Source organism: Triturus cristatus, chromosome 1_1, assembly GCF_964204655.1.
Source record: "Triturus cristatus chromosome 1_1, aTriCri1.1, whole genome shotgun sequence".
Classification (NCBI taxonomy): Eukaryota; Metazoa; Chordata; class Amphibia; order Caudata; family Salamandridae; genus Triturus; species Triturus cristatus.
The window spans coordinates 655,513,816-655,585,904 of NC_140579.1; the positions used below are offsets into that span (position 1 = coordinate 655,513,816).

A 72,089-nucleotide genomic window follows, 5' to 3' on the forward strand; every position below is an offset into this window, starting at 1 on the left:
TTGCAAGCCTCCCACTCTGCTCCTAGTGTGGTCGCTGTGTTTTCATTTTCATTAAAATAATGGAGGATCCCCTGCCGGAGCTCGTCCTTAAACACCGGGTCCTCCAGTATTTCAGGGCTCAGCCGCCATTTCGGAATCAACGCCCGCTCTTTATACCATCCCAAGTGAATCAGCAGGGGATTATGATCTGATACCGTTTTGGCCAAGTATTCACTGTTCCCAACATTGCATCCAGCCTCACATGCAAATCATGCAACCCCGAGGAATACGAGTAATCTCGCTCTTGCTGATGCTGTTCCTGCCATACATCCACTAAGTTCCAATTTGATTGCCATTTTCGCCTCCGATCCGCAAGCCTTGCACTCGCCGACTCCGGTAGCGGCGGATGAGACCTATCTATACTCACATCCAGCACTGAGTTGAAATCACCCCCTACTAGCATCGAGCTCGGCGCGTGCACAGCTATAACCCCGGATAGGCGGTCCAAGAAACTGCCTTGGTCTACATTAGGGGCATATATACTCCCCACCATGACGTCTACTCCGTTCAGACGCCCTACCAGCAAAACGTAGCGCCCCTCAGGATCTATCATCTTGTGTTGCAGTTGGAATGGCACTCCTGCTCTAATCCATACTAGCGTGCCCCTGGCGTATGCAGAATAGGTGGTGTAATAGACTTGGCCCCGCCACCTATGCTGAAGCGCCTTGCCCTCTGCCCCCATGAGGTGCGTCTCTTGTAACAGAGCAACATGTGCGCCCCTGCGCACCAGGTAGGCATGCACCTGGTGGCGCCTGGCCATAGTATGAAGACCCCGTACAATCCAGGTTATGCACTTAAATGCAGGGGTAGAGGCCGTCGTCTTATCTCCCGGTCCCATCAACCTGTCGTGGTCTTTGGAGCACACTGGTTCCCCTCTGAAGCCCGTGAACAAAACTAAACACTCCCCAACACCCCCTCCCCAGGACAGATGCCCCAACTTGAACACCCATCCAAACTAATGACTCAACCAGAGTGTTCAGATCCTCGAAGAATCTCCAACACCCTATAACACTGGAGGTAGGCACAAAGGTCCAAAGAGGCCCTGCTCACCACGCTCCCGCCGAAACCCGGCCTTTAGCAACCTACATGTCCCCCATCCAGAAATATACAGACCAGTGTAGTGGGATTGCACCGCTAGTGTTCAGGATTGACCATTCATGAGTCCACCAGCTCATCAGCCGTTCTTGCCGTCACATGAGGCAGCCGCTCACTATCCGCACCTGAGGTTTCCGAGTCCGATCCATCCGTGTCAGGCTTCGAGACCCCTTGTCGCTCCGCAAGTCCATCTCTGTTCTGGAGAGCGCCACCACTGCCTCTATCGCTGCTGATCGCTCCGTCGCCACTTGACGCAATGTTGGCCGCGGGGATCACGGTCGTTGTTTCCGTGACTTTGAGAGTCGCCCGGGTTTAGGCCGTAGACTCTTAGTACTTTCTAATGCCCACATTTTTTCAAAGTGGAAAACCCCTTTGCTTGAAGGTGGTGAAAAATGGGCAAAAGAATAGTACTTTGATAAGAGATTCAGGGCTCCCTCAGCAATCAGGGCAGAGCTTATCAACAGAGCCATTTTTAGGTCTCGTGCCTAGCGTTGCAGTACGCAGCTCTGCTCGCACAGCAAGAGACCTCTTGTAGGGGGTTTGAAAACAGACCTAAGAATCGCGCTTGTGCGTGTGCTTTTCCTTTTGGCCCACGCTATCGGCCTTTGCGTGCGTCTTTTTATCAAAGACAGCATGCAATTGGCCAAAGGTGGGCGCATTGCTCTGCCCATGGCCTATTGGTGTCTATTACGCACACCACCGCAATGTTGTTTCAATTATCGTGCCCAGACACGGACGCGATAATTGAAACCACATGGCTCGCTGTGACGCGAGCGGGCACACCACTCGCGGGCTTGTAATAGTCAGTTCCTGCTCTCCCGGTAGGATTCAAATCAAGATGCCTGCACGTGTTCGTTTATTCACTAAACTCCGAACTGAAGTCTCAAGGATGCACCGCAGAGTGTGCTGGAGTGACGCTACGTGGTTTTTGGTACTATTGCTAAACAAAATAAATGGCAGGTGTCTTGTTTTTTAAGACCCGATTTGTGTATTTGCACGTGTAAGTGGAATTAAAAAAAGTGTCGCAGAACACAAGGTCGACAACTGGATTGTCACTGGAACGTTGCCCCTGGTGACTCATGCTGGAATGTTCTGCCCCCAGCGCGTGCTGGGCCTGGCTGCAAAGGACCTTTCTGCCAAGGTCACCGAGCACTTACTCACCGACAGCATTAGCGGGCGGCGTCCATTGTAGCAAGATTACTTGTTAAAAGAGAACCACAGAAACATTGAATACTCAGTAGTAAGAGCTAATGTAGTAGAGAAACCAACAGCGAATGCTTTTCACAGTCTAATAACACGCACAGTGTAAACCCAGTCAGCTGTAGATAAACCCCAGGATCTTTCCTTGTGGAAATACGTCACAGGATTGTGATGTCCTTTTTCAGTTTTAACGCGTGCACACATAATTAGCCTTCGTTCTGTGGACGTAAAGTGTAGATTCTAAGCCAGTATTTGGTACCTGTGTGGTATCCGTGCTTAATTTGAGCCGGTGGTTTCCGGTGTTGTCACTGGCACAGAATTGTCAACATCAGCACGTAAGACAAGGTCGCGCTGCTTTATCTAACATGACACGACCCGGCCCACTTAATGCCCTTAGCAGGGGGTAGTATTCAAGGCAGCGTCTAGCCGAGAAAAAACAATCAGATTTGTTTCAGGGGGTGTAGAATGCAGATCTGTAAAATTGGCTACAAGGTGCAGAGGGAGTGATGTAGATAGGGGTCCGAAGGCCTCCATCCCCCTTACCTGCGGCCGTCGCGGGGCGGTAATCGCAGGAACTTTTTGAACCCACTGAGCTGGAAAAAAAAATTGTCGATACTTCCAGTGGCCCTGATTATAGCGTGGTTCAGAGTTGCAGCAATGTTTATTATATAGAAGGGGTGGGGGGCATTATTACAGTGGCTGTAGCAGTGATTGCAGCTGTGTATTGGTGGGTGTAGGATTCGGCATGTGTGTTGTCATATATGTAGCACGACGAATACCATGCAGATACAAGTAGGCAGCGGTGTGTTGTGCAGTGCACAATGACAGAAGTGAATATCAGGGTTCCCGCACCCCTCCGTACTCTGTTGTGCTTATTAAAACACAGACGGCGGTGAGATGAGGAATTAAGTTGACTTCCTGAAACATAGTGGATAATATGCTGAATTCAGATTCAAACCAGCTCTCCTGCAGTTCTTGGCTCTGCTTTATTTCCCCCCTCCCCCGCCCATCTGTGGATTCCAAATGCTTGTTTAAACACCTAGGGACTATTTTTAACTTCGGCGGTAAACTGCTTTGCGCTCCTCCCCCTCCAACGAATCGGAGTTTCACACCCTGGCCTTCATTCCCGGGGTTTTCAGAGGACCCAGGGGCAGGTGAAAGGTTCGGGGTGATGTTTGGTGAATACTGGGACCTGCATCAGTTCAAATAATACTCAATCCAAGGCCCAGGACCGGCCTTTATCATGGCCGAGCTGGGCCCATGTTCAGGGCGCCAACCTTCAGAGGAGAGCACCGAGAAGCCTTATTTAGGGCATGCAGTCAACAGTCTCGATCTGGCTCCAGGGATTCAGCCTATTTTTTTTAATCCGTTTTTTGATGTCCTTTATAGCGCGTGAGTTTAAGCCTCGGCTAACTTCCTTCTTTCTGTCCCAGCTACTGTTGAAGGGAAAAGTTCTCTGTAAGAATAACACAGGAGCAGGTTGACAATACGATATGGTTTAATGCATTAATCAGCTGGGGATATCAGCCAGGTTAAGCTGAGACTGGAATCTGATGTCCAACGAACAGTTCAAAAGCAGTGGCTTATATACTCAAAAACCACAAGAGAAAAAAGTTACAAGCATAGAATTTATGTCACAAATGAGTAGATTAAAATCAGCAGTTACAAGAATTTCCTGAAAACAAAACACATATATATATGGGCCACATGGCCCTCGCATCTCATATTGGCGGAAACCTCCTCGGTGGTTTTCCTGTTCTCATAGTTATTAGCAACATTTTACACACATCTGTTTTCCTGATAAGCAAGTGGTTATATTTTTGCCTAACGCCTTTTGGCCATGCTTATCTGACCTCTGACCTGTGGTTTCATCCATCATGCCTAGCATCGTGTAAGTGTGACATGTGGTTTTCAAGTGAAGCGACTTATGAGCAGGGGCAAAACTTGCACCTGGGCCAGTCCATCCTGTGTGCGTGATTAATCTATGTGTGCATGCATTAGGAACATGGTTGCAAAAGACATGATTGACACCTTCCAGTCTCTCTAGCAGATAGGCTTGTGGTTTTTTTGTAGTTCCAACATGTAGGAGAGTAGGATCTGCACTTACGTTGCCCCCACTTTTTTTCTGATGAATACACTGGTTTCTGGCTATAGTCAGGCTGGGTCCCTGCTAATCAGGGCCCCAGTCTCTCTGTTCTATCCAAACGACTTGGAGTGCATATTAGATGCACTAGTGATTGGTTACTGTGGTGCCTTATGAACCCCCTAGTATATGGTACCTTAGGTACCAAGGGCATAGGTACTTTACAGGCCTACCAGGGGCTGAAGCATTTAATATGCCACCCCTGGGAAGCAGACTAAATCTGACACCTCAGGCCTGCTACTGCAGCCTGGGTGAGGTAGTGTTAGCACTCCTCACAGAGGTATAGGTTCCTATATCTCACCATACACACACATATAAAATCAGCCACCCCTATGGCAGGCCCTATCAATCCTGAGGGCAGGGTGCTTGGTTAACAATGTGAGGGGGTGCCTCTGCCTGAGCAGGGCCCCTATGCAGCTGGCAGGGTCTATTCCCTGTGGCTGTTTGTGGATGCGGTTAAACCATATACTCTTAAGTGCATTATAACCTCCCGGTTAATGCTAACTTTGGAATGACTGCATCAAAGCATGTTGTGTTTGGTGTCAAACATCTTGGAATCCTACCCCCACACCAGTAACTGGTGTGGGAGTATGATCCCACCCTTCTAGAGGGGATGACATGTACCCACTGTGGAAACAAGGTAGAAATCACAAAATGGATGCCACCAGCACAGGCACTGGGCTGCCCTCCTGCTGCTGACCGAAACTCGCAGTGGAGGAGGCCCAACAATAGGCATCCTGTCACAGGGAGGTGTCACCACCTTCCAGACAGGATTTAGTGTATTGGAGCTGGGTGGGTGCACTCTTATAGTGCTTTGAAGTCCTGCACTGGGGGAGCAGTAGGCTCCTCTGTGCATATGCCAGCTCAAACCGGTTCAGGGGCTACCAGCCCCTGCACTGGCGCGAAACTGGACAAAGGGAAGTGGGTGTAACCACCCACTCCCCTGACCCTCTTAGAGGAGTGGTCATAGAGCTAGTCCCTCCCTTTCTTTTACTATAAGATAGGAACACCTTGCCATTGCAAGTTAGATAAACCTGGACGACGCTTTAAAAGAAGAATCCTGGCCCTTCGACGTTGCACTACCTTTGGAAGATGGAAGAATCTCCCTTGGAGTCAAGGAGTGACTCCCCTGCTTGGCAGGCACCTGAAACTTTCCTGCTCCCGTCGGAGTCCGAAGTCCCTGCAGCCCCGGAAGTGGATTTCCTGACTTCTCGACGGCCATTGTGAGTCCCCAGCAGAGCTGAGGCGAGTGGACCCCACGAGTGATGAGGAACCGCAATACCTGGGAACCGTGTACTATTGTCAAGTGCAACCCCTTCACGACGTTCTACGAACTTGTGCTTTAGACAATTTGTGGCCCAAGCCTCCAGCAGGTTTTGCAGCAAAAATCAGCGGCCTACCCTGTCCCGAGTGACCGTGGGCTCCTGTGAAGCATGTCCTCAAGAGGCGTCTTCGCAATCCTTTGCCCGTTGGCTTGTCGGTCCCCCGAAGACTTTCTTATCAACTCAAAGGGCTCCCCTGGTTGCTCCAGGCCTGACCTTGCTGGTCTACACCATCGACTTTCTTCACTCCACACAAGACTTGCTGTTGCCAAGGCTTGTTGGCTCCAATCCGGTTGCCGACACCGCAGTCAGCTGCAGACTTTGTGGGACACTCCGAAACCAGCTGCTGGTCATCGTCGAGCCCTCCTGGACCCCGTGAGCGAAGAGTCAAAACACCCTTGATCACCTGAAATCACCCGACATCCGTGGGCATCCATCTTCCTGGCCCCGGGTCACTGGCAAGTGGCAAGTGAGTGTGGACACTGTCCCTTAAATTTTCAGGTCTTCTACATCTTGAATCCAGCCTTGGGTTCCACCGGACACTTCTTCATTCGCCGCAAGCAGCAAGTCTTCTTTGGTCTCCATAGAAAACAGTGACGCGACCCGACACCAAAAGACACCTATGCATCCCTGGGTGATGTAACTCATGCACTCCGGTGCCCTAGTGTGTGTTGGCCCTCGAATTACTTACCTTGTAAGTGGCTTGCTTGTAGACTTCCTCGAAGTACCCTAAAACTTTGAAAATCAAACCGCGACTTGCTCCATTGTAATCAATAGGGAACCCTATTCTCACACTGCATGTGTCTCCCGTGGGTCTGTTACTTACCTGCTATCACTGCAGTCGTGAAGCCCCAGCGATTCTACAGGCCCTAGGCCTTGTCATTCTGCAAGTCGACTTTCCTAAACCTCTTTTTTAGTATATGGTCTGGTACGCCCCTAGGGCCCCAGCCATATTTGTGCTTAACTTATTGTGAAACTTTGATATTTGAATGTGTTCCTGGCTTCTAATCTCATAAAGAGATTAGTAGAGTGTGTTTAGAAATAAATACATATATATTTGATATATATACCTGTGTGGTGTCTTTTCATTTGGTAAATTAAGAGATGATAAGGTAAAACAAGCTGCTTTACCATCCTCTGAGACTTAGCCTGAAGGCTGCTCTCCACAGCAACCACTAGGATAGCTTTCTTTAAAAGGTTGTCTTAAACCTATCTACCATAAGAGTCGAATTGGACTGGTGCAAGGTGGCCACTATAACTAGTGACCAGCATATGCCAGGCCAACTTCTCACACAATATTTAAAACGCTACTGGTTTCCCGAGTCTGGAAGAAGATATGATCTACGCTTCATGCAGTGGCTTATCTTTGTGACTGCAGGCCATTTCCTGACCTTTCAACAAACTGTTTGACCTAATAGGTTCAGCTACACTCATTGTCCCTGTAACATGCATTTTCTGACCTATTTCTCGTGCAGAGGCCTGGGCCTGTATTTCTACTGAGTCCTAAAGCTGATTTTAACTTGGAACTTCTGCATAGAAGTTGCAGGCCTTAACTCTGTGTGTGTTTGCACAAAATGTATCCTATTTTTCCCTATATCATTCCCCCCTCTAGTTGATTCTTCAACTACTTGTTCTCCTAATCTCCCATCCTCAAAGGAAATCTCCTCATATATAACACTCTGTGGGGCTTTTCCTTACCAAAAATGCTCCTCCCACGCTAGCTGTCATCTTTTTGCCACAAGCTAGTATCACCTGAAATACAAGGCACATCAAAAGCAATACAACAATTAAAGGCAACAAGGCCTTGAACAACCCCGACATCCAGGACGGCACCCAATCGAACCAGCCCTTGAACCACTCATCCGGAGCACCCCCCTCTTCGACCATCTTCTTGTGGAGATCATGCAATGTCCGAATGGCCCCGGTCAATGTCCTGTTGTCTGCATCATTGGCTGGCACATACGTGTAGCAGGCGGAGCCAATCTTCTTGCACACACCCCCCTCCATGGCCATCATTAAATCTAGAATGTATCTATGCTGCATTACCATTAATCTAAGGGCACGTAGTTCTTCCTTTATGGCATTGAAGCCATCTTCCGCTGCATTTATGGCCTTCATTAGCTCCCATCTTGTGATCTGGAGCCAGCGGGCAGTTGCTTTTGCCTGACACAATGGTATAATGCTGCCAAAGAATAGCTGGGCATCATTAAAAAGTCTGTATTCTTGCGGAACTTCTTTCCAGGTTGTGGTGCCAAAGTACTCAGCATTTCGTTTCTTCACGTGGTGATGCAGCAGGGTCGTTGGACGGCTCATGGGATGGTCATGCAATGTCTTAATATCCACTCCTGGTATCACCAGGGAGGTTGGTGTGCAGTGTGTCCAGGGCGCCGAGACCACTCTAGCTCGGGGGTAGCTGTAGGTGGAGTGGAGCCCCACATTGCCAAAAGTGGTCCATCAGGCTGGCGGTGCCCCCCTGCATGTCGGTGTTGTCCATGGTGGTATTGCAGTTGAGGTTTCTTCCCACCTTTACTGTCCCATTTCCTCTAAAACAAAGAAAAAACTGTGTTAATTTTATTGCTACCCTAGGGTGTGTGTTAGTTCCTGTCCAGGTATATCCCTGTATGTTTGCATCCCATATTTGCTGACATTGTCCTACTACCTTATCAAATCTTAAAGGGTTGTTTGTTTTCGTGCCATTCCACGATGATATAGCTCTACATACGAATGTGGCACCTGTGTGCCATTTATCATTGACAAATACTGATCCTGTAACAGTGAGTAATGGCCTAGCTGCGCAGTCAGGGGGCAGAGGTTTGCCTGAATAGTTACTACATTCAGATGATGGATTAGACTTTCCTAAAAAGCCCCGCTGTAATATCCATTTTTCCCAAACTGCATAGTTTCTTTTCTGCCCTGCTTTCTTCATTCTTGATACTTCCTTCACTGTGTCTTTATTTTCTGTCAGAATTTGTAGGATCCCAGGGGTGGTGTCAAATAAGGTTGTATTGACTCGAGACATTGCCGGACCAACATGCATTGGTTGTAGCTGTGCTTTTATTCTACATAAAAAGAGGTGCAAAAGACAGTGCGTAACATTCGGGGGTACCTCCTTGGGGTGATGCAATCTATCTACCTCAGTGGCATGGAGAATAAGGGAGCATACATAACAACTGGTATTAGTTGTAGATTGGCCTATACTATGCATATGCTGGTACCAACTATTTTCAAGCAGAGCATTGTGGAGAGGGTGATGATCAGTATAATTTTCTACACTTCTACGCATGCGTATGATATCTAATGTAGAGAAAAAATCGAAATAGACTACTGATAACATCATCATTATTAACACACCGAGGAGGAAAAATAAAAGAAAAGTACATATCTTAAAATAAGTGTCTGTTGAAGCTGAAGCTTTGGAGGGAGGCTTTACTCCGGTTGCTTCTCCTGTTCTACCCCCTCCTTTTCCTGCTCGGTGTCCGAAAGGATAAATGGCAAGGTCGGCACCAGGTGGATGTCCCAAAGATGGTACCATGGCTTATGTCCTTGAACTTTCACCGTAGTAGCTGTGCTGTGCGTTACTGGGAAGGGTCCGTTGAATTTGCTGTCCTTCCAGGTACGGATAAAGTTCTTTGTGTACACTAAAGTTCCAACTGGCAAAGGTGGTCTTTGGTCATCTGCGGGAAGTGCGTTGGCGCGCTTTTCTGCTGCCTGGGTGACCTGTTTAGAGAAGAAGTTTGCGGCTTTTGTTAGCTGTGCAATATAATCAGTCATTTCAGTTTTGTAGGAAGGTGGATATCTGACTATGGTTACCCCCAACTTTTTGCCTAGTGTCTAGCTGGTTTTTCGACTTAGTTGGCCTGAGATCCTGCCATTCAGGGTCTCAGGCTGTCTGCTCTCTCTTTAAAATGGACTCCATGTACCCTAGGTACATAACCAATTGGTAAGGATCACCTTATTGGCCCCTGTACAGTGTACCCTAGGTACCCAGGGCATAGGTGTACCCTAGGCCTACCAGGGGCTGCAGCATGTATTATGCCACCCCTGGCCTGGCCTTCCATTTTGACACAACTGGCTGATCACTCAGCTGGGGCAAGGTCGTGTAATCACCCCTTGCTTAGGTGTAGTATTCCTATACCTAACTTACATATAGACACATGTGTACCTATCAGTCACTCCTATGGCAGGCCTTGACAATCCTGGAGGCAGAGTGCTTGGTAACATGTGAGATGGTGCTCTAGCATGAGCTGAGCCTGTCTGCAGCTTTCGGAACCTTGTCCTTATAGCTGTTCTATGATATAGCCTACCATATACTCTTAAAGTGCCTTATAATCTTAGACGGTTATGGTAACTATGGTTTGGCTTTATCGAAACATGTCATGTAAGGTGTCTAACACTGTGGAATAATACCCCCATGCCATTTCTGGACATGAGAATATTATTCCCCCCTTCTAGAGGGAAAGACATGTTAAAATCATACTTCAACTGTTAGCCTCTGACCAAAGCCTCAGCATCACAAAATGGATGCTGCTGCCACGACACAAGTCTGACCTCCTGCAGCTGGGAGTGATCCCAGCCAGGGAGGCCTGGACAATAGGTTTCCTGCTTGGGGAGGTGCTAGCACCTCCCCAGACAGCCTTTAGTGTATTGGGGCAGGGTGGGCTGAAAGGAATGAGACATGCCTGGGGCACACAAGGTGTTCCTTGCATAGTCCAGTTCAAACCGGCGCTGGGGCACTCCAGCCCCAGCTCTGGCGCGAAACTGGACAAAGGGAAGTGGGTGTAACCACCCCCTCCCAGGTCCCACCCATAAGGCGTGACCTAGCAGGTATCCCAGCCCCCCAGATTAGTATAAGAGTGGGAGTTGGGCCTCAAGACTTTAGATTATCCTGAACCTGCAAAACTGAACAGAAACTCTGGACCTTCGACATTCGACGAAAGAAGAAGACTGAAGAATCTCCCTTGTAGCCAAGGAGTGGCTACCCTGTGCAAACAGGCACCATCAAGAGACTACCCTTTGCTTTGCCCACGTTCTACGAGGAACCGACTGCAGAGCCTGACCAGAGCCTTGACTTCCAGACTTCTCCGACCCTGATCCACATCTACAGCAGAGCTGAGATCCGTGGAGGTGACGAGCGACGTGGGACCGGCTACCTGGAAAAAGTGGCTAGTAACTTAAAGCGCAGCTTCTGAGGTACCCTCGAAGTTGTGCACCGGGGATTGAGAAGCCCCAACCCCAAGCACCATCTGCACCGAAGATCAGCCCCCCACACTCCACGAGTCCTGCGTGGGGCCCTTCAGCATTTTCCTGCTTGCCGCGTCTGTCCGGTTGCTTGCCCGCTGGCTAGTGGCCTTTGTGACGACGCACCCTGAAATCTTCTGCGCTGGTTTGGCTCCTCCAGACTGGCTCCCGCTTCTCTGCAAAGAAGAAGCACCCCAGACCTTCCTGGTCTGCACCAGAAGCAAGTCCTTCGTTCTTCGTGGGTTCCGCTTGCCAAGGCTTGGTGAGTCCTAGTCCAACTTCGACGCCGCCGACAGCAAGAGCCTTCGTGGGACAGCTCGCCTCCTGGTCCTGGTCGTCCTCGACGTTTCCTGGTCCTCCTGGCTGCAGCGACAAGCTTCACCTTCACCTGCAATCTTCACGACATCGCCTGGTTCCTTCCTGGTTCCACGTGGTCACTGGCTAGTGACCTTGACTCTGTCCCTTCTGCTTGCAGGTTTCTTCTCTTCTTGATCCCAGCCTTGGGATCCACCGGACACTCTTCACTGACTGCCTGTCAGCATCTTTCTTCAGGCATCCATAGGAGTCGACGACGAAAACGACGCATCTTCACCCCTATGCACCCGCAGCCTGTGGGCTAGGTAACTTGGGTACTCCGGTGCTCATCAGGATAGTGACTATCCTAGTGTCTAGTTTTCAAGTCTCAACTTCCTAGCTACTCCGGAAGTGTCCTAAATCTACCGTTTTCTAAACTGTACTATTGCTATTGACTTTTACACATTACGCGTGAGTGTTTCCACTCTGCACACGAATCCCGTGGGCCTCCCACTTCCTAACTAACGCTAGTGTAGTGTAGCCCCAGCGATTCCCTAGGCCTAGGCCTATTCCATTTCCGTGACAGTGGTTCTTATACCACTTATTTAGTATATGGTTTGCGTGGCCCCTAGGGCCTAACTGTATTACTTACCTGTGTGACTTAATGTATGCTTAAATAAGACTGTGTTGTACTTACCTCTAATCTCATAAAGAGTGCTGAGGGTTGCTTAGAATAAATACACTTTATTTTATATATATATCTGTTGTGGTGTCCTTTCATTTGGTATTCAAGGGATTATATATGGTATCACAGCTGGCTTCACATGCCATTCAGAGTTTAGCCTAAGACTGCTCTTGTCCATGCTACCACTAGGATAGCTGGTCTATAAGGTTGACTTTACAACCAATCACCATAAGGGTATTTGGACTGATATAAGGTGTACACTAGAACTAGTGACATCATACATCAGGCCAACTTCTCACAAGTTTGAACAACTTCAGGTGCACTTTCAGTTTGCAACTTGTGTCTAGTTGGGGGCACAAATGTACTCATAAGCCTCCAAGTCACTATTTGGTGTGGGGTCAAATGGTGATCTGACCCTGGGGTATTTCTGAGAGCAAATAATGCTAATGGAAGACAGTACAACCAGTTCTTTTTCAAGGTGACACACAGTTTACTCAATTTGTTTTTGAGGAGGCCATTAAGGCGCTCCAAAATACCATTACTTTGAGGGTGATAAGCTGATGAAAGCCTGTGTGTAATTCCTAGCAAGGTGGTAAGATGGGAAAAGATGTTATTCACAAAGTGTGTGCCATTGTCAGATCTGATCCCTTCAGGAATTACCCACCTCGGAATAACCTCACAGATCCGAAAAGTGGCAGCAGACTTGGCATCACAGTGTACACAAGGGCCTGCATCGATCCACCTTGAAAATGGACAGACTACAACTATGAGATACCGGTAACGGTTGCATCTGTCAATCATATCAACATAATCAATGTGCAACTTCTTTAAGGGTCCTTGTGGTCGGGGTATTGTAGAAGCTGTTACCTTGAGGGTGGGATTTGGGGAATACTGCTGACACACGGTGCATGTGTATAGGTACATTGTGATCATCTCATGTAAGTTGGGAACAAACCAATCCTGGCGTATCTGGAGGGACATGTTATCTCTGGCAGTGTGTGATAGAAAATGTAGCTGGTTCAAGGCTATAAGTAGTAGCGCTTGGGGCATGACAGGCTTCCCTGTGGATATCTGTCTGTATATTAAATTTGTACCTGTCTGTGTGCATCCCCTAGATTCTCACAACTGCTTTTCATGGTCTGGAGCATTTTCCTGTATCTCTCTTAGATGTAGGTGAGCTGTTTCTGTATAATGCCTAGAAGGGTCCAGGGGATCATAAGATGCATCTGTGTCGCTGGATGCTTTTGTCAGTCGTTAATAGAATTATGGCAGGTACATTGTTTAGAGGGAGTTTGGCTGCTTCCTTGGCTGCCCAATCAGCCAAGGCATTTCCACGGGACACAAAGTCTTGAGAATTGGTGTGAGCTGCGCATTTTACTACAGCGACTGCATGTGCTAGAGCTACAATCAGGTCTTTTAAAAGATGGCAATGCATGACAGGACTTCCATCGGATTTAAGGAATCCCCGTCGGCTGAACCGCATAATGCTGGAATGCACTGTTGTAGTGACGTAGGCGGAATCAGAATACACTGTAATTGTTTCGCCTTCACCCTGTTTAAGGGCCGCCACTAGTGCTACTAGCTCAGCAGCTTGAGCAGAATAATGGGATGGCAAAGTTATCTGTTCTGTTATCTGCAAAGTATCTGAAGACTCATTCTGCATGGCTCTGAGCACTGCTGCCCCTGTATGTCGTATTCCTGTGTCCTGATCTATTGTGGAAGATCCATCTACAAAATATACAACGCTCCCTGGAATGGGGTCTTCTCTTGCTTGGCTACACTCATCTGAAGTATATGTTGCACAGTCATGGGGGTCACTATCTGCACCTTCAATTGGGGGTGCAAAGAAAGTAGCAGGACTGTATGACACTTGACTATCTTGAGAGATGGCAGTGATAAAATTATCTCATAGCCTGATACTCTCTGTGTTGTTAGTGTCGTCTTAGCCTTCTGAATTATTGTTCTGCATACAGCGTCAGAGGTGAACCCATTACAATGAGGGCACTTTTCTCAACTGCAAAGGCTGCTGTTGCCAAAGCTTGCTCGCAGGGGTAATGGCCTTTCATAACAGGATCAAGTAGGCCACTAAAGTATGCAATTGGTTTGTGGCCCAAAAGGGTACTTTTGGGCGAGTACAGCCGTCATCACCTGGCCATTGCAGTGGCAAAAAAGGAAAAACTCTTTAGTGTAGTCTGGTGTTTCTAACACTGGTGCATTTGTTATCTCTGTCTTTAGTTTGTGAAATGTTTCTCGTATTTCTGCAGTCCATGTTATTCTGTCTTGCTGTGTCTTTGCCTGTTTGATAGCTCTGAGCAAAGGGGCTATCAGGGTGCTATAGTAAAAAACCCATTGTCTGACATAGTTGCATAGGCCCAATAATTTTTACATTCCCTTCACTGTCTCAGGCTCAGTCATCTGTCTAATTGATGCTGCTCTTTCAGGTGTAACTCGGCGACCTGAGGCTGATAGCAATTGTCCCAAATAATGGACTTCTTCCTGGCAATATTGTAATTTGTCTCCGTCTACTTTGTAGCCTCATTGGGCGAGGGTCAAAAGCAGAGACACAGTGTCTTTTCTGCACTGTTCTTCTGTGGCACTACAAATTAGTAAGTCATCGACATACTGCAGTATTGTACTGTCACTTTTAAAATTAGCGAGGTCATTCTTGACTGCTCTGTTGAAGACACTAGGGGACTCACAGTACCCCTGAGGTAGACGAGAATGGAGGTACTGGGAGCCACAAAATGAGAATGCAGTCAAGTAATGACTATCTGGGTGTAGTGGAATGCTAAAGAATGCATTTTTCAAGTCTATGACTGAGAAGTATTTAGCATCTTTGGGTATGTTAGTCAGGATAACGGAAGAGTCAGGTACTACAGGGAATTCTGGTATCACTATGTCATTAAGGGGGCGCAGGTCTTGAATCATGTGCCATGAATTACCCTTGGCCTTCCTGACAGGGTAAATTGGGGTGTTGCATGGGGATATACCTGGGTATATGACTCCCTGCTCTACCAATGCCTGTATAACTGGGGCGATGCCCTCCTCCGCTTCTTTGGATAGTGGGTATTGCCTTTCCCTTGGTAGTATTGCTCCTTCCTTCAAGGTTATTCTGAATGGGACTGCTGTGCGGACGAGGCCCACATCGTGGGGGCCTTTGGTCCACAAATTAGAGGGTACCTGCTAAAGGTCATTGTCCTTACTAGGACCAGAAACAATCTTTGGTATTGCAGACCTTGTTTCCAGCGTAGTACGCAATGGAATACGGTCTTGAAAAACTAACACTGATCTTGTGGGGTCATCGGCAAACAACTGGTCATCTGATATATCTTTTATTTTTATATTGGGGTCATGAAAGATGACACAGGCCCACACCGTACAGGTGTAATCACTGGCCATCACCATCCCCCAGGTGTTAGATATCTCCACAGCTTCCAGCTCCATTAAGAGATCTTTACCTGACACTTCAGAATTCAGCTTTTCTGACCAGGGGCTCTGGCGGCGGAACAGAAAGTTCCTTGGCAATTCAACTAGCTTTCCTTTTAGTGCTGCTGTTTCTGCTATGATAGTACACACTGCTCTAGTAAAGGCTGGGATGTCTATAGGCCTAGCTCTGGTTCGGTCACCGTCTGGGTGGTGAGTGACCATTGTCATGATACGTTTGCGAGACATTCCTGGCGTTGAGCAAACCATTGTCCCATCCTCCTCGAAGTGGAGGACATGTTTAGTTTTGCCATAAGATCACGTCCTAACAAGTTTTCTGGGGCCGTGGGGGAGGATAAGAGACTGCTGTTAACGTACTTCCCCCCCCCCCCCATCTCCATATCCACAGGTTTGGTGAATGGAACCCTCATCACTTCCCCGGAGAACCCCTGTGTGTCCATTGATGAATTTGACAGCGGGAGTCCTCTCTCACGGATACAGGACCTAGTGGCCCCAGAATCAATGAGAAAGCTGTATTCCCTGTCATTTATGGCTACCGTCACAGTGGGTTCCTCGTCTGGCCTGTGAGTTATCGATAGTACTGGACACATGAGACTACTTCGTGGGCACCTTCATTGAGCATATCCTCCCACATAATTTTTCTGAAAGGGGTTTCCTCCTCTGGCCGTTACCCCACCTTGTAAGGTCTGGTGTTGTACAGTGGGCTGCATTGCCTGTTGCTGCCCATACTGCATTTGGGGCACGTGTTGTTGCACCTGTTGGGGCTGGAACGGTTGTTGAGGCTGCATTTGGGGCTGTGGAAGATATATCACTTGGGGGCTCATGGCAGGCTGTGCCACAGTGCGACCAGGTGGTACCATTTGTTGGCCATATATTACCCCTGCCTGTTCGTTGTTCTTTTTGATCCTACATTCTCTAATGAAATGTCCTGGCATGTTACAGTAGTGGCATGTTTGCCCACCCCTGAATGTGTTTTGCCTATTTGCCCCAAACCTTCCTCGCCCTCCTTGCCCATTCCTGCTCTTAAATCTGAGGGCATATTGTTGGGGTTGTGAAGTGGTGTTTACAGGTGTCACGCCCAAAGATACTGCGGCCATATGGGTAGCCGCAGTGGCAGTTCCTCCCTCTGTCCTCTTTGCTAGTTTCTGTTGCACTAATTTAGCTGCTGCGGTCTCAATTTTATCTTTCTCACTCTTTTCCTTGTCTTGTCTCCTTTTACAATAATGTATTATGTGAGCCTGTATCTCAGTCCATGGTTTAGCTTCTAAGGCTACTATTTTGTCAAGTTTGTCCTGCACTTCAGCCGGTAATCCCTTCTTCACTATGTTATAAAATAGTATTGCATTTTGTCCAGTCACATTCCATCTCTCTCCTACCTCCTGTGTCCCTTTCTCTTTCATTCTGCTTAGGAATTGTGCTGGGTCTTCATCTGGCTGCATTGTCTGTGCCATGAGAGATCCAATGACTGGCCTATCTGGGTACATTCGTCTTAGTTGTGTCCAAACAACACCCCTTACTTTGTTGAAGTGTGCCCCATCACATTTTGAATTAGTCAACGTCACGTCCTTTACTCCTGCTTTTATGAACAGTGTATCTGTTTCATCTCCTATAAGGGAGCTTAATAAACTTTTGATGTCGCCTATTGCAAGGGGTATCCCTGCTGTGTGTTTTTCAAAAGCAGCTATCCACTTCCTGGCCCCTTCAGCAAGCGGTGGCAGCTGTTTTTTTAAAGATTTTCTTTATCTATCTGGGGCCATGGTATGTATTGGGGCGACCCTGAACCTTTAAATATTAAGGGCAGTTGTGACAGGACCGTGTCCCTATGTCCAGTAGGGTGACGTGAGTCATACTGTCTGGCATATCTTTGCCATATTCTCAGGCTGTCCTTCATATAAGGATAATCCCACTCAGGATCCCATATGCCGTGATGGATGCACATCTCCACGTTTACCATGTCTCGTGGCTCAAAAGAACCATTTCGTGGCCATGGTGTCATTTGTGGTGCTAGTCCCTCTGTCCAACCTGCTAGATTGTCAGTAAAAGGGACAACATTGTACCAACTCTGTTCTTGTTGGGCCACTATTTCATTGGGAGTCCGGTCACTGCCTGAGCGCACAGGAAGTAGGCGTGCTGTGTCTTTTCTCAATGTCATTCTTCCCGTCATGTTAAATGTCCCCTGCATCTCATAAGGGCGTGCATGCGTTCCATCAAATCCCAATCTGTTTAACTCTCTCTGTCTCCTCTGTAAGGCCTCAGCACCCCTGTTGGTATCTCCCCCCTCACAGGCAAATTGTGACTGTTCTTTATTATAGTCGTTAATGATGGACATTCTTTTAACATGCTCTGTAACATCATCTAATGCCCCATCTGATCCTACGTAAGATCTGTCTGACCTCATGTCTTCTACACCTAAGTGGTTATGTGCACGGAGGAAGTCCTCCGAGCTTTGGTGTTCCATCATTGTGACCTGTCTAGTGTCCTCCGCTGCCACAAGGGCACCTCCTCTTTTTCCCAGGTTATTCTTGTGTCCATCTGTCCATCTTCCCTTATCTTAACCCACATGTTATCGCCACCTTCCTCTATCTGCCTACAGCGTTCTGCAGGAGGTATTTTTGGTGTAAAGGCTAACTTTCCTGCCCTCTTCTCATTCTGGGGGCTTGAATTCCTTGGACCGTTTTCCTAGTAACACCTCCTCTCTGTGTGTCCTTTGAATCTGATTTTGGGTGCTGACCTTCACTTTTATCTTTCTCGGTAAGTGCAATTTTATCTTCTAACTGAAATGTAAAGGTAGCATCCACTGTTTCTACATATTTATTGTTGTCTCCCCCTGACATCTCCCGAGGTGTGCTAGCCATTCTTGGGCGTGGCGTTAGCCGGACATAATCACTGTGTTTGGAAGATGATTCTGATGGTGGACTACACTCAGGATCTGAATATCCTACAGCAGGCTGATCTGTTGAGGTGGGAGGTGTGTTTGATGTATTAGCCTGTATTGTATTCATGCCCTGAACCTTTGCAATGTTTAAACTTGCTTGTGCCTCCCTGTATGGGGATGGAGGAGCTGAAGGAGAGAACTGGGGCCTTATCTCAGTCTCCTTCTCGTGTGTTTCACAAAATACCTTCCACTGATCTAAGATGGTCTTCCTTTTTTCTAATTTCTTCCCATTATATTTGCTTTGTAAAACGGTGGCTATATGATCTAACGTTATGGTTTCAAATGAGCCCTATTCAGGCCATGCATGTTCAAGTTTTGATGTTGCCTTATGCCACTCCTTACAATATTTCTCTATTTTGTCCTTGTCACCAGGGAACACCTTAACCATGTGTTCTAAAGGGGTCCCCATTATTTATGCGGTGCACCTGACCCCTGTTTAGTCTTATATTTGGGCCTAACTTGTCCCTGTTATAAGTGTTCACTCTTCCTAATGATATTGCTTATTTTCAGTTTCTATTAAACTTTCCACCTGATACCCTTATCTACCTAATGGGGTATTATGGTAGATTTAAATCAGGCTATTCTCCTTGCTACTCATATAGATAATGAGTTAATGTCTTGGGGGACCTTCTGGGGGGTGTCTCACAGTGGGGTGAACCAATGCAATAGGTTTTGTAGAATTCAAAACCAATTCCAATATCTTAAGTGTGGAAAGGTCCTGTTCAGAATCACCTGCAAGAAAATTAAGGACGTTCCTATCAAGTCTATCTGTTATTTCTTCTAAGGTATGTGTACCTTGAAAATAGCTGTTTAGGTCCTCATCTATACTATTTGATAATTCTTCTAGGCTCCAATCTGGAGGCTCTAAGGTTTGACTATAGGGATAATAATTGATAGCATCAGTATTTGTTGTGGAGTTCATGAGGTTACTGTACACTACTCTTAATCACTGTAATGTGGAGGACAATGTCTTTGTGTTTACTTCTTTGGGACTGATCTTTTTAGTTATCTGACAGGCGTTTTACTGTCACATTGATGTATGTTGTTAGGAGACCTAGTGGTGATGTATAATCAATACCTAGGCGCTCACAAACCTCTGACATTAAAGTGTTATCTGACGGTATTGGGATTGCTGGCCAACCAGGTTCAGTACCGTTAGAAAGGGCCACAGGGAGACCGTTCTAAAAATGGATTAATTTGGGAATCGGTTGTGGTTGGGTACCTGTGCGCCCTTGAGACATTTGTCTAGATGAAAAATCCTTTTCCTAAAACTCTAAAGTATTTCACACAGTTTAGAAATCCTAAGTATAAACAGCACAAAACTACAAAATGACATTAATGTATGTCCTTACTTCTATTCACATCTGCATAGGCATATTAATGTACTCTAAAACTTCATACTAGGGCAAAACTACTACTAAACTAGGGCAACAATTACTACTACTACTGCTGCTGCTGCAGCTGGTCGCTTCTAATGAACTCACAAGGAGGATATACTTCACTGCCTATAACTACAAACTGTGACTTTCAGACTTAAAGTCTGAGATGACTTGAATTGTTCTGCTCTTACTCAGAATAAAGTTCCAATGAACACCAGGTTTTCACCTGTTTCTTTGCCACAATGTCAGAACATACGCTGGCTGTCCAGCTTCAAGTCCTACTCTTTCCTGACCACTTCTGGCCCTCTTAGCCAGGTCCCCTAGTACCTTCCGGACTTACCACCGGAGCTCTAGTCCTTGTTATTGTGTCAGTGCACAATCATGCATGCATTTCCCCACATATAAACATTAATAAAAAATAATAATACCATAAGACACATTATACTGTCAACATGCTACCTGTAAGGTATAAGGGACGACATTCGCACTGTTCTCACCTGTGAAGCATGCCAACTCCCAAGCCCCACCTGTCCCAGAGAAATGGGAAGACTTTTCTAACCGGCGTCTTCTTACCTTCTTTTAGTTGCGCAAAACCATTTCCATAAGGACAGGCGGTGCCCAGGGTGTGGCAGGAGGCAAGAAGAAGTGGATGTCCTGGCTCAGCTCGCCACGATGTTGAAGGGAAAAGATCTCTGTAAGAATAACACAGGAGCAGGTTGACAATACAACATGGTTTAATGCATTAATCAGCTGGGGAGATCAGCCAGGCTCAGCTGAGACTGGACTCTGATGTCCAACGAACAGTTCAAAAGCAGTGGCTTATATACTCTAAAACCACAAGAGAAAAAAGTTACAAGCATAGAATTTACGTCACAAATGAGTAGATTAAAATCAGCAGTTACAAGAATTTCCTGAAAACAAAACACATATAGATATGGGCCACATAGCCCTCGCATCTCATATTGGCGGAAACCTCCTCGGTGGTTTTCCTGTTCTCATAGTTATTAGCAACATTTTACACACATCTGTTTTCCTGTGAAGCAAGTGGTTATATTTTTGCCTAATGCTTTTCATCCATCATCTGTGGTTTCATCCATCATGCCTAGCATCGTGTAAGTGTGACATGTGGTTTTCAACTGAAGCGACTTATGAGCAGTGGCAAAACTTGCACCTGGGCCAGTCCATCCTGTGTGCGTGATTAATCTATGTGTGCATGTAATAGGAACATGGTTGCAAAAGACATGATTGACACCTTCCAGCTCGTCCTCTAGCAGATGGGCTTGTGGTTTGTGGTTTTTGTAGTTCCAACATTTAAAACGCTTCTGGTTTCCCGAGTCTGGAAGAAGATATGATCTACGCTTCATGCAGTGGCTTATCTTTGTGACTGTAGGCCATTTCCTGACCTTTCAACAAACTGTGTGACCTAATAAGTTCAGCTACACTCATTGTCCCTGTAACATGCATTTTCTGACCAAATTCTCGTGCAGAGGCCTGGGCCTGTATTTCTACTGAGGCCTAAAGCTGCTTTTAACTTGGAACTTCTGCATAGAAGTTGCAGGCCTTAACTCTGTGTGTGTTTGCACAAAATGTATCCTATTTTTCCCTATATCACTACCTAGAACCCTCTGCCCAGCTACCCCAACCTGCTCCTCACCAACAACTTGGAATTACCCTGAAACAGATGAGCTGTGTGTTATTTAGGGAGTCTGGGGTAGTGGTGGAGATGTAGACAGCAACAAGCATTTGCAATGCAATAGGTCTCGCATGTCCGCGTGTTTGAGCTATTGGCATTGTAAATGGCAATGCCTTTTATTTATGTGTTGGTTTTTAAAACGTAAATAAAAGGCATTGTCATTTACAATGCCAATAGGTTATACTCTCGTTCTTAGTAAGTTCTTGTTACTTGGAACATGTTTATAAGAGTGTCACAGCGCACTGATATGGCGTCGATGACTTCAGCAAAGCATTACTGAAAGTATGAGCTATTGCCGTTCCATTAATATTAGCAACGCCAATAGCTCAAACTTTCACTAATGTGAGACCTATTGCATTGCAAATGCTTGTTATGCCATCTGCTGGTACAGGCCTTGACAGGTAGTGATCCACACCTAGATTGCAGGAATAGTTTCCTTGCCAGTGGGGGACAATTTCATCTATAATATGTTAATACAGCACACAGGGTTTAAATAAAGTGAAGGCTAATGATAGTGATTTCTTGCAGTGCAACACATATTCTACAGAGACACACTCCCAGAATGCCGCTTTTATGCTAGCTCTAGAAGTCATACATCATTTCTCAGGGAAACATCAGTACATATCAAAACCCAGTTTCTGAAGTAGAGCCTTGACTGCGAAGAGCCATGGTATTTTATTAGCACAGTACGGAGTCATGAGGTCTCTAAGGCCCACCCAGTAGGATTCTAAGGCAGTACTGGACCAAAGCCAGTGCCAAAAGGTAAGGAGTCTAGATCCGATCTTATGGGCAATCCTTCGTTGGGCCAGATTTAAATAGAGAGGGGTCAAAGGGCTACTCACTGGAAGATTTAATAGGGATCTCAAGAACCTGTGCTCCAATGAAAAAAGACTTTACGTTTTCGTACAACCCCTTAGATCAACTCCATACATCACTGACCCCAGAACCTTGATATTATAGATCTCAAGGGCTGGGGTCACTTTTCTGGAAATGGTCATCCTATGGATTTTTGTTATACTTGCTGTATGCTGAATCAGGGACAACTGCACCTTTTCCATGTGCGGTGCCCATAACAGGTTAGTTGTGAGTCTTATGCTTAATCAACTTCAGCCGCCACATCTATTGGGGTGTCACCCACCAGCAACTGTCTCTTGCAACATGTCACCTTCTGTTTAAAAAAGACCATACATTTGTTCTCGGAGCTATTTACCTTCAGACCCCGCTCTTCACAAAACAGCTGAAAGGTGTTCAAAAGCTGTCGCAACCCCTAGTATGACTTGGAATCAGCAGGGTATCGTCTACGAAAATTAGGGAAGAGGCTCTACTTCCCCCTATTTTTGCCTGTATCACAGCCATCCCAGTTCACAAACTCAATCACAGCATTGATATATAAGGAGAACAGGCAGGGCAGGACTGGGAATCGAAACCGGCTCTGGCAAACTGCTCGACCAGCCCCCCTGGACGGAGGGTGGGGGTGCGGCTGAGCTGTTTGTCAGGGCTGGTTTCGGACGATTTTGTGATAGGGGCCAGATATTGCCGGCCCCGGTGAAAAAACGGACCTTCAGGGGCCCAAAACTGGTCCCAACCATGGTCCCCACTATGGGGAAATGCCCGGTGCCCGCTACGGCCCGACCCTGGGAACAGGGTAGGAGCAAAAACACACCCCGGTCAATGTGGAGGGGATCTGTTAGTGCCCCATCCTCCCTCAACATGTAACCTCACAAAAAATGTTTAATGGGGTGGGGGGGCATACCCATTTCTTGAAGCACCCTTTACAGCTTGACTCTAGCAACCAGATCAAAGGCATATTGATGATCAACAAATGCAACATAAAGTTTCCCCTTGTTGATTATCACCTCCTTCCAGTCAATGCAGATAATGCGGAATGTTAGAATCCCAGGATCCCTGGTTAGCTGAGGTAAGTACCATAGTCCAAACAGGGACCCATGAGCCCCAACGTTAGGGAAAGACAGGTCGCCTCTAGAGATAGCCCCCGCTCCACCCCCTTGGTAGCTTGACACGAGCAGACGGGCTTATCTTCAAGGCCAATGTTTAAAGTATTTGCAATTACGCTCACAGCAATCCAACGATGACACCACAAATAAACTCCACACGAGTTTCATAGAAAAACGAGTTTATGTTTATAAAAAGATATACGATGCAACCACACAATATTAAACCAACATATGCATCGGGTGTAGGAGAGTAGGATCTGCCTCTTATGGTTACCCCCACTTTTTGCTGGTGTTTCACTGTTTTTGACTTTAGTCTGGCTGGGGCTCTGCTATTCAAGACCCCAGCCTAGCTGCTTCCTCTCTAAATTGATTCCATGCACTTTAGGTACACTCCAGATTGGATTCTGGGGTACCCTTGTGAGTCCCTAGTATATGGTATACTATGTACCCAGGGCATAGGTACCCCAGAAGCCTACCAGGGGCTGAAGCATTTATTGTGCCACCCCTGGAAATCCCTACAAAATGACATCACAGGTCTGCTACTGCAGCCTGGGTAAGGTGGTGCATGCACCCCTTACTGAGGTATAGGTTCACTATACCTCACCTATCACTGCACATAGAAAACTATTAGTCACCCCTATTGCAGGCCTTATCAATCCTGAAGGCAGGTTGCTTGGTTATATGTGAGAGGGTGCCCAGGCATGAGCTGAGCCCCTCTGCAGCCCTCGTAATCTCCTCTCCGGGGTTGTCAGTAGTGCAGCCTGACCATATACTCTTAAGTGCATTATAACTAAAACGGTTAATGCTAACTTTGGAATGGCTGTGCGGAAACATGTTGTGTTTGGTGTCAAACACCTTTGAATCATACCCCCACACCAATTCCTGATGTGGGAATATGATCCCACCCTTCTAGAGGGAGAGACATGACAGCACCGAAATACCCGGTACCAACTTAACTGAGCCCTAGCATCACAAAATGGATGCTGCAGCCACAGACACGGGTCTGGCCTCCTGCTGCTGACCGAAACTCCATCAGGAGAGGCCTGGACAATAGGTTTCCTGTCACAGGGAGGTATAACCACCTTCCAGACAGGCTGTGTTTTGGGGCAGGGTGGGAGCACTCTCAGAGTGCTTTGAAGTCCTGCACTGGGGGCACATTTGGTGTCCCTGTGCATAGTCCAGCTCAAACCGGTTCAGGGGCTTCCAGCCCATGCTCTGGCACGAAACTGGACAGAGGAAATTGGTGTAGCCACCCCTCTTTCCAAACCCTCCCATAGGTGGGTCCCTAGGGTTAGTCCAACCCCTTTCTTAGGTATAAGTAAGGAACCCCTGGCAACAGGAATTTAGATATCCCTGGATGAAACTCTGTAGCTGAATCCTGGAACTTTGACGCTCTACTCAAGACTAGAGGATTGAAGAAATCTCCCTTGGCAGGCACCAGCGAAGCATTTTGCCGGTCTGCATCTCTGAAGCTCCCGCCGGACTCCGAAGTATTTGCAGCCCACGAAGAGGATTTCCAGACTTCTCAGAGGCCGACCCGAGTCCCCAGGAAAGCGGAGACCCGCAGCCCTCGTGAGTAACGTGGAACCGGATCTCCTGGTCACTGTGCACATTTACAAGTGCATTGACTTCCCGATGTCTCTCGAAGTCGTGCTTTGGGATACTTGTAGCCCACGCCCCGAGCACCATCTGCACTGAAGATTGTGGGCCTACACTCCATGAGTGTTCCGTGAGCCCGCTTCTTGCATTTCAGCTTGAGGCTCCTTTGCGATCCCTGGTCCGTCGACTGGTGGGTAACTGTGAAGGCAACTTTGATTTTCCTTGGGCTTCCCTGGTTGCTCCAGACTTGCCCTGACTCTCTACTATGTGGTGAGTCCCTCAGACCTTGCTGGTCTGCATCAAAGCATCTTTCTTCTTTCTGCGTGGGTTGCTGTTGCCAAGGCTTGTTGTGTCCAATCCGGCCACCGATGCTGCAGCACTCGACATCCTTTGTGGGACGGCTCGAATCCAGCTCCTGGTTGTCCTCAACACCTCCTGGTGCTCGTGGCTGAAGAGTCAAGCTTCACCTTCTTCACCTGAAATCACCCGACTTCGGTGGGCATTCGCCTATCGTGCCCCTGGTCACTGGCCAGTGACCCAGACTCTGTTCCCTCTGCGTTCAGGTTCTTCTCGACTTTGATCCAGGCTTGGATCTCTTCGGACACTTCGCATCTTCCCAGCAGCAGCACTTCTTCGCTGGCTCCCATTGAAAACGACGACACGACCTGACACCATTTGACACCTATGCACCCGGCTTCCCTGGGTGAGGTAACACGAGTAACTCCGGTGCTCCCATGGGTGTTGACCCTAGAACTTCCTAAGTCCAAAACGGTTTGGTCCTAGCTCATCTCTAAGTGTCCCTAATCTTTAAAAATCTAACCGCGACTTTCCCCAAAGAAGCTAACGGGAGCTCGCGGCTGTGTTCTCACACTGCACACGACCCCCACGGGTCCCCTGTGTCTCTACCTTGGGTGGTTCCTTGGGGTCCCAGCGATTCTACAGGATCTAGGCCTTGTGTTTAGTTAAGTCGTGGTTCTTATACCACTATTTTAGTAAATGGTTTGGCTCGCCCCCAAGGCCTAATGTGTATTTGTGCTATTTTACTGTAATATTTGAAGTGTAACTTATGTGTTTGGACCTCTAGCCTCATAAAGAGACTAGTAGGGTGTGTTTAGAAATAAATACATATATTTTATATATATATACCTGGTGTGGTTGCCTTTCATTTAGCCATTCAAGAGATTATAGACTGGTAAAACAAGCTGCTTTACATTCCTTCAAGATTTAGCCTGAAGGCTGCTCTCCATAGCTACCACTAGGATAGCTTTCAATAAAGGTTGTCTTTAACCCATCATCAACAAGGGGTTGTTTGGACTGGTGCAAGGTGCCCACTATAACTAGTGGACAGCATATACCAGGCCAACTTCTCACATCGGGGTAATGCTCCCCCTGGCTTATTATTATTGAGCTACACTAAACAATCCTATGTAATCCTAATGTCGTATTATGTAGTTCGTTATGCAACAATCAGGTACTTCACAACATAAGAATAATGCAGATCGTAAAATGGCTATCTGGCGATTTGTACTGTCACTGTAATGCAGTGCGTAATGCAACAACGTTGTAAACTGTTATACCCCCGTAATGCAATGCGTATGGTCCACTTCAGATACTCTGTTAGGAAAAAGTAATGCAACGTGTAATATAGTTATCAGGCAGTTTGTTATGCGAAACTAATGCAATGCGGAACACATATATCAGGCAGTTCGGTATGCAACACTAATGCAATGTGTAATACGACTATCCTGCAGTTTGTGATGCAGGACTAAGACAAGACGTAACACACCTATCAGGCAGTTCGTTATGCAAACCTAGTGCAATGCGTAACACATCTATCAGGCAGTTCGTTATGCAAAACTAATGCAATGGGCAATATGACAAACAGGCAGTCCGCTGTGCAGAAATAAGGCAATGCGTCATACAATCAACAAATACACCGTTATGCAGAAATAACGAAATACGTAATTTACTCCAGCACCGTTCACGGTGCCTCCGGCGGTCTCTCCGCCACTCGTGCTGGTTTGCGGTTAGTCTACGGCCACAGTTGCCCCCCCACACAGGTAAGATAGAACACAGTAAATGCAGCTTCGCACTCTGGCACCGGTGCTGCCACTCCCTTGGCACACGGGCCGCAATCCGAGCCGAAGCAGAGTCTCGCGCTGCAGGACGGAGAAAGAGGCAGAGAGCGTCTCCCTCCAAGCCCGTGCCCCGCCCAAGGAGCTGACACAGGTTACCTGGGGTGCGCAAACCCACTTTCCTCTCTTCATCCAGCGACTTGGGCCTCCGATGCAATCTTTCAGAATTTTCGAGCAATGGGAAGATCCCAGGCTACACACTCCACCCGCACTCAGAGTCAATGAGACTCACGGAAACTCCGGGTACACAATAACCAGACAACTCCTCACAAGGGTCTCAGGCTGCACACGACCCACGCACGCAGCGTCGCTGAGACAAACTTGATCTTCTGGTGCCCACGATCACAGGGCACAACTTACGCAGGTCTCAGGCAGTAGAAAGCACACGCACACAGCATCACTGAGACACACTTGCTCTTCTGGTGTGCACAATCACGGGCCAATCCACGCAAAAGTCTCAGGCTGCACCAAACACACGCACACCGCGTCGCTAAGTCTCGGTTGGAACTCCAGGTGCCCAAGATCACAGGGCACAACTTCCGAAGGTCTCAGGCTAGACAGAGCACACACACACAGCGTCTCAGAGAGTCTTCTCCGGAAACGTTTGTGTTCCTGTGTTTCCAAAGAGGGAGCCAGCTCACCTCTGGCCCTTGGGAGATAGTTTCTTCAGAACATAGCATACAGCAAAATCCTTCAAGCAGAGGGACACAGCACACCGCAAATTCCCTTTAGCCTTTCCTTGGTTGAAACAGCAAACTGCAGGCCAGCCCCCGATCACACAGCAAGAGCAGTCCTATCCATCAGTCTCATCAGTTGTTTCTTCCTTGGCAAAGGTCCTCTTGACCACGAAGTAGCTCCAGTCTTGTTCACACTTGATCAAGCCATTCTCCAAGGTTCTTGGGCTTCAGCTCACATAGTTATACCCCTCAATGGCTTTGAAGTCTTTGTGTTACAGGGGGCATTGACCCCTGTTCAAACCAGTTCTGGGTGCCTCCCTACCAGTGACACCTTCTTCCTTTGGTTAGTGGAGGTCTGAATTCTCAATCACTCAGCAGGAGATGGGACAATTGTTTTATAGCACCAGCCCAGGCCTCTTCACCTCTAGGGCTACTCCTCCCCCTACACTCCAGATGCAGGTCAGCCTGTGCTGTCTCACCTCCTCCCCTGGGAAAAGACATTCCCCAGATCCCATAGCTTTCAAATCCAGCCAGTCAATTCACAACCATGCAGAGACAATCAGAAATGTTTAAGGCACAAAAACCCAGCCACTTCTGAAAGAGTGGCTTAGAAACACATAATGCAAAAACCATCTTCATAAAAAGATGTGATATTGCAGGGTGAGTTCAGGCATACTAAACTTCACCTTTCCATCTTAAGCCTTTGGGAAGATAGGTTGGGAAACATATTACACAGCCTTCCCATTCTATTCTAATGGGCAGGATGGCCTTTCAGCAGTGAAAACGAAATGGAGATTATTTCACTGCCAGGACATGGTACACACCATGGTATATGTCCCACCTTTCACATGCACTGCACCCTGTCCTGGGGGTACCCTAGACCTACCATAGGGGTGCCTGATGTGTATGGAGAGGGAAGGGCAGGGTCTGGTAAGTGCGTAGACTTAGCAGAACAACATGGCAGTTTAAACTGCGAGCAGGCCCTGCAATGGTAGGCCTGAGTTCCCTTTTCAAGCCTCCTTGCGTGGGTGGCACAATAAGTGCTGCAGGCCCACCAGTAGCATTTGCATTACTAGCCCTGGCACACATAGTGCACTTTACTTGGGACTTCACTAGTAATACAACCTAGCAATAATGGATAACCAATTACCATTACATTGTACACAGGGAGCACTTGCACTTTGATACTGTTTTAGCAGTGCCAAAGTGTCCAAAGCATCTAAGTTGGCCATATATGTCAGAAAAAATGTCTAGAGGAAACGCAAAATGTTTAGGGTATTTTAGCCAAAAAGGGCCAAGTCCCACCCAACCCCCTCCCAGCCAAAAGCTAGGGTAGACCAATCAACTGCCTTGATGCACTGTTAGGGCGATAGAACACGGACGCAGGCCCACTACCACAGGGACAGCCTACGGTTCTATGCCTTTCTAAACCCAGGGGATTCTCTTGGTCACTACTCCCTGGGACAACTATGCCTCTCCATGGGTGCCTCCAATCAGTTGGGGCCTCTCTAGGGGTGCTGATACCTTGCCAACCCCCTCCTAGGGCGGTATCCATGGAAGACCCATCAGCCAGGACACTGTTCCCAGTTATCCTGTCCTCCAGGTTAAATGTGGCTGTACCCTGGTCACTCCTAGGGGGCCCAGCTCTACCGGCTGGACACAGTCCCACAGGTTTTTCCACTGAGGGACACCTCCCTCCCTTAACCTTTCATTTAGATTTCTGTGCCTGCCATTAAGGAATGGCACCCACAAACAGGATGGGGGAGCTCTTGTGACAGACGCTCCACGCCCTCCTGACTCTAGGTGTTCATCCTCGCACAGCTGGCAAGTAGGCCCTAGCCACCCACCGGAGGCTCCTGTAAGGGAGCCTCCAGTCTCTGGGTTGGGGTGGTAAACCCCTGGGGACGCAGCTCACACTCCCTCCCTCTCCTTTGAGACAGGGCGCTAGCCTGCATGCCCCTCCCACTACTCTGGGATCTACCGGTTCTACTTTGCCTCTCTTCCCTCTCTAGGGCCTTTTCAGGCCCTTGAACCCAGGACCAGGGGTCCGGCTCTTGTGCCAGCTCCTGGGAATCAAAGAACTCGCACCCTAACACGGGTTGGTGCAATCCTGAAAAATGATTACTGAGCCTAGGCTCCCTAGGGGTAAGGTTGAGCATCCCCATCAAATCATTTGCCATGCTCACCAACACCCAATCATCAAGTGCACGCTTGTACTCATCCACACTTGGCACTGGCTGTACATCTGCCACCATGTGAACTGGACTCGGCCTGTTTAACGTTAACATCCAGTTCCCTCATGCTTGACTCATGAGCCAAGAGAATCTTTTTCTCTTCCAAGGCGGGAGCATTGCTGCTCTCCTCTGCTCGCCTTTCACTTCCAGTGAGCAGCTTCTTCTCCTCTGCTTGAGTTTTAAGTTTTAACACCTCCAACTCATGCTCTTTGACCCTTTGGTTTTCCTCCAACTCCTCTTTTGAAACACTCCTCCCAGAATAGCTACTACCAGCCCCTGAAGCTGGTCCCTCCACTGGCAAATCCTGTGGACCAAATCCATTCACTGGGTCATCCTCCTCCACCTCAACATCACCCGCCTCCTGAGTCCATTTGGCTTCCCACCAGGCCCTCAAGGCCACTTGCAGTTCCTCCTTCTTGGCGCTACTTTTCATGGGACATCCCAAAGCCTTGCAGAATTGCCTCAATTGATCAACCTTGTAGGTAAGCAATGCCTCAATGTTGAACTCTAATTCTGCAGCCTCGCTAGCTCCTTGACTCGTCTGAACCATGATGTGTGGCTTAAAGGTTTGCTCAAAAATAAAACCAACAAATCAAAAACACAATACGTGGTTGCGCAGTGGTCTACTAAATTTGTCAGGCATTTGCATAGTCGAGGCGGGAAAGAATAAGGGCACGAACAACAGTTTCCTTAGCTGACTGTGGCAGCAGCGGTAGGAACCTTCTCAGGGACTTGAGAATGCCGAAGCACATTCCATCCAGTTTCTTAATCTGGTGGGTAAACCGTAAATCCTCTTCAAACCAAACCCCCAAATTTTTGGCTGGAACACCCTCAAAATTCGGACGAGGAAAGTCAGGAGGCCACAGAGATTCTCTGAAGGTAGATGGAAATTGACCATACAAGAGGACCTCGGACTTGTCCTCGTTACATTTCAATTGGGCGGAGGCCAACCACCGAAAGACCGCGGATAAGCAGTTTTGAGCAGTCTCAGTTGCCAAATCAGAGTCCTTCCATGTGAAAAGAAGTTGAGTTTCATCCGCATATGCAATTATTTTTGCACCAACTCCTCTGCCAAAATGATCAGGGGAGTTAGGTAGATATTAAAATGCAGAGGACTCAAAGTAGAGCCCTGCGGGACACCAGTAGACATCTTCTTGGCAGTGGAGGAGAAAGGAGGCAACCATACCTGCTGGGGCCGATCATAGAGGAAAGATTTCATCCAATCCCAAGCAGTACCAACAATACTGATATTAGATAGGCGGATAAGATGCAGTTGGTGGGGAACCGTATCGAAGGCGGCAGAGAGATCAAGTAGAACCAAGGCTGCTCTGCCGCCCGCGTCGAGGAACTCCCGAATTGCTTCGGCCATTTCCACCAAAGCGGTCTCGGTACTGTAGGATGCCCTAAACCCAGACTGCGCTGGGTGAAGAAGACCAGATGTTTCCACATAAGCCTCCAGCTGCCGAAAAACCACCTTCTCACAAACTTTTGCCATAGCTGGGAGAAGAGAAATGGGACCGTAGCTAGCTAGCTTAGTCGGGTCTAGTGAGGGTTTTTTCAGAAGTGGTAGGAGTTGGGCCTGTTTCCAGCTCCTCGGAACAACAGTTGTCTGGAGAGATAAGTTTATAATTCTATTGGCCTCAAGAGAGACCACCTCAGCAACACCGGCTAACACCCTGGCAGGAACGGGGTCGGATGGAGACCCCGATTTAAGAGATTTTAGGATGGCCAAGGTGTCTGACTCAGCTACGGGTGTGAACTTAGTGAAAAGAAGGGAGGGAGCTATGGGAGCTGAGAATAACGAGTAAGAAGGGTCAGTCAATGGAGGAGGGTCCGATCCAAGACTGTCTTGGATCGTCTGAAATTTTTTCAATAAAAAAAGAGGACAGTTCATCACACCATTCAGATGTGGCTGGGAGAGTAGTTTGTTCAGAGACGGGAGATAAAAAACTTCTAACAATAGAAAAGATATCTTTGCTATTGTTACTGGCTTTAGCAATTCGCGCGGCATAAAAGCTGCTTTTGGCTGCTCCAGTGGCTGCATAATAGTTCCTCTGGGCTTTACGCAGGGTGGTTTTTGCCAAAGGGCAATAGTCCCGATGCCAGTGCCACTCCAATGCCTTGCATGCCAGTTTAAGATCTCTAAGAGAGGCTGAATACCATGGTTTAGATGGAATTATCCTCGGCTGACTAGCAGAGGGGGCTTTCGACACAGCCCTGACGCCAAGGCTAATCCATGAAGAAAAACCGGCAACTGCATCTTCTAGATCATTGTTGGCCGGCAGCCCGGTCAACGAGAGGGTCTCCGAAAGGGCAAGAATATCAATCCTGTGAGTCTGTAAATTGTAAGCAGGAATAGAACTGGGTGAAAATTTCCCTATAGACCAGGAGAAATGCATTAAATAATGGTCGAACCAGGTGACCGGCAAAGGGTCCAATGCTAATAAATCAAAATTGGAACAGACCAAATCGATTAGGTGGCCCCCTTGATGCGTGGGGGGTTTAATCCACTGAGTTAAGTGAGCCAGATCAAACAGATCATTAAGTTCCCTGACACCGGGAGCATCAATACAGTCAAGATGAATATCAAAATCACCGAGAAGGAGGAAATTGGGAAAACGCAAAGCGCGGGGAATGATCACATCATCTAGGGCCTTAAGCAAAGCACCCGGGGTCCAGGCAGGCCATATGCCAGCGTGCCACCTAGAGTGAAATGGGAGGACATTATGATAGAAAAATCGAATGCCTCCCCTTCTACTAGCTCCAACGAGGCTTCCCCAGAAAAGGTCCAAGTGTCTGAATACTACAGCAGTTCCACCCCCTCTCCCTCTTTTCTAATCCAATCTTGCAATTTTAAAACCCAGTGGAATAGACTGTTCAATCGAGGGGGCACAGGATTCGTTAAGCCATGTTTCAGTGATAAATAGCAGGTCTAAAGATTCGTCTGACAAAAGTTTGTGGATGTCAAGAGCGTGTTTCACCAAGGAACGTGAATTAATAAGCCAGAATAGTAGTTGATCGCTCAGGACATAAGGCGGAAATACCCTCCTTCATGCCAAAGCAGAACTTACAAGCAGGGCAGCTCCTAGAGAGATTCTCGGTTAGGAAAAAGTATTGTAACGTGTAATACAGTTATCAGGCAGTTCATTATGCGAAACTAATGCAATGCGGAACACATATATCAGGCAGTTCGGTATGCAACACTAATGCAATGTGTGTAATACGACTATCCGGCAGTTCGTGATGCAGGACTAAGACAAGGCGTAACACACCTTTCAGGCAGTTCGTTATGCAAACCTAGTGCAATGCGTAACACACCTACCAGACAGTTTGTTATGCTAAACTAATGCAATGGGCAATACCACAAACAGGCAGTCCATTTTGCAGAAATAAGGCAATGCATCATACAATCATCAGATACTCCGTTATGCAGAAATAATGCAATACGTAATCTACTCAAGCACCGTTCACGGGGCCTCCGGCGGTCTCTTCGCCACTCGTGCTGGTTTGCGGTTAATCTCCACCACAGTTGCCCCCCCCACACGGGTAAGATAGAACACAGTAAATGCAGCTTCGCACTCCGGCCCCTGTGCTGCCACTCCCTTGGCACACGGGCTGCAATCCGAGCCGAAGCAGAGATTTGCGCTGCAGGGCGGGGAAAGAGGCCCAGAGCGTCTCCCTCCGAGCCCCTGCCCCGCCCCAGGAGCTGAGACACGTTACCTGGGTGGCGCGAACCCTCTCTCCTCTCCCAGCGACTCGGGCCTCCGATGCAATCTCTTTGAATTTCCGGGCAATGGGAAGATCCCAGGCTGCACACTACACCCGCACTCAGAGTCAATGAGACTCATGGGAACCCCGGGTGCACGATAACCAGACAACTCCTCACGAGAGTCTCAGGCTGCACACGACCCACGCACGTAGCGTCGCTGAGACACATTTGATCTTCTGGTGCCCACGATAACAGGGCACAACTTGCGCAGGTCTCAGGTGGTAGAAAGCACACGCACAATGCGTCGCTGAGACACACTTTATCTTCTGGTGCCCACGATCACAGGGCACAACTTGCGCAGGTCTCAGGCGGTAGAAAGCGCACACACACACAACATCGCTGAGACACACTTTATCTTCGGGTGCCCCCGGTCACAGGGCACTTCTGGCGAGGGTCTCAGGCTGCAAACAGCACACACACACAGCATCGCTGAGATACACTTGCTCTTCTGGTGTGCACGATCGCGGGCCAATCCATGCGAACGTCTCAGGCTGCACCAAGCACACGCACACTGCGTCGCTGAGACTTACTTGGCTTCCAGGTGCACATGTTCCCAGGACGATTCTCTCGAAGGACTCAGCCTGCACCAAACACACGCACAGCGTGTCGCTGAGTCTCGGTTGGAACTCCAGGTGCCCAAGATCACAGGGCACAACTTACGAAGGTCTTAGGCTAGACAGAGCACACGCACACAGCGTCTCAGAGACTCTTCTCTGGAAACTTTTGTGTTCCTGTGTTTCTGAACAGGGAGCCAGCTCACCTCGGGCCCTTGGGGATAGTTACTTCAGGACAAAGCACACAGCAAAGTCCTTCAAGCAGGGGGACACAGCACACCACAAAATCCCTTTAGCCTTTCCTTGGTTGAAACAGCAAACTGCAGGCCAGCCCCAGAACACACAGCAAGAGCAGTCCTATCCATCAGTCTCTTCAGTTGTTTCTTCCTTGGCAAAGGTCCTCTTGACCACAAAGTAGCTCCAGTCTTGTTCACACTTGATCAAGCCATTCTCCAAAGTGCAGGGGCTTCAGCTCGCATAGTTATACCTCTCAATGGCTTTTAAGTCTTTCTGTTACAGGGGGCACTGACCCCTGCTCAAACCAGTTCTGGGTGCCTCCCTACCAGTGACACCTTCTTCCTTTGGTTAGTGGGGGTCTGAATTCTCAATCACTCAGCAGGAGATGGGACAATTGTTTTATAGCACCAGCCCAGGCCTCTTCACCTCTAGGGCTACTCCTCCCCCTACACTCCAGATGCAGGTCAGCCTGTGCTGTCTCACCACCTCCCCTGCGTCAAGACATTCCCCAGATCCTATCACTTTCAAATCCAGCCAGTCAATCCACAACCAGGCAGAGACACTCAGAAATGTTTAAGGCACAAAAACCCAGCCACTTCTGAAAGAGTGGCTTAGAAACACATAATGCAAAAACCATCTTCATAAAAAGATGTGATATTACAGGGTGAGTTCAGGCATACTAAACTTCACCTTTCCATCTTAAGCCTTTGGGAGGATAGGCTGGGAAACATATTACACAGCCTTCCCATTCTATTCTAATGTGCAAGATGGCCTTTCAGCAGTGAAAACGAAATGGAGATTATTTCACTGCCAGGACATGGTACACACCTTGGTACATGTCCCACCTTTCACATGCACTGCACCCTGTCCAGGGGGTAGCCTAGACCTACCATAGGTGTGCCTGATGTGTATGGAAAGGGATGGGCAGGATCTGGTAAGTGAAAACATGGCAGTTTAGGAAACTGGGCGCAGGCCCTGCAATGGCAAGCCTGAGTTCCCTTTTCAAACCTACTTGAGTGGGTGGCACAATAAGTGCTGCAGGCCCACCAGTAGCATTTGCATTACTAGCCCTGGCTCACATAGTGAACTTTACTAGGGTCTTCACTAGTAATACAACCTAGCAATAATGGACAACCAATTACCATTACACTGTATACTGGGAGCACTTGCACTTTGACACTGTTTTAGCAGTGGAAAAGTATCCAAAGCATCTAAGTTGGCAACACATGTCAGAAAAAAGGGGAAAAGCAAAAAGTTTAGGGAATTTTAGCCAAAAAGGGCCAAGTCCCACATGGAGATCTGGCCTATGGTGCTTGTGAGAAGTTGGCCTGATATATGCTGTCCACTAGTTATATTGGGAACCCTGTATCAGTCCAAACAACCCCTTATTGGTTATAGGTTAAAGACAACCTTTATTGAAAGCTATTCTAGTGGTAGCTATGGAGAGCAGCCTTCAGGCTAAGTCTTGAAGGAATGTAAAGCAGCTTGTTTTACCAGTCTATAATCTCTTGAGTCACTAAATGAAAGATATCCACACCAGGTATATATATAAAATATATGTATTTATTACTAAAAACACCCTCCTAGTCTATTTAGGAGACTAGAGGTCAAAATACATAAGTTACACTTCAATAATCACAGTAAAATAGCACAAATACAAGTCAGGCCCTAGGGGCGAGCCAAACCATATACTAAAATAGTGGTATAAGAACCACGACTTAACTAGACAAAAGACCTAGAGCCTGTAGAATCGCTGGGACCCCAAGGAACCACCCAAGGTAGTGACACAGGGGACCCACGGGGGCCGTGTGCAGTGTGTGAACACAGCTGCAAGCTCCTGTTAGCTTCTATTGGGAAAGTCGCGGTTAGATTTTTAAAGATTAGGGACACTTAGAAATGAGTCAGGACCAAACCCTTTTGTACTTAGGAAGTTCTAGGGCTAGCACCCACGGGAGCACTGGAGTACTCGTGTTACCTCACCCAGGGAAGCCAGGTGCTTAGATGTCTTTTGGTGTCGGGTCGCGTCGTCGATTTCAATGGGAGCTGGCGAAGATGTGCTGCTGCCGTGAAGATGCGAAGTGTCTGAAGAGATCCAAGCCTGGATCTAAGATGAGAAGAACCTGAAAGCACAGGGGACAGAGTCTGGGTCACTTGCTAGTGACCAGGAAGGCAATGAGCAGATGCCCACCGATGTCGGGTGATTTCAGGTGAAGGAGCTGAAGCTTGACTCTTTAGCCACGAGGACCAGGAGGTGTTGAGGACAACCAGGAGCTGGATTCGAGCTGTCCCACAAAGGATGTCGAGTGCTGCAGTGTCGGTGCCCAGATTGGACACAACAAACCTTGGCAACAGCAACCCATACAGAAACGAGAAAGATGCTTCGGTGCAGACCAGCAAGATCTGTGGGACTCACCACTTGGTGGGGAGTTAGGGCACGTCTGGAGCAACCAGGAAAGCCCAAGGAAATACAAAGTTACCCCCTCAGGGACCCACCATTCAATGGACCAGGGATCGCAAAGGGACCTCAAGACGAAACACAAAATGGCAACCCACAGGTCACTCGGAATGACCAGGCTGACAATCTTTGGTAGATTCAGTGCTCGGGGTAGGGGCTACAAGTTAGCCCAAGCACAACTTCAAAAGACGTCGAGAAGTCAATGCACTTGTAGAAATGCACGGTGACCAGGAGTTCCACGCTACTCACGAGGGCTGCGGGTCTCAGCTTTGCTGGGGACTCGGGTCGGCCTCTGATATGTCTGTAAATCCTCTTCCTGGGCTGCAAATACTTCCGAGTCTGGCAGGAGCTTCGATGATGCAGACCGGCAAATTGTTTTGTTGGTGCCTGCCAAGCAGAGGAGTCACTCCTTGACCCCAAGGGAGATTTCTTCAGTCCTCTGATCTTGAGCAGAGCATTGAAGGTCCAGGATTCAGCTTCAGAGTTTCGTCCAGGGTAATCTGAAGTTCTAAGGACTGGGGTCCCATACTTATACTAAGGTAGGGGGTTGGACATACTCTGGAGACCCACCTATGGGAGGGTTAGGAAAGAGGGGTGGCTACACCCATTTCCTTTGTCCAGTTTCACGCCAGAGCAGGGGCTGGAAGCCCCTGAACTGGTTTGAGCTGGACTATGCACAGGGACACCAAATGTGCCCCCAGTACAGGACTTCAAAGCACTCAGAGAGTGCTCCCACCCAGCCCCAATACACATAAGCCTGTCTGGGAGGTGGTTACACCTCCCTGTGACAGGAAATCTATTGTCCATGCCTCCCCTGCAGGAGTTTCGGTCAGCAGCAGGAGGCCAGACCCATGTCTGTGGCTGCAGCATCCATTTTGTGATGTCAGGACTCTATTAAGTTTCTACCAGGTATACCAGTGCTGTCATAGAAGGGTAGGATCATACTCCCACACCAGTTAGTGGTGTGGGGGTATGATTCCAAGGTGTTTGACACCAAACACAACATGTTTCCGTGCAGCCAGTCCAAAGTTAGCATTTTCCGTTTGGTTACAATGCACTTAAGAGTATATGGTCAGGCTGTACTGCAAATAGCATCAGAGAAGGGTCTCCGAACGCTGCAGAGGGGCTCTGCTCATGCAGGGGCACCCTCTCACATAAGAACCAAGCACTCTGCCTTCAGGATTGATAAGGCCTGTCATAGGAGTGACTTATAGGTTTATATGTGTGTGTATATATATATAGTGATCTACGTAACCTATATCACAGTAAGGGGTGCAGGCACCACCTTACCCAGGCTGCAGTAGCAGACCTGTGGTGTCATTTTGGGTGGCTTTCCAGGGGTGGCATAATACATGCTTCAGCCCCTGGTAGGCCTCTGGGGTACCTATGCCCTGGGTACATAGTATACCATATACTAGGGACTTATAAGGGCATCTCAGATCCAATCGGAACTGTACCTAAAGTACATGGAATCATTTTAGAGAGGAAGCAGCTAGGCTGGGACCCTGATTAGCAGGGTCCCAGCCCGACTAAAGTAAAAAAAACAGTGAAACACCAGCAAAAAGTGGGGGTAAACATGTGAAGCAGATCCTACTCTCCTACACAACCCCTCCCCAAACGCAGGGACTTTAAACTAACCTTGACCAGTTGAGTCTTCATGTTCTAAGTGGAAATATCTGGAGAGTTCATCTGCATTGGCATGGTCACTCCCAGGTCTATGTTCCACTGTATAATCCATCCCCTGTAGGGAAATGGACCACCTGAGCAATTTGGGATTTTCACCCATCTGTTTTAGCCATAAGAGGGGCTTATGGTCTGTCTGAACAATAAAGTGAGTACCAAATAAGTATGGCCTCAAATTCTTCAGAGCCCAAACCACAGCAAAGGCCTCCCTCTCAATGGCTGACCAACGTTTCTCTCTGGGGTCAACCTTCTGCTTATGAAAGTTACTGGTTGATCCTGACCTTCATCATTCAACTGTGACAGTACAGCCCTTTTTGGGCATTTTCATAGAGGTTAAGTCACTCAGGGGTGTCACTATTGATCCATACCCCTTGACAAATCTTCTATAGTACCCAGTCAGGCCTAAGAAGGCTCTCACCTGAGTCTGGGTAGTTGGAGCAAACCAGTCCATTATGGTCTGGATTTTGCTCTGCAATGGTTGAACCTGGCATCCACCTACAAGGTGGCCCAGGTACACAACCTAACTCTGCCCTATCTGGCAATTAGTAGCCCTGATAGTTAGGCCTGCTTTTTGCAGGGCTTCCAAAACATTCCTCAGGTGGACCAGGTGATCCTCCCAGGTGGAGCTAAAGACAGCAATATCATCTAGATATGCTGCACTATAGTCTTTCAGGCCTATAAGGACTTGATTCACCAACCTTTGGAAAGTGGCAGGTGCATTCTTCAAACCAAAGGGCATTACCACAAATTGATAGTGCCCACTAGGGTTAGAAAGTGCTGTCTATGCCTTTGCATCATCAGCTAGTCTGATCTGCCAGAAGCCAGCTGTTAGGTCAAATGTGCTTAGAAACTTGGCTGAGGCCAAAGTATCTATTAGCTCATCTGCCCTGGGGATGGGATGGGCATCAGTCCTAGTGACTGCATTGAGTCCCCTGTAGTCTACTCAAACCCTCATCTCTCTCTTGCCATCTGTGGTGTGAGGTTTAGGCACAAGGACTACTGGACTAGTTCAAGGGCTATCTGAGGGTTCAATGACTCCCAAATCCAACATCTTTTGGAGTTCTGTCCTTATACAGTCCCTGACATGGTCAGGTTGCCTGTAGATCTTATGCTTCACAGGTAGACTGTCCCCAGTATCCACTTCATGAGTGTACCAGGAGGTCTGACTTGGAGTCAGAGAAAACATATGTCTGAACTGGCTGTGAAGTTTTCTGCAGTCAGTTTGCTGCTGGGCAGTGAGGCTGCCTGCCAAGGCTACACCATCAACTGACCCATCATCAGGGTTCTGAGAAAGCAGGTCAGGGAGTGGGTCACTCTCTTCCTCCTGTCCTTCATCAGTAGCCATGAGCAAGCCCATGTCTGCCCGGTCAACATATGGTTTTAGTCTGTTGACATGAAGTACCCTGTGGGGACTCCTAGGGGTTCCAAGGTCTACCAAGTAGGTAATCTCCCCTTTCTGTTCAACAATTGTATGGGGGCCACTCCATTTGTCCTGGAGGGCTGCTGGGGCCACAGGCTCCAACACCCACACTTTCTGTCCTGGCTGGTAGACAGTCAGTACAGCCTTTTGGTCATGCCAGGCTTTTTGCAATTCCTGGCTAGCCTCAAGGTTTTTGGTTGCCTTTTTCATATACTCAGTCATCCTGGAGCGGAGAGCAAGTACATAGTCCACTATGTCCTGTTTGGGGGGCTTGAGAGGTAACTCCCATCCTTCCTTAACCAGACACAATGGACCCCTGACAGGGTGACCAAACAAAAGTTCAAAAGGGCTGTAACCAACCCCCTTTTGAGGCACCTCCCTTTATGCAAATAAAAATCAGGGCAAGAGTATGTCCCATCTTCGCCTAAGCTTTTCTGGGAGTCCTTTAATCATGCCCTTTAAGGTTTTGTTGAGCCTTTCAACTAAACCATTGCATTGTGGGTAATAGGGTGTGGTGAACTTGTAGTTCACGCCACACTCCTTCCACATAGCAGTCAAGTAACTAGACATGAAGTTTGCCACCCTGTCAGATACTACCTCCTTAGGAAAACCTACTCTTGAGAATACACTCAAGAGAGCTCTTGCCACCACAGGTGCTGTAGTGGTCCTTAGGGGAATTGCTTCTGGGTACCTGGTGGCATGGTCCACCACTACCATTATAAACCTGTGCCCAGATGCTGTTTGAGGATCCATGGGACCAACAATGTCAATCCCAACCCTCTCAAAGGGAACCCCCACCACAGGTAGTGGTATCAGGGGGGCCTTTGTGGTTTCACCTGCCTTGCCACTGGCTTGGCAGGTCACAGAGGAGCGACAAAACTCCTTAGTGTCTTCAGACATGTGGGGCCAGTGAAAGTGAGGGACAATTCTGTCCTTAGTCTTGTTCTGGCCCAGGTGTCCTGCTAGGGGAATATCGTGGGCTAGTGTCAATATGAAGCCCCTTAACTTCAGGGGTCTAACCAATCTCCTGGATGCACCAGGCTTGGGGTCTCTACACTCTGCATAAACTTTATGGGTGCCACTAGCATTCCCAGCAGCCTTATCAGCCGCTTGCTTTCTGAGGGGTTCAACAGAGGGGCAGGTTTTCTGCTCCTGGCTCAGATCAGACCTGGAAGGGCCCCCTGTCCCCAAGAACTCAACCTGGTCAGGTTCAAGCTCCTCTGGGACAGTTCCTTCTTCAGGCTCAAGATCATCTCCCTGAGGAGACTGATCAGCATTCTGAGTCAGGTGGGAAGGCACTACCTTAACCCTACTTCTCCTCCTCTTGGGAGGCACCTGGTCCATTATTCCAGAATCCAGGGCCTGTCCAGTTTTAGACATTTTGGCCTGTGACCTAGTCACAGCAAAGACATGAGCAGGGATCCCTAACATTTCTGCATGTGTCCTGAGCTCCACTTCAGCCCAAGCTGAAGTCTCTAGATCATTGCCAAGCATGTGCTGTACTGGTAGGTCTGCACTTACCACCACCTTCTTAAGGCCAGTTACCCCTCCCCAGGAGAAGTTAAGAACTGCCAGAGAATGGTCTGTTCTGACATTGCTAGCATTGGTCACTTGATACATTTCACCAAGTATAATCTGCCCAGGATCCACAAGATCTTTTGTCACCATAGTGACACTTGCTCCTGTGTCCCTGAATGCCCAAGCCTCTACTACATTTATTAAAGGCTGTTGTCTGCATTTGCCCAGGTTACTAGGGCTCACAAAGGGGGACATATCCATGCCCCCATCACAGACCAACACAGCCTGAGTTGGAACTCTGTCTAGGCCAGAGTCCATCTCAGAAACCAGGGTCAACCCTACTACACCCTTATTGTGAACATTGCCACCACCTATTGTAGCTGTGCTAGGGGGAACAGTTGCCTTAGGGGCAATGGTGGCTGGAGTAGATTCTTTGTACTTGGTGCAGTCACTGGTCCAGTGAGTTTTCTGTTTACAGATTTTGCACCAAGGTTTCTTTTGGCCTTTCCCTTGTTAGACTGTGAATCCTCACCTGAAGAAGATTTTTGGGGGCCTTGTGAAGACTTCTGGACTTTACCCTTCTCCCCACCCTTATCAGAGTTTTTAGGATCTTCCTTCTTGGGTTCACCACTTTGGTTCTGTAGCTTCTGCCTCAACCTGGTTCTAACCCACTTGTCTGCCTTCTTTCCAATTCTTGGGGAGAGGTCAGATCAGAGCCTACCAGGTAGGGTGCAACAGCTGATTGACAATTATTAAGGTTTGCGCCCTCATAATTAAATTGTACAATCCGTGATAGTCATGTACTTTACTGCCAAGTAACCAACCTTCCAGGGCCTTAGTAGCACAATCTACAAAGTCAACCCAGTCCTGAGTCTGTGCCTTTTGGGTATCCATGAACTTTAACCTGTATTGCTCAGTGGTTAGGCCAAACCCATCAATTAAGGCACTCTTCAGACTGTTGTAATCATCTGACTCCTCCTCTCTGTAGGAGAGTAGGATCTGCACTTATGTTGCCCCCACTTTTTTTCTGATGTTAACACTGGTTTCTGGCTATAGTCAGGCTGGGTCCCTGCTAATCAGGGACCCAGTCTCTCTGTTCTCTCTAAATGACTTGGAGTGCATATTAGATGCACTAGCGATTGGTTACTGTGGTGCCTTATGAGCCCCTAGTACATGGTACCTTAGGTACAAAGGGCATAGGTATTTCACAGGCCTACCAGGGGCTGCAGCATGTATTATGCCACCCCTGGGAAGCACTCACAATCTGACACCTCAGGCCTGCTACTGCAGCCTGGGTGAGGTAGTGGTAGCACTCCTCACAGAGGTATAGGTTCCTATATCTCACCATACACATACATAGAAACCTATCAGCCACCCCTATGGCAGGGCAGGCCCTATCAAACCTGAGGGCAGGGTGCTTGGTTTACAATGTGAGGGGGTGCCTCTGCCTGAGCAGGGCCCCTCTGCAACTGGCAGGGTCTATTCCCTGTGGCTGTTTGTGGATGCGGTTAAACCATATACTCTTAAGTGCATTATAACCTCCCGGTTAATGCTAAATTTGGAATGACTGCATCAAAACATGTCGTGTTTGGTGTCAAACATCTTGGAATCATACCCCCACACCAGTATGTGGGAATATGATCCCACCCTTCTAGAGCAGGTGACATGTACCTACTGTGGTAATACGGTAGAAATCTGAAAGAGCCCTGGCATCACAAAATGGATGCCACCAGCACAGACACTGAAACTCGCAGTGGAGGAGGCCCAACAATAGGCATCCTGTCACAGGGAGGTGTCACCACCTTCCAGACAGGATTTAGTGTATTGGAGCTGGGTGGGTGCACTCTTAGAGTGCTTTGAAGTCCTGCACTGGGGGAGCAGTAGGCTCCTCTGTGCATATGGCAGCTCAAACCGGTTCAGGGGCTACCAGCCCCTGCTCTGACGTGAAACTGGACAAAGGGAAGTGGGTGTAACCCTCCACCCCCCAGACCCTCCTAGAGGAGTGGTCATAGAGCTAGTCCCTCCCTTTCTTTTACTATAAGATAGGTACACCTTGCCATTGCAAGTTAGATAACCCTGGACGACGCTTTACAAGAAGAATCCTGGCCCTTCAACGTTCCACTACCTTTGGAAGATGGAAGAATCTCCCTTGGAGTCAAGGAGTGACTCCCCTGCTTGGCAGGCACCAAAACTTGAATCAACGGTCGCAGACTTTCCCGCTCCCGCCGGAGTCCGAAGTCCCTGCAACCCCAGAAGTGGATTTAATGACCTCTCGTTGGCCATTTTGAGTCGCCAGTGAAGCTGTGGCGTCTGGACCCCACGAGTGACGAGAAAACAGCAATACCTGGGTACCGTGCACTATTGTCGAGTGCAACCCCATCACGACGTTCTACGAACTTGTGCATTGGACCGATTGTGGCCCAAGCCTCCAGCAGGATTTCCCTCAAAAATCAGAGGCCTACCTCGTCCCGAGTGACCGTGGGCTCCTGTGAAGCAAATCCTCATGAGGCATCTTTGTGATCCCTTGCTTGTGGGTACCCTGAAGACTTCTTCATCAAACCAAAGGGCTCCCCTGGTTGCTCCAGGCCTGCCCTGACTTACCCTTGCTGGGTGAGTCCCTCAGACCTTGCTGGTCTGCACCGCTGACTTTTCTTGAATTCCACAAGACTTGCTGTTGCCAAGGCTTGTTGGCTCCAATCCGGTTGCCGACACCTCAGTAAGCTGCAGACTTCCTGGCACACTCTGAATCCAGCTCCTGGCCATCGTCGACACCTCCTGGTCCTCGTGGTGGAAGAGTCAAAATACCCTTGATCACCTGAAATCACCCGACTTCCGTGGGCATCCATCTTCCTGGCCCCGGGTCACTGGCAAGTGACTGTGAACACGGTCCCTTCTGCTTTCAGGTCATCTTCATCTTGAATCCAGCCTTGGATTCCACCGGACACTTCTCCAGTCTTCGTAAGCAACAAATCTTCTTTGGCTTGTGGGTCCCCTGAAGACTTTATCAAACCAAAGGGCTCCTCTAGTTGCTCCAGGCCTGCCTTACTCACCTTCGCTGGGTGAGTCCCTCAGAACTTGCTGGTCTGCACCATTGACTTTATTCACTTTTCACAAGACTTGCTGTTGCCGACACCTCAGTTAGCTGCAGACGTTGTGAGACACTCCGAATCCAGCTGCTGGTCATCGTCAATCTCTCCTGGACCTCGTGGGCGAAGAGTCAAAATACCCTCAAGCACCTGAAATTACCCGACATCCGTGGGCATCCATCTTCCTGGCCCCGGGTCACTGGCAAGTGACTGTGACCACTGTCCCTTCTGTTTTCAGGTCATCTTCATCTTGAATCCAGCCTTGGATTCCACCGGACACTTCTTCAGTCTTCGCAAGCAGCAAATCTTCTTTGGCTTCCATAGAAAACAGCGACGCGACCCGACACCAAAAGACACCTATGCACCCGGCTTCCCTGGGTGAGGTAACTCGTGCACTCCAGTGCCCTAGTGTGTGTTGGCCCTCTAATTACTTACCTTGTAAGTGGCTTGCTTGTAGACTTCCTCGAAGTACCCTAAAACTTTAAAAATCCAACCGCCACTTGCTCCATTGTAATCAATAGGGAACCCGCGGCTGTGTTCTCACACTGCACGCGTCTCCCGTGGGTCTTTTACTTACCTGCCTTGGGTGGATTAGTGAAGCCCCAGCGATTCTACAGGCCCTAGGCCTTGTCCCCTTGCAAGTCAACTTTACTAAACCTCTTTTTTAGTATATGGTCTGGTACGCCCCTAGGGCCCGAGCCATATTTGTGCTTAACTTATTGTGAAACGTTGATATTTGAATGTGTTCCTGGCTTCTAATCTCATAAAGAGATTAGTAGAGTGTGTCTAGAAATAAATACATATATATTTGATATATATACCTGTGCGGTGTCCTTTCATTTGGTAATTCAAGTGATTATAAGGTAAAACAAGCTGCTTTACATTCATCTGAGATTTAGCCTGAAGGCTGCTCTCCACAGCTATCACTAGGATAGCTTTCTTTAAAAGGTTGTCTTAAACCTATCTACCATAAGAGTCGAATTGGACTGGTGCAAGGTGGCCACTATAACTAGTGACCAGCATATGCCAGGCCAACTGCTCACTACTGTTCTATGTTAGGATTGTAACTTCTGAACTGCAAGTAACACAAGAATCTCTGTGACAAAGGCAGTAACCCACTGAGCTATCTAAATAAAATACAGCTTATCTGCATTTCAAAACTACCAACAGGCAAAGGACTGCTCTCCAGCAGGATCATTAATCACCAGTTCTCTGGACATTTATTGTTGTCTTGCATCCATGGCCATGATAATGATAAAAACAATTTAAATGAAGCATACACAAAGTATTTGCCTTGCTGGGCCTGTGCAGATTTTAAAAATAAAGACAAATATTAACACATTCTCTTACCTACTCCTTGTGTCACAGCCTGATCTGATAAGCAGCTGCAGGAGTCAGGAAAGGTGAATCAGAATAAAAAAACTTATTTTCTCCAATGCCGAACAGAAATGGAAATATGCAATGCAGCACAGGACGGTAGGCAAAGGTTACTCAGTGTCAAATACAGAATTTGTTCCCTTCACCATGCCCCTATTGTACTTGCACAACGCAGTCCACCTTTCTAAACAAAATTGGATGATTGGGGATGGCTGTGAGACAGAGCCCAGGCCCAATTACGCATCTCCCAGAATAGGAAGAACAAGCATTTACAATGCAATGGTCTCGGCATTGTTAAAGTTAGAGCTATTGGCATTGCTCATGACATTATTTTTGTTTATGTTTTTGTTTTAAAACATTTACAGAAACAGCATTGTTATTTACAATGTCAATAGCTTAATCACTCTCAAATGCGAGATCGAGCTGCAGTCACCTGGGGGGTGGGGGTTGTTAGAGTAGACTGCAGCTAAACTAACTAGTAAACTAAAAGCGCAAAAAAAAAAGAAGAGGCACCAACGAGTGTATTGATAAAATAAGAGTAGAAACTACAGAAAGAACCGAATTGCACCAATTGTGTGCGAAAGAATGAGTGGAATTTTATAAGAAACCATGGATAAAGTAAAAATGACATGGAATAAGGCAGACAGAAAGACATCAACGAAGAGAGCAAGGCATTTACAGAAATATAGGACAGGTTAAACTGCTACTTAGTGAAGGGCGGGGGGGGAGGGAGGAAAATGTGAAATAGAACAGGAGGAAACTTGAAATAAACCGCGTAAAAAATACAATTAAAATAAAAGTAATAAGCATGACGATAACCACATGGTAATGAAAAAGTGTGGAAGCGACAGACAATGGGTATGAAAAGGAAGTGTTAAATATGGAAACAAACTCGCAAAAGTATGATTAAAAGGCACAAAAAAGCGTTCTCTGCATGGAACGAGTCAATAAGCAAGTGGCAAGGGATCTGGGTGGAGAGGAGTAGAATGACAAAGATGGCCGTTAAATGCGGGGGCGGGCACAGAGCAACAAAATACTAAGAGGGATGCAGCTAACCGGGGGAAAGAAAACAAGAGGAGCAGAAATGGCTAAGAAAAGAAGCAGCATGGGAAATGGCTACGGTGAATCAAACCTTTGTAAATAAGTGAAGCAAGGAAGAAAACGGGCAAGACCACACGTTATGTAAGTGAGTAGAAAGAAAATGTTCAATGCAGAACTGTGGGATACACAGCGGTACCGCCCATGGTAGGTCGATCAACGTCACCGAGTGGAGTACAAACGTTTGCAAGAGAAATCACCGCCACCAGAAAGCTGGCTTCAGAGAGAATACAAGCATTTACAATGCAATAGGTCTCACATTTGTGAGAGTTTAAGCTATTGGCATTGTAAATAACAATGCCTTTCATTTATCTGTTTAGAAAAACAACACATGAATAAAAGGCATTGTCATTTACAATGCCAATAGCTCAAACTCTACCAAATGCGAGACCTATCGCACTTTACAAAGTGGAAGAAGTTGAAGTTCAGCACAAGGGTCGTTTTTAAATAGGGGGGAAAACAATGTAAAGAAATTAACAGGATTAAATCTACTAAAAATGGTACTTAAGTTCAACGAATAAATACTAATTAGTACCTGCAGCTTATGTGTGCTGCAACATGTGTTGTGTGACTTAAGTATCCTTCCTGAGATCAGATAAAGCATCTTTACTTATTCAAAGGTCAAAATGATATTTCCTTTTCCAGGTGGATGTTAAGATGGTGCTCTGTGGGAGCACAGCTGCATGTCTAATCCACCGGTTCAGAGAACACTTCAGAAAAAATTGTGCTGATCCACAGAGCTGAATCCAGAGGCAGACGTGGTCCGTTCCTATAGCTTCCCAATGTGGTTAGGCAAAGCAGAAGGAATTGTTTTTAAGCATGTCCTTCAGGAGGTGGAAGGGAAGTCTCGGATTCACCAACCTGGCATAAATTCAAACTGTTCACGGTGTCACCGCCTCCAACACAAGTAGTGCCAGTGGGTCTGACAGCAATGCCTACCTTTCCCACATAGTGATGCAAAGCATTAAACAAACAATATTGCCACCCTTCAAAAGGATGCAGTAATTGCTTTTTGCATGGGATGCCAATAGGTGGCAGAATAGTGATGTTTGTCACTTCCTTATTATGGTCCTACAGCTTGAAGCAAAGCGGATATATTTTATCTGTACTGACACTATGTGCCCCTACAAAAATTGATTAATCTAAACCTGCAAAATACAATACCAGATGTAAACTACCATATACAAAAAAAGGTTGTTGCAATTTTTAAATATTAAGACTGCAAGTCAAGATTAATGTAAAGAAAAAAAGTATGCGAGCTCTGGAAAAGTATGCCAGGCATACGATGTATGGCTATGTATACAACATGAGACAGATACGACCTCCAGTCATACACTCAATATTTGAAATCCTCCAGTTTACAGCCTGTTTGTTTTATCATTATACGCTATTCGTGTATGTAGCGCAGTTTGGCACTATATCCAAAAATCTGATTGGACTAAACAAAAAAAATGCTACTGTGAAATATTCATAATAGTTTATAGGAGGTTGTGTGATAGCAGCAGTGGCCAGAGGTTATCCCAATAGACTCATAAGACATGCTTACAAGAGAGCCAAATATTATGATCGAGAGGCACTACTGGCAGGTTCGGCCCGTACGTCTAAGGACCAGTTGGTCTGTGTTATCAATCACTCACCTCTGAATCATAAGATCAGGAATGTTATTATGAAGAATTGGAAAATTCTGAACAGCGATGAAAATGATACTCAGCTGGAACAACCTATAGTAGCTTACCGCAGAAATCGCAATTTACGCGATCTCCTGGTGCACACCAGACTAGACCAACCGAACACAGCACGTCAACTAACAGTTACAGGTCTGCCCATGATTCTGGGCAATCACAGGTGTGGTTCCTGCCATGCCTGTGAGAGTGCCTTAGTCACTGACTGTTTTGAATATGAGGGCAAAACGGTGAAATTGAAAACCCTAACTAATTGTAGGAGTCACAACATTGTATATATGCTAGTCTGCCCATGTGGATTAGCATATATCGGTGAAACAGCACGTGAATTTCGGGTGAGATACAGCGAGCACAAATCAGCTGTGAGAAATAAGAAACTCACAGCCCCACTGGTACAACACTGTATAGAGAAGGACCATCTTGAAAGTGACTTCAAATGGCTTATCATAGAAAAAATCTACAGTAAAAGAGGGGTAGCCATGGAAACCATTCGCAAACAACGTGAAACTTTCTGGATGTATACTCTAAACAGTGTGAAGAAAGGTCTAAATCAAGAGATACAGTGGTATGTGACCAAGACCTGGTGAGGTACTAGTGATCTTAAGGAAATGTAATATATCTATTTCATACTAAACAATCTGGTGAGTAATCTGTCCTAGAATCATAAGGTGAGCCAATAAACTATCACAGTACTTAATTTCTGAAATATCAGAAATAACAGATGAACGTGGAGTAGACAAATCCTATAGCATTAGTCTTGAGTTTAATTGGGCAGTTGTGCATGTAAAGCAGACCCTCATGTCGATTCTTCACCCCTGTACTTTTTTTGGTTCAGGCAATGGACTCTATGTCATCGGTTCAATAATTGGTTTGGTCAAACGCATTTGAACTGGACAATTCTGGTACTGGCTGAAATTGGTGAGATCCGAATAGATAAGTGCGCGATGTGAGGCGATAGCCTCTATCTCGTAAGGCATACCAACAAGGGAATGTATTATGAGACAACAAGACATACGAAATGTTCTCCATCCCCTAACGAGGAACAATAAAGTTATACAAACTTTTATTTAAAAAAAACGTCTGGCCTGCAAATTGTCAACATAATGCTTTCTGCACGATTTTTACAAAAACACCTAACATCGTTTGAACCAAACTAATGAATGGATGTAGTTTCTAACTTTTGACCTCGCTAATCGTGATCGTAGAACGGTCACTGTTAAAGAAACCATTACACGGAACCTATTTTAAGATGGTGCCTAACAAATCATAACAAGCAGTCCTCTTTCACTTCCACTGAATGTAGCGGTGAATGGCACCCACTGATTTAACATTACTATTCCTAATTGGTTAAGCTAAAGTATATTAGGTAGCGCGGGACACGACGCTGGCGTGCTGCCGGTTTGCGGTTGTCGGTCACTCAAGGATGTATGCAGACGAGAATGGGATAGAAGGTAAGCCGTTCGCGTGTATTAACACATTAGAATGTAGCGTTTTAAAAAATCTTTTGATTTATCGACACTAAAACATAGCCTAGTGTAACTTTAGGTTGTGTCCGGTTATCCCTAGATTCGACTTTGACAATCTGATGGTACTTCATTGTCCAGTGAACGGACCTGCTTCAGAATTTACCTAAAGGTTAGTTATGAGATTAGGGTGTTATTGGTTCAACTCTAAATCTATATGAGTCCTTGCGCACTCGCTTTCGCTGCTAGAATAATGAGACAGTGTCAGCAGTCCCTAGACAATTATTGATGACTTATATAATGCTAATATTCTAAGACAATCGGAATTAGCGTGTTGATGTAAAGATCTCTCCCCCCCCTTTTTTCCGCTTTTCCGAAAAATTACATCATCGTTATAAATTCATGGGATTAGGTTAAATTGTTCTTAGAGGTTGCGCACCACTATAGACAAAGAGGGTTTACCCCTTTTTTAGATACGGGTATGCCATTCAGGAAATTGCGCCCCTTACATTAATGATAATAAGCAACAATGAAGGGCGCTTAACAATTATTGCTACCACCCAGCCTAATGCAGACGAACAGAATCTGTTTTCTTTTTTCCAGCAATCTAAATAAGGGTATCTAACCTTTACTTAACGATCAAAATCGAAAATACAGGCACACTAGCTTGGTAGTACGCGAGACCGAAACTTAGCAAACCGTGACCTTTTGGAGAAGGTTAGGAATATTTTTGACAAACCAATCAGGTAACAGAACAGTGAACTCTTTTTGTAATGAATTATCTGCAATTCTTGCTGCGAATTATACAATGTGTCTTTTTGTACCTTTGATTAAAGGACATCTAGAGACACAATAAACCTTGATGGATTGGATGTCCCACAAAAGACGGGTCAATCATATTGTCGCAAATCTTTTAAAAGAAATTTAAGTAAGTTTCTTTTTTGAATAACGACTTAGTGGTAGTAATATCACTAAATATAGGACCACCTTGGTCTTACACTGGGTGCTTGGTGGTGGCATTTGAAAAACTACCTTTCCTGTTTCTTTTTCTAGAACCACGATGTGTACGTTATTGCATACTACATACTAGCTGCATAAATGGAAAGTGAGCTACCTAACTAGCTGCATAAATGGAAAGTGAGCTACCAAATTAGAATTATAAATGCAGCTTTCCCTCTCTAGTATAATAATTCTTCTCTCCCCCTTTTCACTTGGACTTTACAATTCTGCTCTGATGCATTATGTTTTCTGATAAACTGGTGTTCACCTAACATGTGAAGCATTTCCTTTTCTGTATAAATATATAGGGAAATTTTGGGCCAATTATTTATTGCCTTTTATCTACGTGTTGTTTCAGGTTTTCCTGGGGCCTTTTCTGTTTTTGAAATATACATCTGGTCCTGATGAAGATGGCAACATTGCCATCGAAACGCGTCGACCACTGATCTTGTGATACTAAGATCCTGCTTTTGCAGTGGTTTCACTAATTTCAGATGACATTGACGTATTTCATGTTCTAAATGTTGAGTACATGAGAAAACAAAAAAGAAGTTTCTATTGTCGTTGTTTTTGCTTCATGTATGAATGTGGAATGTGTGGGTATGGATATGAATGAGAAGGTATGTTGTTATAATATTTTTGCTTTATAGTTCATGTGCCCTAGGATTGCTGTCTATATGATGCTGTTTTACTGTAATGAATTTAATCAGTGTTTATTATATATGATTTGATCATGATAAATGTATTAAATTGATCAATGACGAATTGAATAAGTCAAACAACAAAAAATAAAATTAACAAAAATTATTATAAAAAAAACTTTTTTCTTGTGTGTAGCATCATTGCTTTTAGACCTGAATTTTTCCCTTGTACAATTAATTTGTTTGTTTTAAAAAAAAAAGAGGTCGTGAGGGAAGATTTACTATTTGTCAGTGTTTATTTCCCCTTTTTCCCTGACCTTGAGTTCATTTGAAGGGGTCCCATTTTTTTGCTGAGCAGCAGTGGCAAGAGCCTGAGGAGCGTGGAGAGAGATCAGCCTGCAGAGCGGCTTCTTTGGCAAGGCTGCAAGAGCAGACCTCGGCAGAGACAGAGGCCGGGAGGAGACGTGCCATACCAGGCACTGTGCCTGCACACAGACCGATAGAGGGGCCACGCAGGCACAACCCGACCCAGGGCCCCAGCACACAGAAAGACACACAGTGCTAAACAGGCAAGCAACCTCTGCACAGACACGGGCAGAGCCCCGGGAAAGAGCCTACGGTCTGGGCCCCAGAACGAAGAGCAAGGCTGCACCTCCCCCTGCACCCCAAGGGCATGGAGTGCTTCAGCAGCCCAGGTAAGCACCGGGGGCTGCGGGCTCTGCTGCAGTTCAGGATCGGGGCGCTGGTACCGGGGGAGAGGCACGTGCCGCTGTGAGTGTGTGCATGCGGTGCCTGCCATATGTCTGCTGACCTGGTCCCCTCCGAGCAGGGCTGCGCTGAAGCAGCAGACGGCTCCTGCCGATGGGCCAAAAGAAGACTGCTGCAAGGGCTGTGTGTGCTAGGAGGAGGGGGGAGAGCTTATAAAGTGATTATAACATGAAGTGGAATGAAAAAGAGGCGGAAGCAGCCACGGGCTAAAGCATGTAAACAATTACGTTTAAAAAGCTCTCAGAAAACAGGGTATAACAAGGCAAGCGTAAGTACACTGTACTTTACCGGTGCTCTTGAAACTTGCAAGGAAGTGAGCTATCCGCTGCGAGAACGAGACAGGAGGCTGCAAACAAGCACACCACCGCCTTTCTCCGAGGTGAAGCAGAAATGCCTCGGAGAAACACAGCGGTGGTTTCTGATTCGGGAGCGTGTTTTTCTTTTTCTCTCCTCTTGCCATTGGCTGGAGGAGAGAAAAACACGCCCAGCGAAAAGTAACAAAAAAAAACACGCCCCCGAATCTGAAAAGGACGGGGCTTGTTTTGCGAGACAAGCCTCTTCTCCAATGGCTGGCCAGCATTTAAGAGGCCAGCCAATGGAGAAGAGGAGAGAAGAGGGGCGGGTTCAAGCCCCTCTTCTCCAAGTCATTAAATCTCGCAAGCGAGACTGCGCAAGCGCAGCCTTCACTAGCCGAGAACTAAAAAATGGGTGGTCTCGTCTTTGTCCAAGTTAGAGCATTTGTTGTATGCCTATGTATAGTGTCATGTCCATACATATTCACATCGCATATATGTATGTACATACATAAATATACATAGAACGACGTTAATCAGCAATGTAGATCAGATTTGGTAAAACATTAAACACACATCTTCTAGAAAAACAGTAAACATGTACTTGAGAAACCTAGTAGCTACACAAACAGCATGTATGAAAAAAACACTTCCCACATATAAAATCGACCTTACCTTACACTGGCTGCGCAGTCAGGTCCTACCGCTAACTATGGAACGTTACCCAATATAGCAACCAAGGCTGATTCGACACAAAAGAACGTAAATAACAAAATAAGAAAAGCATATTCGACAGTTTCAAAACAAATATGTATTTTCTGCATAAGCATACTATACACCTTGAAATTTCTGGAAAAACAGTAAACATATGCTTTCAAAACACAGTAGCTACACAAACAGCATGAATGAAAAAAACACTCCCCAAACATAACATCGACCTTACCTTACAGTGGCTGCGCAGTCCGGTCCTACCGGTAACCATGAAACGTTGCACAATATACCAACCCAGGCAGATTTGACACAAAAGAACATAAATAAAAAACGAAATAAGAAAAGCATATTCGACAGTTTCAAAACAAATAACTTTTTTCTACATAAGCACACAATACATCTTTTATGTAAGTAACACATCGTAAAAGTGAAGTGAGGCTGAAAGGGTGTTAATAGATGCACCGCATTGCAAACCGCGCTGCTAAAATATATATAGTCAAGAAAGAAAAGCTGCGCAGAGCGGCTGCGTGTCGATATAAAGTATTTAGATTGAGTAGTAATTTAAAACAAATTAAGCGCAGACATTAAAAGTATACATTTGTTTGCACTGGATGACGCTTTAAACAAACAGCAATGGTAATAGATACAGGCTAAACAACCTTTTACTAAGCAAATGCCCACAAATGGGATATAAATTTTAACATCCCATAGTAGCTAAAGCATATCAATTTACAACAGTGTCCTTTAAGATTATATTTTGACAATATATCCATATAATGACACCGAAAAAGTCCCTACAGAGAGCTACATTCAACAAATATTGTATTGTAAAGGTACACAATGTTGGAGGGCCTAAAAAGTCTATACTGCCTTGTTTGGAGAGGAAGAAGCTGAGTGTAAAAGGTCCAACATATGCACGCTAAACATACCACTTGGCGTTCACTCGCTAATTCGGAAGTGAGATAAAATGGTGATACAGATTACAGATCCCGTATCCCCGACCAGTCACCTAACAATTAGCTGTAAAGATTGTATCTGCGGGGACGGAAATGTGTGCCTAGACACATGTTGCCTAATGAAAAGTACAAACCATGTCCAAATGCTAATAAAACACCCTTTTAGTTTGCTCTAACCTAAGCACACATGTAAGGAAAGCAAACAAACTATTCAAAGTACATCTACTTTACCTTAATTGTAGTGACATTTTTGTAAGTTTAATTTACATCACAAAATCTGCGCCCCGGACAGTTTTACCGCTACCCACAAACATTTAAAAAGTTTTTAAAAAAACGCAGATTCAATAAAAAAACAACATACATCAACAATGTAGAAAAGCATTTGTAAACATGAAAAGCAAATGAAATGTTTTTATACTATGCATAGACATACACACTGTGTTATATTTTTCACGAAATTCAATGAGTAAATTGTATACAAATAATTATTAGTTCTCAAGAACTGTAACTTACCCTCGGAAGGTCGATGCGACTTTCCTAAAAATATGACTGGCCGCTGGTCCGACACAAACGACATATAAACACCTCAAGTTTCTTGACTTTAGTCCGCCCCAAAAAATATATGTAAACCAAATGCAAGCACTCCAAAACACACAAAATCTGTTAACCTTACCTTAAAAACAACTACCCCTCCCCTCCCCCCCGCCCTGTATACCACCGAAGCATTCTTTGGAAAACAGCACAGTTTTAATCTAAAAGCAACAAACCATTGCAAGTCAATGGAGGTTACCTCACTTGTAGCAGCATCCTTGTTCTTAGTGTCCCAGTTGTTTGTATTGCTTGCTTACTGTAGCGCCTTGACAGCAGGCTTTAAAAAAATTTAAAAAACGCAGATTAGGTACAGAAAACATCATAATTGAAAAAGCAGCAGTGTAGAGAAATCCACACTGTTTTAATCCTGTATCTCAATTTGCAAAGAGAATACAAATACAGTAGACCTTAAAAAACAAAAACGCAGAATAGGTGCCGAAACCAAACCTAAGTGAAAACGGGGCGGCATAGACAAATCTACACTGGTTAATACTGTATGAAAAGTACATTTGCAAATTAAATACAAATAACTAAGTGTAACTTCTCGTAACCATAATTTAGCAACTTCCCCGAAGATAGCAATGGCCGCAGATTCCCTACGAAAGTACGCGAATCAACATTATTACAAGCACATTACAAATATTACAAAATCCAACAAAATTTTCCTTACTGCAGCATACAAAACTGTTCCTTTATTATTAATCCATGCCCCGAAATAGACTTATCTTGTGCAGGTGTCCCCATTGCTCGCTTCCTGGAGGGCCTTCAAAAAGTCCTAAAAACCAAAACAGACAAACAGTGATTAAGGTCTGCAAAACAAATGACGAAAAGAAACAAACATATGGAATAAAGCCATACACACTGTGTCCTATTTCTCCACAAAATAAATGTGCAAACAAAATACAAACATCCCAAACTCCTTAATAGGTGCAACTTACCTTACAAAGGCTGCACCCCGTCCTGTTCTACCGCTTACCGGAACATTCATGAAGATACCGATGACGGCAGAATCGGAAAAAAAAAACGAGGTAGATCAACAATGTAGAAAAGCATTTTGAAACATCCAAAACACAGCCAAATTGTTGTAAAGTTAGCATAGAGACATACACACTGCGTTATATGTCTCCCCAAACATAATGCGTAAAGAAACCTAAAAAATAGATAAGTTAAACTTAATGTACAAAGGCAGCGCCCCGCCCTGTTCTGCCGCTTACCACGGAACCTTCTCGAAGGTACCGATCCCTGCAGATTCGACAGTAAACTACGTGGAATAGCAATTTGGAAAATAGTTTGAGAAACATTCAAAAACACATCTAAATATTTGTAAACTAATCATAAAGACCTACACACTGTATTTTATTTTCCACACCAAAATAAATATTTTAAATCAACCTCCAAAAGCTATAGTCCTAAATAAGTGTTACGTACCTTACAAAGGCTTTGCCTCGTCCAACCACTCACCATGAAACATTCAAGAAGATACCTATCCACGCAGATTCGACATAAAACGCAGTAGACCAACAACAAGGTGAACAAGCATTTACAATGCAATGGTCTCGGCATTGTTAAAGTTAGAGCTATTGGCATTGCTCATGACATTATTTTTGTTTTTAAAACATCTCTCTCTCTCTCTCTCACAAAAATAAGACTTATTTTTGTGTGAGAGAGAGAGAGAGAGAGATGTTTTAAAAACAAAAACAAAAATAATGTCATGAGCAATGCCAATAGCTCTAACTTTAACAATGCCGAGACCATTGCATTGTAAATGCTTGTTCTGTTAATTTGTGGTGGGATGTTTGACTCTTTTCATCTGCAAGAGCCCATCAGAGGTGGTGAAGAAAAGGGGCAGGGACTGGAGCAGTTGGTGGCACTGGCTGAGGGGGTACAAATTATTGAGAAATTACAGACCACATTTTTTAGGCACGTCACCTCAGTAATCCCATGTCATATGTGGCACTTTAAACTTGCCCGCCCATTTATGCCCACAGCACTTTGCATTCTGGGACTTGTAGGTTTGCCCTTCCCTTTTGTCAGTTTTATATAGCTTGAACATGTCCTAAGAGCATTGGAGTGCTTTACGCGAGCACCAGATCACATTATGCGAGGTCTGTTTCATTTTTTTCATTTTATTTTACTTTTTTTTTTTAAAGCGAAACCAGGGACACTGTTCAGAAATATATATATCAGATTTTTAAAACTGTGGAGCCAGGCTTCGGTCACGGTATCAGCAAAGGGAGTTTCCTGAGGGAAACGGGGGTGGAATTTCCGTAGTTTCGGGAGATGCCCCAGATAAGGTCTTTTTTCAAAGTTTTGTGTCTACCATTGTAACTTCGAGTCAGGACTGACATATGCATCCCAGGAGGCAAAGCGAAGTCGCTTAAAAATGACAACGAGTTCAAGGTGTGACGTCATTGCAGCTCCAGAGCGGCCCTAGGCGAGGGTTTGGCGTCACGGCCAGGGCTGTCGCCTTTGGAACTGCGGTCGCAGGTTCTAGTCTATCTCAGCGTCCTGATCTGAGCAAATCATTTAATCCACATGCCTGATATATGAATATGTCTATGTGTAAGGTAACAAAAAGTCACCTAAAGCACTCCAATACATTCGGGTCGAGTTCGCACTATATACAATTGCAAATAAAGCAAGGAGCTAGAGACACACATATACGTTTGGTGAAACTGGGAGACCCAGGAGGAAGCTAAAGAGCAGGGACAGCGGGAGCAACAGTAACTTCCTGAAGCTTTATGTGCAGCGCTACGAGACTGCCAACATAGCAATCGGTGTGCTATACTAGAACAAAGTGTGACTCGACCATCCAGTCACCCCCCTCCTCCATGAGCTGTAAGAGGACACCAGCGGGGACGCCCAGCTTTGAGTTTAGGAAGTTTCGGGCTCGTAAATGGTGGTTTTGTTCGCCGGGGTTTGCATCACAATGTAAATTGGGGGTGGGTGAGGTAAGGAGGGGCCTGGGGAGATGCAGAGGCATGTGAAAGTCCCAGGAGATTCCACGGACTCCCCACCCCCTACTGGGGGTAATCAAGCAGGAGAGCGCTTCCAATTAAACATACTTCAAAATCAGAGTGCTGTCATCACAGAGGTCACACACAGTGCCCAGTGTGTACGGGGACCCTCAGTATGAGAGTGGTGAGCCTGGTGGGTTCTTCTGTCTGTGTGTGGGCTGTCTGTACCCTGCAGTCCCTCAGTATGAGTAACGCCTGTGCAGCTCGTCCTATTCATGGTTTGCACGTGGCCGCCTCAGTTACGGCCGTGGCCCACCGGCCTGTGCCAAAGGTGGCCAGCCGCCTCAATCTTGGTAACTAAAGACACTGTCCCGGACCTGATCGTGTCATCTATACATCTGTGATTTCAGGTTTGTTAGCCTAGTTCAATGGATGCAACACATGACTACAACACCCAGAATGCACTAGGCTATCACACACAAATCCAGGACTCGACACAGGTGATGTGGCCTTACTATGACATGAAATGAAAAGGAACTTCCGTGCACTTTACTCTCGCTGTGGATGGAAGAAAGGAGCAAACCAGCTAATCTGTTAAGTGTTCGATATCTGCGGTTTAACATCAACAACAGCATAAACACGTGGGCATGGCCGCAATCTTGTTTAAGCCAGCATACAGACCCAGAGATAAAATGCGGACAGTGAGCGCAAGGTTAAGCGATGAACAAAGGGAAGGTACGGCTGGCTCCCCGATAAAATATCACCCTGGTAGAAAGGGATGCGAATTACCTCCATCGGCTTCTTTAGAAGACCCAAACCAAAGGCAAAAACATCTAACTATTCATCTCATACAAGAGGAGGGACGGAAAGAATGCATTTTCACTAAGTGCTGCTGAGAGATGGAGCGATTTTCTCCTGGACTTCAGTCACTTACCTAACAATGGGTACGTGACTTGCACTGTCACAGTGTGAAATGGGCCTTGCGCCACCAGCACCGCTCAACATTCCCAGGCATTTTGAAACTCTAACACATTCCCGTTCAATTCGGAAATATAAAGAAATAAAGCGAAATCTCGTAGAAGCTGATTTTCTCAAAACATCCAAGAACCTATTGTAAAAATTGCTTGCGCCTGTGGACACTGTAGGAAGTCAAGAACGCGTCCTGTGACCTACTTGAACATATTCATTATAAAAGTAACGCTTCTGAAACGTAGCTGCCTCCTTTACTTGTATACGTTTATATTTACACTTTTATATAATACCGAATACCTAAATGAAGCATACTTATTTAATAGATTCTTTCTACGATATGGGCCACTGTGATCACACGGACACGGAAATGGTATACTATGATGATTTAAAAATCTGAACTGAAGTGCAGAACAGCCAAGAGGCGATTTATTCACATGTAACCTATTAAAAAGTGGACAGACCTCTTGATTCTTGGCCTGTCCTAGATTCCCAGGGCCTAGGGGAGCGAACGACAACGGCCAGCCTGGACTGGAATAACCCTTTACTCCGAGAAACTGGCACTTAAAGCCGTGGCCTCCTGATAGGACGCAATCAAAGGCCCCATCTAGGCACTTACCGCTTGCCAGATGCTCCCTTTTATGAACCCTCCCCTCCCCTCCCCTGCAGTGCACACATCACACTGGCAGCGCCTGACAAGCTATGGCTGCACCGACGTGATCCAGTGCAGCGAGCTGGGGGTGTGCCGTGTGCGTTAGCTTCCTGCAGTACCCCTGGACCCGCCGATGTCTTCCGCATCCTTCCATCAGCGGGATGCTTTGCCGCTCGAAAAGAGGTATCCCGGCCCCAACAGGGCCACATGCATTTCGGATAAAAATACAAATAAAAAAATCTAGGGACCGTGATTGATACACGCGCTCCACACAACGATGTGCAATCCCGGACCCAAGCCATCTACCGTGAGTGATCCTCCCGCCCCCTCCCCCTGGCGCGGTGACACGCAAAGCCCTGCAGGAGCCTGTATAAATATGGTGCAAGCCAGCATCCCTCGCGCTTCAACTTGTGAGAAATTATCACAATTCAAACACTTAGGGAACAAGTATGCTAACGTGCTCATAAACTATACCGGCACCATTTAAAAGACTTAAGTGACACGAAAAGAGACCGGCCAGGGACGGAAGCAGCGAGGAGAGGGGATGCCTGTTTGAAGAAATCAGTCCCAGCGCCGCCGCCTTTCTCCGAGGCGAAGCAGAAATGCCTCGGAGAAAGGCAGCGGCGTTTCCGGATTCGGGGGCGTGTTTTGCTTTTCTCTCCTCTTGCCATTGGCTGGAGGAGATAATTAGAAAAGTTGAAAAAAACACGCCCCCGAATCCGAAAAGGACGGGACCTGTTCGGAGTGACGGACCTCTTCTCCAATGGCTGGCCAGCATTCAAGAGGCCAGCCAATGGAGAACAGGGGAAAAGAGGGGCGGGTTCAAGCCCCTCTTCTCCAAGTCATTATCTCTCGCAAGCGAGACTGCGCAAGCGCAGCCTTCGCTAGCCGAGACCTAAAAACTGTTTCCGAAACCTGAAAATGACACCTCAATCTTCGTAAACTAAGCATAGAGACAAACATACTGTTATATTTCCCCCCCGAAATAATTCTTAAATAAAATAAAAATACTCAAATATCTAAATAAGTTAAACTTACCTTACAAAGGCAGTGCCCCATCCTGTTCTTCCGCTTTTCACGAACATTCACGAAGATAACGTTCCCGCAGATTAGTTAGAAAACGACAAACATCAATTTCAGAAAGCATTTTCAACACATGATAAACACATCTAAATGTACGTGAAGTATACAGACATACACACTGTGTTATATTTCCCCCAAACCAAATATGTAACCAAAAGACAGAAACTCAATAATCCTAAACAAGTGCAACTTCCCGTACAAAGGCTGCGCCCCGCAGTGTTCTACCGCTTAGGATGGAACATTCACGAAGGTACAGATCCCCGCAGATTCGACAGAAATCGACGAACTTTATCAATGTTAAAAAACATTTTGAAAACATTAAAAACCACCAAAGCTACTTTATTTAATGATATAAAACGCTTCCTTTATCTAATGAGCACAGCTCAAATACCTTACTTGCATGTGTACTCCGGAATGGTTACCGACAGGCCTGCAAACGAGAAAACATGCAAATGTAATTCCAAGTACAAACCTTGCCCAAATGCGAATTAACTGTGTTTTTTTCTTTCTAACCGAAGCACACATTTAAAAGAAAAGCAGCAAACTATTCAAACTGAAGGTACCTTAACTGTAGTAGCATGGGTGTAATCATTGTGCATGTGTCTCTATTGCTGGTTTCTAGTAGGGTGACCAACTGGCATTGGTGCAAATTCAGGACGGTGAGCGTAAAAATTCAGGACAAAGGGTCAAAATTCAGGACACAAATTCAGGACAGGAGGTCAAAATTCGGGACAAAACTTCAGGACAATAGGTAAGTTTTACAGACACATCAGAGGAGGTCGCGCAATAGTATATAAGTAAGCCCAGCCATATCCAAACATATTCAACCATTTGCAAACCTATTCATCATGCATCTATCATTTCACTCATCCATCCTTTCACTCATCTAGCCATTATCCATCCATGCACCCTATCCATTTGTACACTAATCCATCACTCTTCCACCCATCCATCCATTCACACATCCATCCAGCCATTTACCTTTTCACCCATCCAGCCATCCTTTCACTTACTCATCGATCCATCCACCCAGTCACTCCTCCTTCCACCCATCCACCCTTTCAGTCATCCATCCATCCTCCCTTTCTCTCTCCATCGACCCTTTCACTTATCCATCCTTCCTTCCATCCACCCACCCATCCATCTACTCATCCACTCATGAATCCATCCATTGACCCAATCACTCATCCATCCTTTCTCTCATCCATTTATCCTTTCACTTCTTCACTCATCTGTTCATCCTTTTGTCCATCTACCCTCCCTTTCACTCAATCATGCATCCTTACATCCACCCTTTCACTCATCCGTCCATCCATTCACCCTTGCACTTATCAATTCATCAATCCATCCATCCTTTCACTCACCCATCCACCCTTTTACCCATCCAGCTACCCTTCCACCCATACATCCAGCTATTTACCTTTTCTCTCATCCATCCTTCCACTCACTCATCAATCCATCCATCCTCTCTCATTATCCATCTAGTCAATCTTTCATTCATCCATTCACCCTTTCGCTAATTCATCCAGCCATCCACCCATCCCTTCACTTACTCACTCGCCCACCTTTTCATATTAATTTTGAGCTGAGCCTTTTTGAGAAGAGGCCCATCAAGAACTTCACCCTCGCTGCAGGAGCCATTCCAGGACTGGGGCAGAAGCCACCCAGAGCGAAGACAAGATCCACCACAGGGGGGACAGGAGCCATCACAGGCGGGGGGGCAGGAGCCACCACATGGGGGGGCAGGAGCCACCACTGGGGGGGGAGCAGGAGCCATCACAGGAGGGGAACAGGATCCACCAGGGTGGGCACAGGGGTGGGCATGCAGTATTCTAGTATCATCTTGGTCTCTTCCAGGGTGGGGTAGGGCCTGGACACGACAACAAGAAGACAGGCTCTCTTTCCAAAATGTTAGTTTTGCCATCCCCCACTGTGATGTACAGTACTTAAAGGAGATAATCCAAGAGAACTGATTTAACTGATTGTCCTCCATACTTTGTTAATCAGTGTGGGTGCGATTGTGCCATTTCTTTATTTTATTACATTATAACTGCATGTTTGAAGAACCGAGGTTTGCTTACAATTTAGTAACAGTAATTAAGCTCTGTGAAGAGAACCACGTGCTGCCTCGGTGTAATCAGGGCCGGTTCTAGGATGTGTGGGGGCCTGGGCAGGAAGGAAATGTGTGAGGCCCCTCTAAATTGCAGAGACATGAGCATTCAGGGCTGTTTGCATCTGAATAGATGCCCCTGCGCCTGAAGCTGCAGCCCCTCCCTCTCAGTCACATTCAAACACCTCTTAACAGCTCATCAAGGGCGGAAGGTGTGAGGGCTGCCATCCCGCTGTGCCTCTCCAATGCTGCTGGGGATCTGAGCTTTGGTGCTGCATCGGAGTCTGTTACACCCACCTCAGCAGCATCGGAGGCAAGCAGGGAGGTGGGTGGAAGCTGTGCCGGTTTTAGGGTGGTGCGACTGGTGCCCGGTTAAAATTACGGACAAATGGCGTCCGTTAAAGAATCCTTCACGGACAACGGACAGACGGCCGAAATTACAGACTGTCCGTGAAATTTACGGACGGTTGGTCACCCTAGTTTCTAGGGAGGGCCTTCTGGACAGTCCCAAAAAAAAAAGGAAACAGAGACTTAGGACAGGAAATGAATTAAGAAAAAACAAACATATGGACTAAAGACATACACACTATATCACATTCCTCCACAAAAATAATGTGTAACCTTTATACAACCAAAACCACAAACTCGTAAATAGGTTTAACTTACCTTACAAAGGCTGCGCACCGCCCTGTTCTTTCTCTCACCACGGAATATTTATTAAGATACCAATGACCACAGATTCGACAGAAAACGACGTGCCTTAAACATTTTGTAAAGCAGTCAAGAACATGAAAAACACATCAAACTTTCAGTATACTAACCATAGAGACATACACACTGTCTAATATTCCCCCCCAAAATAAATATGAAAATAAAGTACGCAGAATCAAAAGTCCTAAATAAGTGTAACTCACCTTACAAAGCCAGTGCCCCACCCTGTTCTACCGCTAATCACGGAACGTTCACAAAGATACCGATCCCCGCAGATTCCACATAGAACAACGTTGATCAACAACACATGTAACTTTCTGTAAAGTAAGCATAGAGACATACACACTGTGTAATATTCCCACCCCCAAAAGCAACATCCCAAAAAGTAACATCAAAATAAAATTCCCCAAATCAATAGTCCTACATAAGTGGAACTTACCTTACAAAGCCAGTGCCCCGCCCTTTTCTACTGCTTACCATAGAACATTCACGAAGATACCGATCCCCGCAGATTCGACATAGAACGACGTTCATCAGCAATGTAGATCAGATTTGGAAAAACATTAAACACACATCTTCTGGAAAACAAGCACACCACTGCCTTTCTCCGAGGTGAAGCAGAAATGCCTCGGAGAAACGCAGTGGCGTTTTCGGATTCGGGGGCGTGTTTTTCTTTTCTCTCCTCTTGCCATTGGCTGGAGGAGAGAAAAACACGGCCAGCGAAAAGTATCGGAAAAAAAACGCCCCCCGAATCTGAAAAGGACGGGGCTTGTTTTGCAAGACAAACCTCTTCTCCAATGGCTGGCCAGCATTTAAGAGGCCAGCCAATGGAGAAGAGGAGAGAAGAGGGGCGGGTTCAAGCCCCTCTTCTCCAAGTCATTAAGTCTCACGAGCGAGACTGCGCAAGCGCAGCCTTCGCTAGCCGAGACTGCGCAAGCGCAGCCTTCGCTAGCCGAGACCTAAAAACGATGTTCGGAGGAACGTTTTAAATGAAAGTGATGTCTATTGGCCTCCATGTCCTCACTGCGAGGGCCGAGGCTGATGTTTGGGTGGGCCTGGCCCACCCTCTAGAACCGGGCCTGTGCACAATGCAGCGCTTTTTTATATGTTCAATGTATTACTTTTTTTTGCTTGTTGCATACTTTGAACGGGTTACTACCTGTGTCCAGAAATCTAAGGCTCTTCATGCGTCAGAATAAAAACAGACCCTGATATCTAGTAATATTTAACCAGATGTTTTATTTTACTTTCTTTTGTCCAGCGTAGTAGTTGTAGTACTTGTTGAAACGGAAAAGATCAGGACATGCAAAACAGCGCGCTGTTTAATTGTTTTGTGACATGAAGACCCCTAACGACACTGCTCAATCGCTGTATACACTAACATTATTCCCGCGCTCTCTGCGAATTCTCTAAACGTTTCCCGTTTATTTGGCTCTTGCTAATTCGCAGGAAGCATGAAAAGGGGTTAAACTGCAGACGAACTAGGAGGTCCGAGGGCCGATCTCGGTTTACTTAGTCGCATTGTGTGATCCTGGGCTCAGTGATTATCTTCCTCTACATCAGTTAGCTTGAGGGGCTCCTAGAGGCTATAACGTTGACTGTGCCGGGAGTGACAGACGAACAGAAAGGGTTGGAGGCTGCACAAAGCTTAAGGTGCAGCGCCTAGACGGGTTCCAGCAATTGTACATTTAAAAAGTCCTTCAAACAGCCTAAGATTGCTGATGTGGTGCTATACACGACTCTATCTGGAGGGACAATCTAATGCCACTGGAATAGTGGGACGGCAAGATGGGAACTCCAGAGTGTGATTTATCTAGACACGGAGATACCAGTAAGAGGCATGTACAGTGTTCGTCATCTCATGCATCAGTGCACACCGTTGCTTCCAGGCAAACAGTGGGGCATATTTACAAGCTGGTAATAAAAAATTATCGCCGCTTTTGCGGCCATTTTCGGCCGAAAAGCGGCGATAATTTTATCGCCTAATTAGCAAGGCCACGCTAACACGTGAAACCTTGCTTTGGCGTGGGGATTCCTAACGCCCAGGTAAAGATAACTAATCACTGGATGCTCAAAAAATCAAAATTTGCGAAGCCTGGAGGTTGTGGCCACATTGCAGGGAGCAAAATGTTCCTAATCACGGCATGTATTACAAAGTGCTCTCGCACAGGCTACATAGAGAACTATGCAGGGCGTGCATAGCGATTACCCAACCAGCACCAGCGTTGTCCGTGTGATGGGTGAAGCGTGCATCGAGTGTCTGGGTAGATGTCTGAGCGCTGGGTGATGTATTGTAGCAAGTAGTAGTTGAAAGGTAAAAGGTGCTGACGGGAAGTGTAGTTTATGCATTGCGTTTGAAGGAGGCACGGCAATATTCCATTCTTTACCTGGACAAATCACTTAATATCCCCGTGCCTATCAAAAAATGAATGTATCCTTAGCGTAACTGGTGCTCATGTAAAGCTCTCCAATACCTTTGGGTCGAGTTTGCGCTATTTAAAATAAAAAAGAAAACTGCAAAAAAATAGGTTTCTTGTACTTACTGTGTGCCAGACAGGCTAGTAGCCTTTGAGTAAAATATGGCCACTCTCTGCTTGCCCCTCTTCAAAGGCATTTATACTCTGCCTTCCCCTGAACTTTACCACGTGTGCACACTTCAAAGAGCTCGCACTTCCTTATTTTTGTTATTGAAGCAAAGCTTCAGTGTCCTATGTTGCCCTTTTATCTTACAAACATTTGTTACCGGGATTTAAATGACCTCTTTAGACGAGTGACTCATGCCTTCTTTTGACATAAAAATTACTTAAAGGCTTAAACTGAGCAACTACTTTATAGCTGTGGAGAATGCGGTTATGTTCACAGGTTGATTTAGTTTCTTACTTACACTGATGCCTGGAGGGCATGTGCCAAGGGTGAAGGTCGCCCATTCAACTGGCGCCGTGAGATGAGGGACCGCCTGTGCTTTGCCACCACTGCTGTGGTATCTGCTGCACAGCAGAGTGTTTCCGCAAGTGTATGAGCAGTTTCTATGCGTGTGGCCTCGTCGGATGAGCAGACGACTGAGCGATTTTCCTAGTCCAAGGAATTAAGATTATGTTTGCTGGCTCCAGGCACCCAGTCCTTTCCTGTGGTCTTATTATGTGTTTTGAGTTGCTGCCATCTCAGAACTGTTGCTGCGCCATTTCATTTCAGTCATGCATGCACAAGCACCTCAATATCCCCTTCAAAGCACTCCCATTAGTGCTCGCGGCGCCCCAGGCTAGTTTTGATGGCGCACCAGGGTGCCGCGGCGCAGTTTGGGAACCACAGTATTAAGTGAATGGGGTCTCTGTCAGCAAGGCCATCGCAGCCGCCCCATTGTAAAGCTCTTGTGCTGCAGATCGGTGCATATAATTTCTCCCTACTTCCACGGACAGAGTAAATCCACAGTCACACGCACATACACTCATCATACGCTAGGACCCATTACACTAACATTCATAATTATTACTCTATCCACATTGAAGATACAAAAGAAACCTAAACCAATCTGCATCTAGGTGAGGTCAATGCGACCTTAAAGATATGTCTTGAGTCATGATTTTAAACATAGAAAATACGTTCGGAACTCAATAAATGACAAAGAAATACCCACCCGACACTGGAATTCAAACAAAATGATTGTTTATCTAAATTAGTTCAAAGGAAAGTCAATCAATAGCAAAATCATTATTCTCATAGTTACCTATTCTAGCTAAGTGGGTCAGGACAGGTCTCTCAGTAAAGTCTCCCGAGTCGCCGTCCTCTCAATCAGCGTCGATCCTCTCGAGCATAGGTTCGGGAAGTAGTGGCCTTAGACCCTCTCTAGTCTAACAATATTTATAGTGAAACGAACAAAATAAAAGCAAAAAACAAACTCTAAACGTCCGTTGAGCCGCTGAGCGAGCAGGAAAGGATGTTGATTTGCAACATTTAGAAAACCTCCGCTCAGAAAAATCACAAAAATAAAAACACGGAAGAAGGAAATTCAAACTAAAAAATGATACATCCATGAATGCTTTTCCTCTGAACCATAGTGAAGCCACCACAAGTTTATCAGAGTTCATTGTGGCTTTATTCTTTTCCAAGGGCAATTGGCAGCGAGCCTGGAGCTGCTATCCTCACGGAAACTTTTACTACAGACAGAGGCTGTGGTCAGGTGACTTCCAACCATGTTCAGCGAGGCCTCTTGTCAAATTTCAATCACTCGAGTGCAGGCTGTAAATAGCGGCCATCTTGGATTAGGCCAAAACGGACCATCTTAATTAAAAGAAATACAAAACAACGTTAATACATTGTAATGATTATACAGTGTTAATACCCACTAATACCCTTATGTGTATGCAACTATCTAGCCTTCTGCGACACAAAGAAGCATTAAGGCACGGTATTTTAAAGCGCAAACACATAACAAATTGCACTTTAGCCACACATATTTTATTAATTTGCTCACCAACTTAGTTCACGTATTAATAAAGCAACATAAATGCATTCCTGCGTGTAATTCTTTCATTAGTAATATTGATTAGTCAGAAACTTTAACAAAATTAGTAATTAATAATTAATTATCAGTAATTTTAATTATGACATATAAACATAAAACTAGAGTTTAAATCTCAATAAATTTACAATAGAAAACTCTGCTCCAGCAATCCCCCCTTTGGTGATATATATCACCACAAAAACCAACCCAAAAAAAAAAAGTTTTCCCCATTTTTAGGAGAAATTGAAATGTCTTTTTCAACACTACACACCAGACTCTCTTTCATCATCCCTCTTTGACTCCAAGTAAACACTCTCCCTCAATTCTTCTAATTCTATCTCTTGTGGGTCTCTCTTTGACCTCTTTTGTTTCCTTTCAGTATTCTGTCTTATTATTTTCTTTTTCCCTCCCCTGTTTTTACAACACAAACACCCTAATTTAAGTATCAATCAAGCGACAATCACACATGTCAAAGGAAATAATATTTTACCAATAATAGTACTACCTATTTTAGCAATAAAACTCTTAACAGCAACTATCTTATTAGCTATTTTAGTCCAGATACTTTCAGCTTCCAGTGGTACTAATTCTTCATGCAAATCAGTAATATTTTTGATATAGACCTTTAGATCTCTGCTTTCGTCAGGAATGTAAGTGCAACAATGTTGAACTTTCAGCATTCCACAGACTCCACCCTCTTTGGCCAATAGAATATCAAGGGCAAGTCGATTTTGCATAGACATGGCACGTACGGCAATCATCTCCGTATTTACCAAAAGAAACCCTCCAGCGGTACTTGTCGATAAGCGATCCACCACTGTTGAAATGAAATGAAATGAAATGAAATGAAATGAAAATGAAATGAAAAAAGTATTTAATAAAGCGCACTGCGGCCAAGCGGCTTCCTGGCGCTGGGGACCTGGTCAGAGCTCACAGAGGGAATCAGAGGAGCCTACGAAGAGAAGGCCTGAATGAAAAGAAAAGTTTTGAGGGCTTTACGAAAATGGGTGTAGATGGGGATGGAACGGATGTGAAGTGGAAGGCCATTCCAGTACTGGGGGGCCAAAACGGAGAGGCGAGTACCACCCGTTCTAAGTTTGCGAAAACGGGGGATGTGCAGAAGAGAAAGAGAAGAAGAACGAAGGGTACGACTGGTGACATGGGATGAAATAAGGGAATTGATGTAGGGGGGGGCAGAGCGGGAGTGAGCTCGAAAAGCGAAGCAGGCTAGTTTGAAAAGAGATCTGAAACGGATAGGGAGCCAGTGAAGAGATTTAAGAACAGGAGTAATGTGAGAGAATTTAGGAAGGGAAAAAATAAGGCGGGCAGCTTGATTTTGGATGGCCTGTAAGCGTCGAGACTCGTAGGCAGGAATGCCCACGTACAAGCCATTCCCATAGTCGAGGCGAGAGATGACTAAAGCCAGGACTATGGTTTTGAGTGCATCAGTGGTGAAAAAACGTGAGATTTTCCGGATAAGACGAAGGGAAAGAAAGCAGGAAGACACAACAGAGCTAATCTGACTATGCATAGTTAAGTCAGAACTAACTTTGATGCCAAGGGTGCGAACAGAGGGGGAAGGCGTAGGAGGGGGACCAAAAGAGAGGGGCCAGTGTGCAGGGGACCAGGGGTTAGATGGACCACCCGTGAGGACAAGTTCCGTCTTATCGGGGTTGAGCTTAAGATGGTTGGCGCTCATCCACTCCGAAATAAAGATTAAGGTGGAACTGAACTTAGGAAGAGAATCAGAAGAAGAAGAAAGATCAAAGACGAGCTGGAGGTCATCTGCGTAGTTATACACTGAGACCCCCCGCTCAAGAAGAGAGGTGACGAGGGGACAGATATAAAGATTAAAGAGAAGGGGGGAAAGAGAGGAACCCTGGGGAACACCACAAGTGACCGGGTGGGGAGGGGCAGAGAAACCGGAGAGATGAACCGCCTGGTACCTATCTCGAAGGAAGGATGCCAGCCAGGAGAAGGCTGCCCCCCGAATGCCCGCTGCGCTGACACGGGCAAGAAGAATGGAATGGTCAACCGTGTCGAACGCAGCGGACAGATCGAGAAGGACCAGGGCTTGGGGAAGGTTGGAATCAGCCTTCCCCTTAAGTTCATCCAAGACCGCGAGAACCACTGCCTCCGTTGAGTGACCTGAGCGAAAGCCCGCCTGATGGGAGGCGAGGAGGCCATTATCCTCGATGTACGAGGAGAGGCAAGAGGTGACATGGGTCTCGAGGATCTTAGCTAAATAGGGGAGAAGGGAAATAGGTCGGAAATGAGCAGGAAGGGAGGGATCCAGACCAGGTTTTTTTAGGATGGGGAGAACAACGGCGGATTTAAATGATAAAGGGACAGAGCCAGCAGCCAGGGAAGAATTAAGTAGAGTGAGCGGGGGAACAGGAGAGGCGGTGAAAAGAGTTTTAAGGATACGCGCCGGGGCACAGTCTGCAGGGGAACCAGATTTAACCTTGATCAGGTAGTTGTAGAATAGATCAAGAGAGATAGGGGGGAAAGTGGCGAGGGAAGAAAGCGGGGGGGTGGCATAGCGCATAGAGATAGGTTGAGGGACAGTCGGAATATTAGCTTTAATTTTCACAATCTTGTCTATAAAAAAGTCATTGAGTGACAAACAGAGGGACTGAGAGGGAACCAAACCGGGGGAAGAACGATCAGAGGTGGCAAGATTGTGAACCAGGGAAAAAAATTCGCGAGATTTGTTTGCAGAGAGAGCTACTCTCTCAGTAAAATAGGAGGTTTTGGCCACAAGAATAGCTTGTTTATACTCAGTGAGGAGAGCTTTATATTTAACGCGCAGAGAGGGAGAGTACTGCCGTCTCCAGAGACGTTCCGACCGCCTGAGGTCGAGTTTTAAAGCTTTAAGCTCTGGAGAAAACCATTTGTGCGCATCGTAAGGGCGGACCGCCTTGATCTTTTTAAGCGGTGCCATTCGATCGCACGAAGAGGAAAGCCATGTGCTGATGGCATTGGCCTGGGACTCAAGGGGGAGGTTAGTAAGATCAGGAGCGGAGGAAGCCAAAGAAAGTGAAAGAGAGTCAAGGTCGGTGTGATTCCAATTACGGACAAAGTGATTCTTGGGAAGAGAGGGCTTATCAACCACACCCAAGTGAATAGAAAAGGAAATGATATGGTGATCCGACCAAACACAAGGGGAGATAAGGGGGGGTGAAGCCAGGGGACGAGAAGACCAGATTTGGTCAAGAGTATGACCTTGTACGTGGGTAGGGGCTGTGACATGGGAAATGAGATTCAGACAGTGAAGAGTGGCAGAAAAGTCTTTGGAAGGAAGATCTTCCTTTGGATCTCCTGGCCAGAAATTGAAATCTCCGAGAAGTAGTACGGAGGAGTTGTTGACCACCAAGGTGGCTAGAAGATCCTGTATAGAGGCTACGAAAGAGGGCATCGATTGGGGGGGACGGTAAACAAGGACAATAGTGAGAGGAGAGGGAAAATTAAGAGAACGGGCCACAAGGCAGTCCACGTTGGATATGGGGGAGTAAGAGAGGAGTTGAAATTTAAATGTTGACCGGACGATCATCGCTACCCCTCCACCGGCCCTGCCATCCGAGTGATCAGCTCGGAGGGCATAATAGGTATCGGGGAGGATGGCTAAAAGATCAGGAAGAGAGTCGGCAGTGAACCAGGTTTCAGTCAGAAATAAAAAATCAGGAGAATCAGTAGTCAGAAGATTAAAGAGTGCTGTCTGGTGTTTGACTGCAGACC

General features: G+C 46.4%; 2 protein-coding genes and 1 pseudogene across 2 annotated transcripts; all 3 read right to left on the reverse strand.

Annotated features, from left to right (window-relative positions):
* Window positions 1–3,898: 3,898 nt before the first annotated feature.
* Window positions 3,899–8,112, reverse strand: LOC146870795 (syncytin-2-like). Its single transcript, XM_085646750.1, has one exon. The coding sequence runs from the start codon at window positions 8,110–8,112 to the stop codon at window positions 7,465–7,467; it is 648 nt and encodes a 215-aa protein (XP_085502876.1). The 3' UTR covers window positions 3,899–7,464.
* An 85-nt stretch (window positions 8,113–8,197) lies between these two features.
* On the reverse strand, window positions 8,198–56,495 carry LOC146870796 (uncharacterized). The gene is made up of 6 exons (XM_085646744.1): window positions 56,307–56,495; window positions 56,039–56,143; window positions 55,568–55,645; window positions 54,054–54,078; window positions 20,348–20,466; window positions 8,198–9,516 (listed from the first exon to the last, which is right to left on the reverse strand). Exon 6 carries the CDS (start codon window positions 9,329–9,331, stop codon window positions 8,198–8,200), a length of 1,134 nt encoding a protein of 377 aa, XP_085502870.1. The 5' UTR covers window positions 9,332–9,516; window positions 20,348–20,466; window positions 54,054–54,078; window positions 55,568–55,645; window positions 56,039–56,143; window positions 56,307–56,495.
* On the reverse strand, window positions 16,072–31,562 carry LOC146870797 (uncharacterized; annotated as a pseudogene).
* Window positions 56,496–72,089: the final 15,594 nt, after the last annotated feature.

What these genes read in the sequence shown, in the direction of transcription:
- LOC146870796 (XM_085646744.1), bottom strand. Translation starts at nt 9,331, where the DNA reads ATGGTACCATCTTTGGGACATCCACCTGGTGCCGACCTTGCCATTTAT.
- LOC146870795 (XM_085646750.1), bottom strand. Translation starts at nt 8,112, where the DNA reads ATGAGCCGTCCAACGACCCTGCTGCATCACCACGTGAAGAAACGAAAT.